The sequence below is a fragment of the Armigeres subalbatus genome, chromosome 2 (assembly GCF_024139115.2).
Source record: "Armigeres subalbatus isolate Guangzhou_Male chromosome 2, GZ_Asu_2, whole genome shotgun sequence".
Taxonomy (NCBI): Eukaryota; Metazoa; Arthropoda; class Insecta; order Diptera; family Culicidae; genus Armigeres; species Armigeres subalbatus.
Genome location: NC_085140.1, coordinates 359,272,593 through 359,340,909, shown reverse-complemented (window position 1 = coordinate 359,340,909; position 68,317 = coordinate 359,272,593). Strand labels below are relative to the sequence as shown.

Sequence of the window (68,317 nt, the reverse complement as noted above, 5' to 3'; positions counted from 1 at the left end):
ACTTTTTTTTTTCACCAAAAGTGCGTAGAAATTACTCACTCGAAAGAAACGAGAAAGGCACCATCACCGTTAGGTGGATTAATCTGGGTTTTTGTCATTCTGTGCTTGATGATGTTCGGATGCAGTGGTGTCGGTTGCGATGGATGCAATCGCCCATCGCATCGCTCGGAGTTCATGGCTAGTGGCCGATGGCTGAGGCAGCGAGGGCAGCGCAGCGGTGGTGGATGAAGAAGAATAAAATTAGAGGGATTTGGTCTGATCACCCACGAAAAGTGATTGGTTTCATAATCCACATGATCCCGAGATGGGTACGACTCATGGCATATGACGGACCATATGATAAGTTGTGCTTGGTACTAAACGACACGTACATTAAAACATGGTTATACTATAACAGTTCTGATTTGTCCTCTGATAAGTCCTATGTCTACTCGCGGTTATGTTAAAAACATTACCCATTGCTAGTTTTTCCTTCTTGATATCAGAGATATCAAGTTCAAGACATAGTTCAACTATGGTCAAACAAAATTTCTTCTGCCCTTCGTAAGTTATTCATATTTTTCTAAACAGTGTATGTTGACTTAATTTCAAATAATCCACTAATGAAGCTTTTGAAAACCTTGGTAACACCTCACAATCAGCTTTATTATCAGAGGTTTTACGCGAAAAAAAGAAAATGAAACCATTTTATCGCTGTTTTTAAGAAAATAGCGAATAGCGCCATCTACAAAGGTTATAGAGCATAGGTGTTTTGGAGCATAAGTCCAAAATATCAAAACAAACAACTTTGTAGAAGAAAGTTTTGCTCTATGTCGTTTCTATCAGAAGATAACACTAAGTATTTTTAAAATTTTCTTAATAAAAAAATCATCAAAATGAAGCTTAGAATCACCCACGATAGGGAGCTGCAGACACCAAAACTCTAGAACGTAAAAAGGTTTTGTCTCACGAATATATCGGTCTGCCCCAGCGTGTGTTGATATTTCGGTGAATTTCGTAGAAACCTATGAAATGGTTTAAGTGTGAATATAAGTTAGCATAAAATGGGCTGCATGAGTGATGCATTGAAGGACAGCAATTTACCCAAATGGACATTTGATTTGATATGACCTACAATCAGTGAGAGGTAAGGCTTAACTATTACTTCAGACCTCCGGTTTTCCGTCGTCTATCTTCAGCAGGTGACTACAAAATTGAATATGTTCCCTAAAATTGAAATATTTACGCCAAAACTTTCCTTAAAAATAAAACTGATTTTTCATCAATTTTTATAAATCCAGAAAAAACTTTAAACTCTTCTTGGAAGAAATTACGAAAGAATTCTTGGAGAAGTTCCAGCAGAAATTTGCGGAAATATTCCCGACGCATTTCATGGATAAATCTTGATATTCCTTCGGTAATTTGCATTAGCATTTATTCGGAAATTCCTTTGGAACTTCCTTTAAATATATCCTCGAAAACTCCCTAAGGATTTTAATTAAAGGAGGACTCTTAAGAATTATTTCGGAAATTTCTTGAGCAATTCCTTTAGACTTTTTTTTAATTTCCCTTCAGGTTCACCTTCGGAAATTCATCTAGAAATACGTTCGGAATCTCTTCCAGGAATAATTAAGAAAATTCCACCATTCCATTCCTTAGCTTCTTTGGAAATTCCTTTATACATTTCTCTAGAAATTCATTCAAAAGTTCTTTCAGGAATTTCTTCAAAATCTTCGGAATTCTTCTCAGGAGTTCCTCCGGATTTTTTTAGTAAAACTGTACAAAGCTTCTTAAGAAGTCTTCTTGAAACTCCTGCAGAGAATTTTGATTTTTCCTAATATTCTTTTAGAAATTTATCCGTACATTTATAAAAGAATGAAATAGTTTCTGATGAAAATCCTGAAGGCATTTTTAAAAGAAATAGTTTACGATGGAAATCCAAATGGCTTTTTTAGAATAATGTCAAACGAATTTTCGTAAGATTTTTCAGAAATACTTGAAATTCCTTCTGTGACTTTTCAAAGTAATATCTGAAAAAATTTCCAAATTTATTTCTGGAATAATTTTTGAAGTGATTTTCAGAGGGTTATTCGAAAGAATCTCTGGAGAATAATCCGAAATCCGAGAAAAATATTCTAGGAGGAATGCCCAACGAATTATTGGAAAATTCAAGAACGTAGGAATTTCCTTCAGGAGTTACTTTGGATTATAAAGGGTGTCCACGATGAAATTGCCACACACAAAATTGATTCGCAAAATTCAAGTTTTCATCCAATTGCCATCAAATTTTCAGGAATTGAAAAATAACTATTAAACTTCATTTTACTCGTATTTTATTTACAGTCCGTACGCAAATGCCCGCACCTTGGCCTTAACCCCGGCCATAAGATTCTGCACAACCTGTCTTCACTACCTTAGGTCGTTTAAGAAGGTGCTGCTTTATAATCGCCCAGTACTTCTCGATGGGGCGGATCTCCGGAGTGTTGGGAGGGTTGAACATTTTCGGCCCGAAATTGACCTTATTGTCCGCATACCACTTCAGCACGTCCTTGGAGTAGTGGCATGAGGCAAAATCCGGCCAGAAGATTGTTGGGACGTTGTGGACCTTCAGGAGAGGAAGCAGCCGCTTCTGGAGGCACTCTTTCATGTACACCTGTCCGTTCATCGTGTCTTGGGTCACGAAAGGTGCACTCAGCTTCCCGCACGTGCAGATGGCTTATCAAACCAGGAATTTCTTCGCAAATTTGGACATCTTCTGAGTGCGGACATGCTCCGGAACGCTGAACTTATCCTTGGCCGTGAAATTCCCGTGGCGATTCCCAACGTTTTAGCGATGGAACGATGCGCGAAATCCTTGTTCTCGTGATGAATGCGCAAGATTTTATCACGCACGAGCTGTTCTTTCGACTCCATTTCCACGAGTTTTGATCACAGGACTTTAAAACTTGCAGGATGTAAATAATGCACTATGAACTAAATCCACCCAAATTTTCATTAAATTCTACCGAACGGTTAAAAAGTTAGAGCAATTTCATAGTGTGGCAATTTCATCGTAGACACCCTTTATCTAGCAATTCGTTTGGAAATTACTGCAATTTTGAAAGGAGTTTCTAGAGGAAATTTTGAAAGAACTTCTGGATTTTCGAAAAAATTGAATTTCCGATGTAATATCTGGAGTATTTTCCGGAGGAATTCCAGTCGACACGAAAAGTAGGCCACAAGGAAGGGCCTCCGAGTGCACAGGAGACTTCAACCAAAGTAAGAGCGCTGGTATATCACTTAGTTGTTTGTTACTGAGTAAGATCTACCAAACCGGGCCCTAGCTTAATCCATTTTTCGAGACTCGAACTAGGGTAATTCGAGCATGGGCAATAAGTTGTGGTATTTAAGGGTTCATCGTTTTCAGTCCTCGCTACAGTTAGCAGTCTCTGAACTATGACAAGACTATCAGTACCCTGCAGATGTTTGGAAGAATCGGATCCCCTCCGTTTGAGGCTAAACTGTATGCAGTGAAAGTAATTTTTCAAGCAATTAGTTAAAAACCCTCGGTACCCATCGTCGTAGGAAATCGAGTTGCGTACTAACACTTCGTAAACTGGCGAACAATGGTAGTGATAGGAACACACGAACATTCTTTAACTAGAAATGGTCTTGTAGATAGAGCTGAATCCCGGGTTTGAAGCTTCATTTGTAATATTCCAGAAGCAAGACAAGGAAGTGGCTAGGGCTCCGGTGCATGGCCAAATAACAGTATTACTGATCTGTTTTCTCAAGAAAGGATTGATAAAGGGCGCGCCTACAAACAGATTGTTCTCTGTGAAGGGTCTAAATAGCGGTACCTTGTTCATGACACTGGAGAAAAAAACAAAAACTGTATCGAAACCGATACTGCATTGCTTCTCAATAGTAATCGCGTAATTCAACACGTACTTATACACTAAAGGGTAGGATACGGGGAATGCTACAATAGATATAATAAACACCTGAACAGGAAAAAAGCGCTGGAGGTCTGGAATTAAAGTAGTCGCTATTGATCATTTGAGGTGAAGACGGGTATTTCGGTATTGCTGGAGCCATTGCCGGTAATACTGGTATTATATTTTTTTTCTTGGATTGATTTCATTTCAAAAAATCATTTAGGATCAATATTAAATCGAAAAATCATTACAGCTTAGCTAAGTAGAATTTCAACAGGTATAGCATATTGATTGGACGGCTGACTGTCAAGAGTGGCATTTATGAGAGGTGGTAGAGTTGTTTGCATTTTTTTAGTTTGTGCCAACTTAGCTATTCATGAGAATGCAAGCATATGCTAATCCTATATCGCACATGATCCTTGAACCACAAAATTTAAACAAACAAAGAAGCCCTTTCACAGCAAATCAAAGTATAGGATTGTATTCTATCTAAAGCGTTTAAATAGTCATGTTCGCCGTTTACTTTGCAAAAATCATCACATATGTACATGCACCATGCTGCAAAGAAGCCGCAATGTTTCCTGCCGACCTCGGAGCACACTGATCCCAACAAGCGATATGTTACGAAGGTAAAGTTTCTGAAAGCACAGTGAAAGATTTAAAACCTCTCGGCTAACGTCATCATCCGATTCCGAATGACGTACGGCGCTATAGCGTCCAATGTGCTAAACGACGATTTTACGAATGACTAGCCAACAATAAAAATATTGCAGAGCTTTGTTCATGCTTTGCGCGTCCCACCTTAGACAGAAATCTACATATTGGAAGATCGAGATCGCCGTGAAGATTTCGAACAAACAAAAAAATTTCATCATAACCAGTTTTGATACTCTAATCTTCCGGGATTCATTCGGAGCCATAACGAAAGTGAATCCATATTGTATATTCGCTAATTCGATCGTCGCCACTCTCATTTAAATATTTTTTGTTCTTGTCCAGATCACCCTATGATATTCTTACTGGTGTCGTAATTTATCAAATTCGAACCGATATTCAGGTTCTGGATGACTCGTGCCGACCACTTTAATATATTTCGAAACTATTCAAATGTACCGTGCGAAAACTTGTTCTATGTAATTTATATGGCTTGGACCTTTAGAAATGGAGCTAGACATCCATTCGCGAATTTTATTCTATTCTAGCCGTCTACGTGGCATCCGAAATCGAAGAGGATGAGATCAGAGCATTATCCGGATCGATAAAAACGTAATAATAGCACTAGTTTTACGACTCCTATTTTTAATTTAGTACTAATATCAATTTACACAAAAGATACTCATAAATTCGGCATTCAGCTCATTGACGCAGCTATAAATTTCTCTAATGGTGCCTCTGTTAAAGTGGGGAGGGGGTAAGGCTGTAAAATTTTAACATAACAACAATTCCGAAAGATTTATAGATTTTGTCTCGTATATGAAATATGTTACCGGTGGCTAGCTCGCCAATTAAAGCCTTGGTAGTTTTTCCATTGGTTCAGTGACGTGAAGAAATACAATGCTCTGACAGACTGGATTCCAAATTCAGTCACAATCAAAAGTGCTGTCTAATCAGCAGCTAGAAGTTGCTCGAAGTTTCTCCCGTCCTGCTCATTCTTTTTGGTCAACAAATAGATATGAGCAGATGGGAATAACTTCGAGCTACTTCAAGCTACTCATTAGACAGGACTAATTACCTTACGCTTTTTGAATTTTTCGGACACTTAGTGCATGCAAAGAATTTACGTTCACTACGAGAAAAAATAATTTAAAGAAGTTTTATTCTTTAATTGAAGGAAGGGGGAATACCAATTCTTAACAGTATAAGACGTTCGCCAAATTGAAAGACTAAAATAATAAATGTTTACTCCAAAACACGGATGGAGTTCATAGATTTTACACTTGTTGGCTCTTCCCTTTTGGTTGGTGCGCTCACGTGGTCACTAAATATAGAAGCTAGTATCACAAACTTTTTAATTTAAAAGTAACATGTCACATTTCTTTTATTAGCATAGCAATTTCTATTGTTCTATTTTTTCCTATTCTATTGAAAATGCTTTCATTGACAACCAGACATTCAAGGTGAATTCTGTTAATGTATTGATGCTATTTTCTGTTTGTTTATAAAAATCACTGAAGAGTCTCATTCAAATACACGGGCGCACGCTCATCTGGGTCAAATTTGGGTCAGTTTTCTGAAACAGAAAATCATTTCGCCGAAATGGCCGTCTGGCTAAAATCTTCCAAATTGAGGTAAACGTGCCCCTGGAGCCGACCTTCTGATGATTCAATCGGCCAAATGGCCCTCTCATTCAAACGACTTTTACAACCCAACTGAATTTTCGGCCTGATGACTCATTCGGCCAAACAACCTGCTAGAGCCAACGCACATAGGAGTACGCAGTGTAAAAGCGTGGCCAAAAGTATGTCAATCATTTTTTCGTCTGTAAGTGCATTCAATAGAAACAGCAAATTATATTTTTTTGTTTTTATGCTGTTTACATTCATCTAGCAATGAAGTATGACCACTGGCGGCGTCAGTTATTGTTTTGCCTTTCTCGTACACTAAGTGTACGTAAAGGCTATAATATTGCTTCAAAAACAAAATTTTGATAGAAGGCCGGAGGGCCGATTTTTATATACCGACCGACTCAGCTCGACGAATTGAGGTGATGTCTGTATGTGTGTATTTATGTATGTATGTGTGTGTGTGTATGTGTGTATGTGTACACATTTTGTAGACACACTTTTTGGAACTTAACATTATCCGATTTACTCGCAACAAGTTGCATTCGACGGGGAATGCGGTCCCATTGTTTGCTATTGAAAATTGGCTCGATCGGACATTGCATTTTGGAATTATTGAAAAATCATTCTAGGAACTTTTTTCAAATAGGCCTAACTGTATTTGACCTTGAATTTTGAATCGACTCATACTCTGTCTATTCACCAAATTTCGTTCAACTGACGTTTCTACCGGATAGTCCGCAATCTATTCTTTCTGTTGAGTACATTAGTTTACCAAAATAGTTTAAATTAAGAGCACAATCGCCGTTCCAAAAATCAAGGTCAGAATCAATTACGCCCATTTGAAAAAAGTTCCTAGCATTGTTTTTTCCCAAGGGTACCCCCTTGGAAAAAAAATTCAAAGCCAAAAATTATTTTTTTTTACGAAAATGGTGGCAATACATTTTAACTAATGCAAAAACATGCAAAATGATGGAAAAAATGTGATCTATTCTCCTAAAGAGCTTTTTGACCTTTCTAATGTGATTCTTTCAATATACGAGCACGAGAAAGCCATCATCACTGCTAGGTGGATTAATCTGGGTTTTTGATAGAGCACCACTTGGCGCAAGAACGCTGCCTTTGAGAACTACAGAGTGGTGCCCACATCTGGCTCCGTCAGTGAGTATGATCTTCTTTTATGTTAATCTGGATTCTTTGATTATTACTTACTAAATTTTCCGAAATGATGTACTTTGTTTGTTTACTTCAACAATATAAATTTGTCATCGAATTATGTTAAAGTCCGGGATAATGTTTTGTTATATCAAATGGAGCAGATATAATAAATACAAAATGCAAATCAATCGATATGTTTCTTAATAATCTTAACATCCGAAAAAAGTGTATGCTTTAAGGATCGGTATGTTCTTTGGAAGCGAAACATAATTTATGTGAGGTTTGGCACTCGAAACCATGATTTTTTCTACCATTTTTAAGCAAACTTCACTATATTACAATGAAAATAACTCACGATTGCGTGAGTATGCGTGAAATGTTTTTTATGGAGCTTATTCAAGAAACTCCAATCTTTCCAACGCTGACAATTTTGTTGCTTGGACTGGTTTGGAACCTAATCAAAAGTTTTATTTTGTAAAACATATTATTGTAAAAAGCTAGAAAAAAGCTAGCAATTAATATCATGATTATGGATCACCTGAATAAGGTTTCAGATCGAATCATACTTGAAAAAGTTTTAAATACCCTCATTATTGATACCTATAGTGATTTTCATCTTGAAATTCATTAAAAATCAAGAAAAACAGGATAAAGCGTGAACATTTTTTAATGCAAAATTGCGATAAAACTAGCATTGAAATTATGGTGAAGTTTTGACTCCCAGCATCGCTTACAAGTAACCACTATTTGAGAATTCAAAAACGATAAATAATATTGAAATATCTAATTTTTGACGTAAACTACGTCTAAGGGGAAGACTCTGATACAGGGTGACAAATGAAAATTTCCAAATCCGAGACCGTCACGAAATCATGTAAGATTTTGAACGTTAATAGCGCATTCATCTTTCGATGGATTTTTGAGATTTATATATCAATCGACTCGGAAACTCACCACCAATTTTCCGGTTATATTGAAACATTTGATTATCAACGTTAAAGTAGGGTATTGGACCATTTTGGCAGCACCTCTTTTTCCCGTTAGCAACGTGAGTCTCATTCGGCCGTCGTTCAGTTTAGTTAGTTTTTGGGCTCTTCTTTTTGTGCGGTGCTTCGCACCAGTTTGCCACAAAAAGTAGGGCCAGAGCAGTGACCGCAGTCGGCGATATACATACAAGCGCATATTTGTGCAAAGATAGGATGATCGATTGTTAGCAACGGCAATGCAATGCACTGTAAACCCGTCATTACTCATTAAAGAGTAAAATTGACCCATTTTTTGACGATATATAAAACTGTCAAAATAATGGGTATTTTAAAAATTATGATTGTGGGTAATTTGTGTCCACTTTCAAGTTCAATGATTTTACCCATTAATGGGTGAAAAAATAGTTTGCGGCAAATCTACATAAGACTGCCGTCACGAAAAGTTGACTGAAGTTAAAGTGAGCATTGTCTTAGTTTTATTTGGTTTGTATGCTTTAATTTATATTATTTACATTCATTTCAGCAAATGGAAACTTTTCAATCTTCGCGGACAGCTAATTGTCGGAAAAGAATTATGTTTGCGAGAAAATGTCGATGGATGAGTTCGATTGAAGCTCATGAAGTAATCGCTGGCCCTCTAAATTAAATCCCCGGGAAAATACGTGATGGTTCCAAGAAATGCCGGAAGCATTAAGTGAGGAGGGTATTTAAATTATTTCTACGAAATGTGCCAGCTGAATTTTTGAAGCCTGTTCCCGCAGAGAGAATGCTCTCGCGGTGCGGAACTCTCGGCGGTACTGCCATTGAAAGATGTATTTATTTATTATTGGTGAAATAAAACGATTTTATTTAATGTAAATATTCGGCACCTATTGATTGAATTACGATTACAATTGAAGTAGATTTTATTATTAGCGATTTTCAAAATAATAAAGAGTGAATTTTACCCATTGTCAATAATTTTTTTTTCCAATAATGGGTTAAATTTACACTTTTTTGACGTACAAGTTGTTTACTCATTAATGAGTAAACGATGTTTACTCTTTTAATGAGTTGAACTATTTAACTTCATAATGGGTACTTTTTTACCCATTAAAGAGTACTTTGGTGGCACAGTGTGTCATAATGCGATAATCGCAATGCAAATGAACAAACATGTTCGATTCAAAGATAACTTAGGAAAATGGTAAGCCATTTTATGATAAACTGTAAATTGTAAATTATATGTTTATTATTAAATATGCGCCAAAATCAAAAGATTTCAATTCAATTTCAATTAATTCAGGAAGTTTGAATGCACTTCAGATACTCTGTGGGTACAATCATGCGGGGCTTATTGTATACGGCTATAGCTTCGGAACACATACTTTATTGAAACGGGCTATCCAGTTTTCCGCGAGCGGTAATGGCCGCCAGCTTGCCTGCGGGCCAGTCTCTGATTTGACGTTTCTGGAGGTCAACTGCACCCACCGCTCCGAGAATTTTGACCAATGTTGCATATAAGAAGGTGCTGATTCAGTGAATTCAAGCCTTCTTATATACCACATTGATCAAAATTCTCGAATGGTGGGTGCAGTTGACCTCCAGAAACGTCAAATCAGAGACTGACCCGCAGGCAAGCTAGCGGCCATTACCGCTCGCGGAAAACTGGATAGGTTACAATAGAACTATTACTTTCTTGCTCCCGGATCTAAGATTCTTGCAATCATATTAATAATATGGTTGCACAAATATGTTATCCATAATGCCACTGCCAGATAGTGGGAGTTAGATTGTAATAAAATAGCACAAATACCCTATTCCTGTCCGCAGCGTTTACTACTCTGGCGCATCTCAACCGAATGGCTTGGTTTTTGGTATCGTTCTGACTCAAATCCCGAATATGACTCATATTCCGAACACTGACGTTTTAGCGCCCTAAAACTAAAACTGTCATTGGTTTTCCGCACTGAGGATCAAGATAACAAACAAATTCAAACTCCTGTGGAGAAAATTACACGAATAAAGTTAAAATGGGCTTTTAAAAGCTAAAGTTCGGAATATGAGTCATGTTCGGAATTTGAGTCAAAACGGTACATGGCTAGTATTTGTTGATTTCTAGTTGGCGCAACCGGGTTTTATCGACTCGCGCTTCTTTGTCGGACTCAACAATACGACTATCCCTTCTCTGCCAACTATTCCTGGTCACTCCAAATAACAGAAGGCTGAGATTCTGCCAAAGGTCCAAGGCTCGTATTCTTCCACCAGTGATGACTCGATGCTCTGACTACCATTGGACAGAGGTACCTGTTTGTCCGTAGCCAGAGCAGACCCAAGCAACCAGAAGTTCAGATTTTACTTAAATTTACTCTTAACCGAACTAATTGGTTCACTATGGTTCACATCAAGTTCCAAGCATCCTTAACGGAACTTTAAAGTTCACTTAAAGTTCCGTTACATACAAAAAATTACTTAAAATGAGAGCTGATTAAGCCAAAATAGCCCTTCTTATCCGAACTTCTGGTTGCTTGGGGAGATTCTTCTGTCTGTCGTAAAATCGCTAAATCGTGGTACACGCACTCACCAGTATACACCCCCAGCAACAAACATATTGCACATCGATCACAGTAAGAACTTATATATGCCCGAATTCTCTCACAATATGGTTACTTCAACAAGATTGGCTCAACGTGTGCTGCTTGGGATATCATAACCATGTAATGCTAGTGAGTTATTTTTATTTCAGAATAGTATTATTTAATAAACATACTCCACTATATCCACCTATATATCACTACAAATAAACTAGAATAGTGGTCGAAAATTTGTGATGAAACTGAATCCCTACTAATTTTACTCTAAGTCGAATGCAACAGTTGGAATTGCGAAAAGCATTATTACCACTTGGGGTTTTAAAGTTAAAATTTTAAGTTATCGTACCGTCGTCGGGGATACAACGGGTCAAATGGGGGTGAGAATGGGTCACTGTTTCAACTACATAGAATGCTTGTAGAATAGATTTCTCGCGTGATTTTTGAAAACGTCGTAAGTCCAAATGAGAGACTCAATTTCATTACACTTTTTTTTGATAATATCTAGGCTAGTTTAAAATTTGTTGCAATATTTTCACCTCAGCACACTAGACAAAGCTATTTTCTTCATATCGGTGCTGGAAAATCCAATGTGAATGTTAGTATGGCCTTGTAATAATCGAAAAAGAAAGTAAACAAAGAGAGGCCTCTCTTTGGACTTACGACGTTTTCAAAAATCATGTGAGATTTAATGTATCTGAGAACAATAAAACTGAATTATAGGTGACCTTTTTGAACGATTTGTTATCCGACCTCCAGACTGTCGGTGAGGGCTCGGACGTCACCCCTGACTACGGTATCCAACTTTTTTTTTATATTTTAAGTTATGGTAATTTTGTTCTAAACCAGTGACATAAGTAATCGAATGAATTATCTTAAAATATGACTACATTCCTCAATGCACCAGACTGTTCTACGTAGTTTACGTTGGGCGGTCGTGTCTTTTTTGTTTTTGACTTTTGGCCAGGATTTGGGCTGAATTACTCCTCAGTGCAACGGCTTTTCCGACCGATTGTTGCTTTGGCTAAATGAAATTTTGGATCAACCCGTTTTCCATTCAATAACCGTTTCGTCCGAAATGTTTTTCCGTTGAATGATTTTCGACCAAACGACGCTTTCCCATTTTTTAGTAATTTTCCGCAGAGTTTTCGAAGAATTTCCTATGAGAAAAACAAAGAAATTCGTTCAAAATTCCTAAAAACCAAAGCACTTTGGGGCGATTGAAATATGACGTCCCCTACTTTCTAAGATTTCTAGACGCCCCCCCCCCCCCTTGGGGGCAGTGTAGTTCGCCTCCGCGCGGTACCCACTGGAAACGATGGTCGGTCAACATTAGTTGACGTGACCAGGCGGCTAAATGAGCTACAAACGAGGGAGCGCGGTAGCGCATTGAGGCTGACGCCAGTAAGGTCTCAATTATGGTTCTGGGCTGGGAGGCACATCAAGGCTTTGTGTATGGTATATTGTAATATTGTGAAGCGAGGCCTGGCAGCCGAGTCATTCTACTTTACTCTAAGTCACTCTACTCTAAGTAGGGCCGGGTAACACCGACTCGAAACGGCGAGTGGGCTAATGACTTCCATCCCATAAAACCTTAGCAGGCCTTGTAGCACGTAGCAAATAAATAATTAGATAAAAATTTACGTATAAAAAATAGTATGGTCACATCATGGCCAATAGATTTCAAAAGATGGACCACATTTGTACTACAATTACAAACAATATTTTTGTACAAAGGTTCGCCAAAGAAGATAAATGTTGTAGATCTTGTTTCAGTTCTGTTGAAATACGAAAAAGTAACGAAAAGTACAAATGATACCGTAAGCATTTGGTAAAAAATCAGGACTATTAAAGGCAGCCCGGTGGCATCCCTATCTCACACAATAGGTTTTTTTGCAGCCAACATTGCGCGACCGTATCCCACTGACAGTTCTGTATCCTAATGAGAATCAATTGTGATGTTTGTAAACAACACAGATACTATCATGAATTTTACACTGAGATTTTGGCTACAAAAACACGGCGTCGTGCCACCGACCTGATTAAAGGTATGATTACCTAAAACCATCAACTTAGAAAATTAACATCTAACGTAAAATGCATATCAATTTCAATTTTGAAATATAATTAAATATATTCACCTAAGAATAAACCAGTGTATCTGTGACTGTATTACTAATTACTGGTAACTGAGATTAAACATATTTAATTGAATGGATTTATTTCAGTTTTTCAATACGAATTAGGCCGTTACAAATATTTAATTACCTTTTTGTCCTACTGGTCTCCGAAAGATTAAACATTTTTAAAAAACATTGTTAAAGAATGTTTTGAAAATCCTCAAAATTATCCAAATTTTATTTTGTTGCTCCCTCAAAATATTATTTTATGGTGAAAAAATCCGAGGGGGGGGAAGACAAAATAGATATTAAATATTTGTATCGGCCTTACTCAAATCTAGTTTCTATGTATTAGAAAACACCACATACACCGCGACTCACAACATATTTTATCTATTGAAAATTATGTTTAGACATTAAAGGAAAATATCCTGTTTTTTGTCCGATACTGTAATCAGTGTAGTAACTGAACCAGCCGAATGCTGATACAATTAGTAGCCAAAGTATGCTTCCATATATTCGTAACACGTCCGTTGCGCTTTGCAATATCCGACTAACTAACGGCATTCCACTTTCCCATGAGAGTGACAGTTTGCATTTTCAATCGAATTTCCAGAACGCGTTCACGGCATTGTTTACCGAGATAATATTGAAGGGTCACACCTAAAACGTGTTACGCAAAAACACAGTAAGAAATATCAAAGGCATTTCGAGAATCATTATTATTTACTCATTATCACCACACTACCACAATCAGATCTGTAAAAAATGTGGCATCCAACAAGAAATGATGATATTGTTCCAAAAATTCATATTCAACACAAATGTAACCACAAAAAACCATGAGCATTAATCTGCAAATTGTTATTTGTTGTAACTCAATCATAAATCGGTTTGTCATATAAACCTAATATTGTAAACTAAATTTCCAAGTTTCAAATCAAAACAATAATAAATTCAAGATCAATTTCTGTTTATTGTGACTTGTGGGGCTTTGCTGTGTGGATGGTCATTCGTCATAAAGCTGAATCCAATAAAAACTGAAACATTAAATGTAAGAGAAAATTATTTACATCACTTTTCGTGCTCATATCTATCTAAGCATGATTCAGTATTCTGAAGGCCTATTTTTGAACGCCATATATAATGTTAGACAGAATTTTAGATCGAACATAATTATTACAAGCAGTTGTATCCAAGTTATACATAAGTTGCGAATGGAAATGCTTGAGAAATATGACTTTGCGAAAATCGTAACATAAAGAACTTATGTACAACTCAAACTGAACTTAATGTCACAGTTGAAACCCGTATATAATTCTTATACATCATTTCTATTCATTTTTTGACGTAGAATACGTCCTTCGGGAAAACATAGGGGGGTCATTCTGGAGAATCAAATTTGAGACCGTCACGAAAAGTGGTCAGGAAATATGGGTTGATAACTCAGCCATCTTCCAACCGATCTTGATGATTTTTGTATCAGTCGATCAAATTGAACGTAGAATTACGTATAGTGCGATAGTGGATTCGAAATTCGATCATCAACATTTTGTGCATATTCATGCCGAATGGGTAATAGCTGAAATGTAGGCAATTTACTGAAAAAGTGAATTTCAACAATATCTGACGAAATTATTTTTATCAATAGTGAAATGCATTGAATCAATTGTTTACAATAGTTGTATGAAATGAAAATTTACTGATCGATCCATACCAAAATCTCCAGAACCCATTGAAAAACGGCTGAGTTATTGGCTTTTACTTCCTGACCACTTTTTGTGACGGTCCCAAATTTGAAACTTTGGAAAAACGTAATTCTACGTCAAAACTCTTTAAGATTTTGCACAACTATTAAAAACGATTGAATAAAAGCGCTAAACCATTGAACATTTGAAATTCGTCAGGCACTATTAAAAACTTGTTATGCACAGTTAATTGCCTACATTTCGGCTATTCGAAAATTGATTAACGGCAAGAAACTTATAATTACTGTTTTGAGTCGCTTCACTCTAATACGTAATTCTACGTTGATTTTGCGGTCGTGTCTCTGCTACAACCTTCTACTTATTAGTTAGATCAAGTTTCAGGTGCTACTTGGGAAGTGTCAACCCTCACATGGCCTCCCTACTTGCCGCAAGGCAGGCATAGATAACCATGGGATCATTAAAGGCGACTACTCCAGCAATATTCGGTGGCAGCCGCAAGGGGGACCCATATAGCAATGAGTTTTAAACGTCAAAAATCGTTAGAGATGGAGATGGTGGACCCCTTTGTCAAAGGGGGTTTAGCGAGAACAGAGCGACACGGTTGCTGCAACTAGCAGCACCGAAGACTCTCCAGTGGTGGTAGGGAGTAGCCCTGTCTGCATGCCCGATGGGCTACTACCTGTGATGCGGGTGGTGGCCGAGAAACTCGATATCATTATCGAGTTTATAAGCGCTAAGCAGAACACCAACAAGGAACTTTTACAGAGCCTGTTGGTGCTTCGGCAAGCTGTTCGAGTCGCAAGACAAGAAAAGGACGCTTTCATTAGGCGTGTAGCGGGAACAGAGAAGGTAGCCAAAAGTACCCAAACTAACGCCCTCTCCTCCCCTACCGGTGTTACTACGGCCAAAGAGGCGACCGACTCCACCCTTTTGGCCAGCGAGGGCAAGCCGAAAGACGAAGCGACCCAGACGTTCAATCATAAAGGCCAATCGTCATCTGGAAGGTGAAGGGCGTGGGCCCAAGAAGGTGAAAGGCACCAAACAGGCGCAAGTCGCTGGGCCACAAGATGGCCTCAGCCGGACATTGGTACCCGCACAAGGGGATGAAAATCCCTGGCAGCTGGTCAGTAGGGAGCGAAAGTCGAACACCCCTCGACCTGCAAAGAAGGTGATGGACTGAGGCGAGGCCTTGCTGGTGAAAACCGACGACAAGTACGACGACGTACACGCTAAAAATGAACTACTCAAAATTGAGTCGAATCCGACTCATTTTCATTAAAAACGGGACAACTCAAAATTTGAGTAAAAGATACTACTTCAATAAAATGATGATTGCACTTAAACTAGGAGTCTGTTTGTCGCAAAATGCACTTAGATAGATAGATAAACTTGATTCGCATCTGGCGTATTAAAAATTGATGGAAGGCCAAGCTTAACTTTCGCGAAATCATCATTTTATTGAAGTAGTATCTTTTACTCAAATTTTGAGTTGTCCCGTTTTTAATGAAAATGAGTCGGATTCGACTCAATTTTGAGTAGTTCATTTTTAGCGTGTTGCGAAAATCGTAACATAAAGAACTTATGTACAACTCAAACTGAACTTAATGTCACAGTTGAAACCCGTATATAATTCTTATAGGGGAACAGGTGGTAAAATGATCACATTAAGGACTGGCGTAGAGTTCAATCATAAAACGTGGACAATTTGATAACAAAATTATTTCGAGCTTTTTAGTGGAATGTCTTCACTTGTCATAAGACGAGTTTATACAATCCCATTGAATTCCACCACTTAATTGTATCTTGACAGATACGTATTTCGACCTAGGACTAGGTTAGTGAAGAATCCTGTCCTCAACACCTGTGTTACAAGATTTTCGTCGGGGAGCCATGTTACATAAAAATTTGACAGACATACAAAATAGACAACAAACACAAAAATTAACAAATTAAAAAAAACTGACGATCGCTCTGCGCTTCGAGAGAAACGTGTAGCCCATTGCGATATATGACGAGGTTTCCTTATAAGATTTTGGCCCATCAGTCAAATCCCGCAAATGTGTTTTCATTGCGTTTTGCATTTTTTCTACAACAGCCAAGCCGTTATCTAGGGGAAAAGGCTCAAACCTTGGCCTATCATGCTGTGGTTGAGCACATTTATCAATTAAAATATATTGAAGATCTAGCCGTAATTATGCCACCAAACGGCTTTCATACTTTTGTTCATTAAGCTAAGTAATCAAAAACAACAAAAATGGTTAAAAATCTATTCTTAAATCCATCAAAAGTTTCGTGCGAAATGGGCAAAAACTACTTTATTGGGCAAATGAAAAATCTCTTGCACTGCCTGCCTACTTAAGTTGTTGCAAACAAACCGAGTCAAAGCAATTTATTGCGTTTATCAGTTGAAGAAGTGCATGAATCTTGCGTAATATAAATCAAGTCGGCTTGATACACATTTTCAAAGAAGCCTTGATAAATATCTCTCTACAAAACGATGTATTATTGTTGAATTATTGATTAATTTGCATGATGAGCCAACGTTGCATCCAGGTCTAACATTACATCCCGTTACCCTAGTTCCATTTGGCGTGCCTTTAATTAATCTGTGCCTATGAGGTGAACCGGCCCAGGGCCGAAAACCTCTTTAATAAAGATAATAATAATAATCTGTGCCATGTGGCACCAGCCATATAGAATATGTGTCTAGAAATTTTGTCTATTTATAATTTTTATTGCCTATCTTCATGCCCAAACACAGAACAGAAATGGTACGAATACAATTCCATTCAAAAATTTGTTACTTACAGGTAAGATAAAATAAATCGTAACACAACCTTTAATCAACGGGATCGAATTTTTTTGTGGATGGTCTAGAAGCATCCACAAAAATTTCGTCAATTTGATTGGAGGAAAGGCGTTGAGGAGTACGATTATTTCCGAATCTAACCTAAATTATGCAATCTCAAACAAATCAATCCTTACAATGATCGAACTTCGAGCATTGCTATGACGAAAAGCGGTAAACAAAAATTATTTCCTGATGCATCCTACATAGATGCCAAAAAACAGGAACAAAACATCACACATGTGACAGAACTTAAAATTACTTACCTACATCTAAACAGTATAAAAATGTTACAGCATATATGATGTAACAAAAAGGCTACGTTCGATTCGACTCTTTCCCATCACCTTTTAAAATTACAGGTCGTCGTTACTATGGAGCTTGTATTCAGTATTTTATACAAGAAAAAGTTGGAAGTAAAATTAGAGTCTATTGAACACAAAAATAAGCGTTGAAGTATTTCAATGGCGTGTAATTTTCAGAATTTTTAACTGTGTAGGTAAGTGAAGAATCCTGTCCTCAACACCTGAGTTACAACTTTTCGTCGGGGAGCCATGTTACAATAAAATTATTTTACAAACATACAAAAATAAACAGTTAACACAACAATCAACAAGTTAAAATGATTGACGATCTCTCTGTCAGAGGTCACGACCGCTGAAGATGTCGTCTCTGCCGTCAAAGAGCAGTGCGGCACAGAGGATAGCGGTCCTCTGTACGCCTAAGAGGGGGACTCTTCGGCCCGCAGGTAGCCTATCTCAGACTACCGGTGGCGGAAGCCAAAAAAGGTCACTGAGAAAGGGAAGCTGTAGATTGGCTGGTCAGTATGCCCAGTGAGCGTGCTCCAGCCGCCTTCAATGGACAGGTGCTACCGGTGCCTTATGTCCGGGCACAAGTCTTATGACTGCAAGGGCCGAGACCGAACCAAGCTTTACCGTCGCTGAAGCGAGGAGGGACACAAGGCGCAGGAATACGACAAGGCTCCTAAGTACCTCATCTGCGCCAGTAAGAAGCAAGCCCGTAACCATGCTATAGGTGGGCCTGCGTATCCCTTCGGAGATACCAATAATTAAAAGCTGTGCAAGTAACACAGCTGAACCGGAAACACAGTGCATCTGCCCAGCAACCTCCTGTCCGACCCGTACGACGTCCCTGCCGACAATGGCAACTGGGTGGCGGACGGGTCTAGGACTGCGGCAATCTGCACAACGGTTCAACACCCATACACCCATAGTGATCATCTAGCAATTCGCTTCAAGGTCAACCATGGTGTGCAGCATCCGAGGGCGGGTGTTCCCTGTCAGGTACGTAGGTGGAAGTCCAATCACTTCGACAGTGAAGTTTTCACTGCGGCCCTGGTACTGGAGGCCAACACCGACAGTCTAAGCGGGGATGCGCTGGTAGCTGTCCTATAACGCGCGTGCGACGCTACTATAAAGAGGAAAGCCCTGCCAAGAAATGGCAGACGCCCAGCATACTGGTGGAGTGCCGAGATTGCAGCCCTACGATCAGCCTGCCACAAGACTAGACGTAGGACGCAACGAGCCCACACCGAGGAGGTAAGAGCGGTCCACCGTGAAGTGTTTCGAGCTGCGAAATTGGCCTTTAACAAGGCCATTAAGACCACACAAACCACGGTACATTTTAGTTCAAGCCATGATCAGTTTTCTCCTTGCATAAATGTTACAATTTCAAGATACGTATTTCGTACTTCTTGGATAACAAAACACTGAAGAAGTTTTCAAGTAAAAAATGAAATACATATCTGTTGATAAGAACAATGAACGACTGAATATAATCAACTATAGTGGAAGAATTGCAAAGTCCTATAAATAAAGAGAGTTGGCGAATAAAGGTTGCATGAATAAGCATGATGACCGTGCATTTCGTAGTGAATCAATGGATGAAAGCATAGGATTCGCTCTTCAACTTCAATGTGCACAGTCCGAGAGCTCTAGTATTCTGGATGGCCACGTCCTCACGGTCATTGGGGATGGGAAACGGAAAACGGATTTTTTTAAACTATTCTCAAAAATTCTAGAGGCAATTTAATTTAAAAAGGTTAGCAGTATGGGGTTGGACTTTACTTATACTATGTATAAGGTGCAATATCGAAAATAATATGTTTATTATACAATATAAGAAAAGTCCAACCTTATACTGCTAACCTTTATAGGGTAAATCACTACTTGGGCCTATGGACCCGGTTCCCGGCTCAATGCACAGAAAGCTAATGATTTATGCTGTTCGGAAGCCGTAGGTTTATGATTGATAATTTTTAAAAAGTCTCCCATTTATTTTTCACAATACTCAATATTTTTCAACCACTTGTTTTACTCCTAATTGATCCAATTGTAGAAAATAAAAATGTAGATTTCAAAATTTCGCTCTCCGATGCCACACCACTGAGCCGAAGTGATTCTTTCCACTTTTACAAAACGGTATCATCAAGAAAACACCTACCTGAAAATCGTCACAGTGCTCGATACAATCATTGCTTCAAGCTTTTAATCACCACACCATAATGCTAAACACACGCACTTTAATCTTATCACTAGAACATATCACTAGAACTTATATAAACATACTAGAATACTAAATTAATGATTTCGTGTGTGTTACTTCTACGTGAAGTTAAACGATTTACAATGATATGGAAATGCTAATATCGGGGAGGAAGAATATTCTTCCTCCCCTTCATACGAAGTATGGCAGAAGGATAGGTCGCGATATATGCCATGAAATATTGCCCTCCGCTCGCTTTCAAATCGACTTCTATAAAAACATTCTTCATGCCTGCCGTATCCTAACGGAACTATCAATTCTATACTTTCGCCTCTAATGCTATCATGATCATGTACGTCCAAGTTTGGAAGATGATATTAGCATTTCCATATCATACTAGAATACATTTGATAATATATTTTCAAACCGAACAAAAATTCAGCTCGGCCCAAGAACTTCTAGCCGCACCGTGCTGCCAAAAGGCCAGGATTATGAAAATGATCCTTCATCGTTAATAGAAAAACTGTCTAATACGTTGACGCTATCATGTTATTTATAATTCTCTCGATTTCAGAAGGTGAAAAAAATATTGTTTTTAAGTATTTGGAAGAAATTTGGATGAGTAAATATATCTTCTCAACCGAATAAAAATGATTATGAATAATACTTTCTGGCATCTTGTTGTCGTGGAACGTGCATATTTTTGTTTACGTCGCATTTTCTACCGTCCCGAGAGAGAATGAGAGTAAAATGTTGAGAGATTGAGTGAAATTTTGCTTAGGCCGGGAACTGGTTTTTTGTATGCCGGAATGGGAATCGCTATGACTGAAATAAGTGCAGCACCTCGTTAATTTAAATCAAATAAAAGCTTTTTTGAATGATATTTAGCACGAATAGCTATTTTTAAGCAGAAGTGAACCCCAATGCAGTATTATACAGTCCACAAAATTCGAGAAAAGTTGCTTCCTGTCATAAATATCAATTAAATAATGCAGTCGTACGCATGTTAGGCCGGGAATGGGGTAAGAAACCCTGGTTTAAAAAAAACCCGTTTGCTTTCCCGTGCGATATTTTTATCCAAATATCATCCATCGACTTCTTCTGCTTCATGCAACCTACATGCAACCATGCCAATCAATCACAAATATCTTTCCCTTTTGAGAAAATCTTGCCTTGTACGGAGGGCATCTTTTCCACCCGATTTTCACTGCTTTCCTCCCCCTGGTTAAACTTGATCGCCAGCTCCTAAATGAAAATCAAAGGACCAGAATGCTGTCGAGCTCATTCGTGTCGCCGTCTTTGGTGGTGTTGTCACACTGGTCGATAAAAGTCTTCGCATATGATATTGACCTTTAAAAGGTTTTATAACTTTTCTTGAAGTTCCCATGGGATAACCCACGAATGTTTGACGTGTTTCGTAAGCTTCACAACTTCACATCTCCATAAAATTTACGATGGATTAAAGATTGACATTTGTTTCTTCAAAAACAATGTTGGCTAGCGCACCATAATCGATCATTAAAACCTCAAAACTGTGATCAAACTATGATTTTTAATAACATATTTTCGACTCCTTAATTGACTATCACATACAAGAAACGTGGCCAAGGAAAATTAAAATATTAATTTATTTCCCATATTTATAATTGGATATACTGTACCTAATTAGTAAAATTTTATTATGATAATATAGTGTCATGTCTGAAAATTGGTCTGGTTATCTACTGATGCACAGGCTTGACCTCCATCAGAATTTTATTACACCCATTGACAACTTGACATATAATCAAACTGATGCACTTTAAAATGGAATTCCAATCCCGGAACTCCTCATTGTGTTTCGAACCACAAACCTAGGCCGAACTGGTTCTAGTATAGATGAATAATTTAGAACATCTTAAAAACAAAAACCTGATATCGTCACCGTCCGCGCCATAATTCTCCCAAATTTGAACCAAAAACTTGTGAACTAGGATGTCAAAAATCGCATTATAACCTCCGTTTGGGGTGTACCCTAAATCTTCATTCTTCCAACGAACTAACTGAAAGCAGAACGCTGCTGCTGCTGCTTCTGTCGTTGAGTTAATGTATTGAAATTGGTAATATATGTTGATCGAAATTTGTCGCGCCGTAGAACGTTCTCTCGCGTTTTATGTCGCCAAAACGTGATGCAGTGAGGTTCCATTTTTAGCCACCGTCCAAGGTGTGAGTTTTCTTAGGTAGAGATGTTCTCAAAAGCTAGCATCCCAGTCAACATAAGTTCGTATATGATGATACATAAGGGCTCTGAATGTAAGATACTCCAGCCATACTGTCAACTCATAGTTTCTCAGTGGCCGAGATTCTCCAGATCTGATTACCGCTTATCTATCTTACCCAAAATATTTAATTAAAATTATGTCGTACTGGACTGACATCTACACGTTGAAATGGTACGGTATTCTTGTTTATATATATATATTGGTGAAAACATTGAAAAAGCTCAAGGGATTCATTTTGGGACTCTATGACAAAAGGTTGAAAGACAAAAAGTCGACAGGACAAAAGGTCGAAAGGACAAAAGGTCGAAAAGACAAAACGTCGAACGGACAAAATGTTGAAAGGCACAGAAGGTCAAAAGGGATAAAAGCTTAGCTTAGCTTAGACTGACTGTACATATCAATGGTTGCTACTCCATGATTGATCAGAACTGGTGCAAATTGCACTTCGATCCATGTGAATAGGGTAACCGTACCTTAGTGGAGGTAGCACCAATAGTGGAGGTAGTGGGGTTTTAATGAGATTTATCATATTTATACATTTTACGATGGTTTCAGTTGATGCGTCGTGCTTTAAATTTCCTGTTAAATGCAACTTATCTTAAGATTTTGCTCGAAAAACTATGGAAACAGTGATTTTCCTTAACAAAATTGACTCCCTTGCACCTATAGTGGTGCAACTGTACCAATAGTGGCGAGTCTCATAAGAAATCAATGGATAGCACCACTATGGGAACCAAAATTAATTTTTACCACCACTAAAGGAACAGTGTACCCATAGTGGTGCAAGCGATATTTGGTAATTGTTAATGTTAAATGACATCTATCTCATTTTTGTTAGCAAATTTATTAGTTTATCTATTGACTAAGATATAAAAGCTGTAAATTTCCAATAATTATCCATTTTTAAAAATTATTTTCTTTTGTGGATCTACTAATACCTCCACTATTGGTACAGTTACCCTAGTGGTTGGGATTTACCATCTACTCTCGAAGTGCACGTTTCAGCAGCTCGAAAATGTTGATCAATAACGGCGCCGGCCAAGTCCTTACAGTCAGTTGGGAAAGGGAGGGAATGCTAGTGTGTGGTTATTGTTGCTACTAGAGACCGAGAATACCTCTGCATCTCCACAAGAACCACGGGAAGGAAGTTATGTTATTTGGGAGAGGTTATTAGTAACATAGATCGGGATTCACCATGGAAAGTGATGTGACCTATGCAACTTCTATACAACTGTCTATACATCTTGTTCAATTGTTCATCCTTCGCGAGGATAAACAATCAATCGCTCAAAGTGAGCAATTGTTCATATGCATTCTAGACAAAGCGCCCGCTTTATCATTTATTTATCGTAGGTAAGAAAGAAACGGTATTGAAATTGAAAATAAGGTGATATTCACGGCTATTTCACCACATTGATAGTAATCCGAAAGCTAATGTAAATCAGAACCCTTATTTGATCTCAATTTGAGGTTAAATAAGAATGACGCACAGAAAAAAAATGTCTTGTTTAATCAAGGCCTACTTCAGCATTCAGTAACACATAGACATTAGACATATAGTTAAGAAGATGTCACCGCCAAAAATCTAGCTGAAAATGACTTACTTTCTTTGATTATTTTCTTATTTAAAATTACACAAATAATGAAATAAAATATTTATACTTGTAGAATAAAGCTCAAATAAGTCCTTGTAGGGTGAAGGATCGCGGGTGTAAGAAACGGTACAGTAATCCTAAGTAAGATTTCAAAAATGATGGTTTGAAACGGTCTAAACTAAAAAGGATATTTTGGAAAGAACACTTAGATGAATAGCTCACAAAATTTCAGAGAAAAGATATAGTCATGACACAGTAGCAGACAGATTTTTGTTCTCCAAAACTGTACATAGATTTATACTATTAAAACGGGTAACGGGTAATTTAATTAAATTTCAAATTAGTCCGTCTAAGACGAATTAAGTACTGTCCATTTAATTCCACCAGTTGATTTTCGTTATCTTTGCAGATACGTATTTCGACCACAACTGTGTGGTCGTCTTCAGTGTCTTGTACTTTACTCGACTTACGTATCTGCAAAGATAACGAAAATTAACTGGTGGAATTAAATGGACAGTACTTAATTCGTCTTAGACGGTTTAATACATTCCACTAAACGAGCTTAATATATTTTCCTTCAAATTAGTGTTGGGACGATTTAGTTTAAATCAGGCTTGCAAATATTCGGCAGCACTCGATGAAGGTGATGTTTTTTTTATTTTCTTCGTTTCTTGAAATCAATCTCACCTTCCCGAAGAGGGAGAGAGGTAATCAACAGAGCTCACATCACCCAGTGCGCCACGAATATGAAATTCACCACAGTCAAATGTACACATTCACCCCGCAAAAAATCACCACGCTTCTATATAGGCGACTCACATTTATGCAGTATCGCACGAACTGAGCAGCCTGTTAGAGCAACTTCTGTTGGGTTGAATGGTAAATTGAATGGTTGGTGCTGGAATGATTTTTTGACTACCCCACAGTCGCACTCACGACGGCGGCGATGAGATTGACCGTAGAATATGCTGAGATCCATGTATTTCATTGCATTGACTTTGACATATTTCAACCCTGGTTTAAGGACATAGTTGGAGGAGTACCACGATGGCAGTCAATATGGCTCCGAACCTCCCACGGGTTAACCCCACACCTCCCGCACTCCTCTCCCACCAACATTTGCATCGAACAGCATCGAACAAAAGTTTAATATTCAAATTACTAACCTGTTCACAGCATATTTATTCACTTCCCGTGATAATGAACATGTTTATCCAAAGAGTCTATGTATTTCAGCTCGAATAATATCATAAATCAGCAGTTTCGTGCCGATTTATTAGCCGTTCGCGATTTGGTGGGTTCATCACTGCACTTCACTTCTTCTCAAAGGGCACTGAAAAAAAAACAATTTTTTACTCACTTCTCCGCACATGAGCAGCCCGAAATGTTGATGAAATGGAAATTAAACATCACTTTTCAAAATCAGTCACTTGTTTAAACCGAAAACTTGATATAAACTGCTATTTTTGCCCGAAAAAAACGATTAAAAACTGATCGCGGAGCGAATTTAAACAGCCGCACCAGCAGCAGCAAACTAATAACTAGGGTGGTTCAAAAAATAATTTTGCTCCGCCACGCTCAGTCGATTATGATTTATAATTTGGATGTCATCCGATGGTTTGGGCTGGTTTGAATATAGGCTTACCGTGCACAGGTCGTTTCAGGTTTGTATGGCAGTTGATATGGCGAGGTTGAATTTTACATTATTCTGATTGTGGTGCTCCGTCATTGGGCGCTGGCAAGGGCCATATGAATGGATGAAATATTCAAGAGCTTTAACTCTGTAGACAATGCATATTGAATGGTCGTTCCAATAGTTAGAAGTCGATTTCAATCGAGGTTGCGTGTCTTTAGCATGATAATTAGGCTTCTCAGAAGGCATCAGTGTGGCATCAGAAATGTGTGCTTCAACAAAATAGCCAAAATTTGTCTGTGATATCTATTGCACCAGGGGCAGATACTTCATACAAAAAGTGTAACATGGGGGTGAGCGGTGTATAAAATGATATTTTTTTTTGCGTTACGTAATCAATGGATATTTCCTGCGGTGCGATTTTCGTTCAGTGAAGTCTTTAGGATGTTGCTTTCAGGGGGAGCGGAGGCGCTGTAGCCAGTGTATTGAAAGGTTTTGTTTCCCATACTAGTATTCATACAAACTTGAACCGGCTTGTACTCAACCAGTTTTTGTTCAATTCGGTTTTTGGAGGACACTTAGAGCATGGGACGGAATCGAGTGAGCGTGTTGGAGCTGGGTCGTTTTTTGAACCACCCTACTAATATTTTAGGTTTTTTATAAATACGATACCAATACTACTACAGTATATGACAGTTTTTATTGTACCAATACTTTCAAAGCTTTGTTTTGGTACTCAACCCACCTTCACCTTAAATTTACGGTTTCGCCTTTCTCGTACAACAAAGTTGGACCGAAAGGCTATCATTTCACCCTGAAAACGAACTTTTTACAGGAACGTCTGATAGTAAAGTTTTTTATACCATTCGACTTAGTTTGATGAATCAAGGTGAATTGTTTCGAATAATTTCTTGTGAAAATTTCGAAGAATTTCTCCAGGAATTCCACCGGAAATTTATACAGAAATTATACCGGAAATGAAATCAACAATGGAATTTTCGGAGGAATTCCTAGATTAATTCGCAATGAAATCCTGAAAGAAATCCGGTGGAAACTTCAAAATTTCCACTGGGAGATCCTCCAGGAGTTTCTCCGAAAATTCCCCCTGGAATTCTTCCAGGAGTTCCACCGGCATTTCCACCAAGAATTTTTCTAGGATTTCTTTCGAGAATTATTCCGGTAGTTCTATCGGCAGTTCCTCTGAAAATTCTTCCGGGAATTTCGGCAGAATTGGAATTTATTTAGGCTTCTTCAGGAATTTATATAGTTTTTCCACCAGAAGCTCCTCCGAGAATTTCTCTGCGAGCTCCTCAGGGAATTCTCCGGGAGGTCCTCTGATGATGATGATGGTCCAGCTACAAACCCCAACAAAGGTTTCAGCTAGACGAGATTTGTCTATAAGATGAATTCTCTTGTTTCCGAGAATGCTTCTGGTAGTTTCTCCGGGGTTCCTTTGAAAATTATCCCGGGAGTTTCTTCAGAAAATTCCTTCGAGAGTTCCTCCGGGAATTCCACTAGTAATTCATCCGGGAGTTTCTTCGGAAATTCCTCCGGGAGTTCCACCAGAAGCTATTCCAGGAAATTATTCAGGTTTTTTTTTCAGGAAATCATTTAGGCTTTCTTCAGAAATTAAGCTGGAAATTCCTCCCGAAGTTCTTCGGATAGTTTCTCTGGGAGCTCATCCGGGAGGTCCTCTAGGAATTCTTCTAGGAGTTCCTCCTGAAATTCCTCCGGCAGTTCTTACGGGAGCTCCTCCGGCAGTTCCTTCGGGATTTTCTCCGGGAGATCCACCAGCAGTTTCTACGAGAATCCCTCCGGGAGTTTCACCGGCAGTTTCTTCGGGTGTTTCTCTGAAAAGGAACTCCCGGAGGAACTCTCAGAGTAATTTCCGGAGGAACTCCCGGGGGATTTTCTATAGGAATTTCCGGAGAAATTATCAGAGGAATTCTCGGAGGAACTGCCGGTGGAACTTCTGTAGAAATTTATTGAAGAACTACAGGAAGAATTTCCGGAGGAAATCCTGGAGGAGCTCTCGTAAGAATTCTAGGATTAACTCCCAAAGGAACTTCTGTAAGAATTCCAGGAGGAACTACTGGAAGAATTCTTAAAAGAACCTCCCGGAAGAATTCCCGTAAGAACTCCCAGAGAAATTCTCCGAGGAACTTCTGGAGGAATTTGTTGATAAATGTCTGAAGAAATGCTAAATGAATTCCTGGAAAAAGCCTGATTGAATTCCCGAAGGAACTACTGGTGGAACTTCAGAGGAACATCCGGTTGAATACCCTAGAGGAAGAGAAAAAATATTTCTGAAGGAACTTCCGAAATCCCATTTCCCGTGAAATTCCTGCCAAATATCGTCCAGGAATTCACTGTGAAGTTCCTGGAGATATTACCGGAGAATTTCTTGGAAAAACTCCTGGAAGAACTCCCGGAGGAACTCCCACAAGCACTTCCGGAGGAATTCCCACATGGAAGTCCTGAAATAATTCTTAGAGAAGTTCCTGAAGGAATTTCCGAAAAAAATATCTGAAGGAATTTCCATAAAAATACCAGGAGGAATTAATGCAGAAATTCCCAGATGAAATCCTGAAAGTATTCCCAGATAAATTGCTGAAGAAAATCCCTGCGGGTTGTTCCGAAGAAATTTCTGGAAGAACTCTTGGCAGATATCCGAGTAAATTCCGAGTGAAGTCCGGAAGGAATTCTAGTACACTTCCGCGGAAAATCTCCCGGAGAAATTCCTGAAGGAATTCCTGGAGAAGTACCTGAAGAAACTCCCGAAAAAATACCTGTAAGAATTTCTGGGGAAATACTTGGACGAATTCCAGGAGAAATTCATGAAGATATTTCTAGAGGATTTCTTGAAGGATATTCTGAAGTAATTGCGAAAAGAATTCCAGATTGGAATGCTAGATGATTTCGCTATTGAATGTTTGGAGGTATTCCCGGAAAATTTCTTGGAAGTAATCCCGGAGGAATTAAAGGAAGAGTTCCGAGAGGAATGCCCGGCGAAGTTCCTAGAAGAATTTCCGAAGATTTTTTTTTATAGATTTACAAGTGAAATTATGGAACTAAATTGGAGGATTTCCGTCATAAATTTTTGAAGAAACTTCTGGTAGAATTTTGGGAAGAAATTCCGTATGTATTCTTGACGTAACTCTCGAATGCATGCCTGAAGGAAATGCCGGATTTTTCCCGAAGAGAGAATAGCCGAAGAAATATCTAGAAGTAAATCTTGGAGAAAGAAGAGAAGAAATCTTCAAGGAATTTCCTCGTGAATTTCCTAAAAAAAATTAGTGGGGGGTTTCTAGATAAGGAGAAATCACAATTACATGAGAAGGATTTTCGAACGATTTTCAGAGGAATTTGTGGCTAACTTTCCGGAGGAATTCAGAAGTTCCCAGGCTTCTAGAAGGATTTCACGGAGAATTTTTGAGTCCGAAATGTTTTGAGTTGTTTTGAACTTTCATATATTATGGAGCCTGGATGCCCTAATAAGTTTTGGGAATCTGTTTAATTTCAACCACCTATTTCTGTACATGATTGGATCGTAAAGTGCACATGTTTGAGGGAATTCATTTCAGTTCCCGTTCAATCTTTCCACAATTTAGGAGGGGCGACGCCCCCCTCTGGCTACGCCCTTGGTACTTAGACTTAACTGATTTTATCGCAACAAGTTGCATTCAGCAGAGCCACTCTTCTGATTACATGCTATTTAATTTCATTAAGATTGATTAATGCGTTCGCAGCTGACAAGGAAAATGTTTTAGGCAGTTTTCCATTTTTCCCATATAATCGGGACTACGAGCATTGAGTAGCTACCATGCTATAATATAAATTACGTTTGCTCGATTGGTTAGAAACCTCGCTACGGCAATATCGATAACGCTAACGCAACGAGCAAAGCTTTTCAAAGCTTGCAATGTGGAACGTTTTGTACACGAAAACTTATCGACGAACAACGTACGCGCTTTTAAGTTTAGAGCCGACTTGATGATGTTTATTGCCATTCTACTTTATCGGAGCATTCGCACCAACACAGTTGTAAGTTTCATCGTTGGCAACAGAAATTGCACTCGATAACGACACAATTAACTGCTGGTTCGTACGCCGTACGTTCGGGGCCTTGGCGAAAGGGGGTGGGGGTGTCGTTGGTTGAATAATCTTATGTATTATAAATGACGTCATATTCTAGTCGGCCTTGAGAGTTATTGGCTTAATTTTTAAAATGTTCGTGTACATTTCACTCCGAAATCGAACCTTTTATAAAAGTCTTGGAGATCCATGATGTTATATACCAACCCGACCAGTTAGTCATAACAATTATATCAATACGTGTTACAAATTTTTATTTATTATCAGACTAAGGCCGGAGTGGCCTGTGCTGCACATAAAAGTTTTCTCCATTCAGCTCGGTCCATGACTGCACTTCGCCAACCACGATCGATCCACCTTGCCCGCTGTGCACCTCGCCTTTTTGTTCCCGTCGGATCGTTGTCGAGAACCATTTTCACCGGATTACTGTCCGACATTCTGGCTACGTGCCCGGCCCACCGCAGTCTTCCGATTTTCGCGGTGTGAACGATGGTTGGTTCTCCCAACAGCTGATGCAACTCGTGGTTCATTCGCCTCCTCCACGTACCGTCCGCCATCTGCACCCCACCATAGATGGTACGCAACACTTTCCTTTCAAAAAATCCCAGTGCGCGTTGGTCCTCCACGAGCATCGTCCAGGTCTCGTGTTCGTAGAGAACTACCGGTCTTATAAGCGTTTTGTAGATAGTCAGTTTGGTACGGCGGCGAACTCTATTCGATCGGAGCGTCTTACGGAGTTCAAAGTACGTACGATTTCCAGCCACTATGCGCCTCCGAATTTCTCTGCTGGTATCGTTATCGGCGGTCACCAGTGAGCCCAAGTACATGAATTCTTCAACCACCTCGATTTCGTCACCACCGATAGAAACTCGTGGTGGGTGGCTTACATTGACCTCTCTTGAGCCTCTTCCTATCATGTACTTCGTCTTCGACGTGTTGATGACTAGTCCAATCCGTTTAGCTTTGCTTTTCAGTCTGATGTAGGCTTCCTCCATCCTCTCAAAGTTACGTGCCATGATATCAATGTCGTCGGCGAAACCAAATAACTGGACGGACTTCGTGAAAATCGTACCACTCGTGTCAATCTCTGCCCTTCGTATTACTCCCTCCAAAGCGATGTTGAATAGCAGACACGAAAGACCATCACCTTGCCGTAACCCTCTACGTTTCGAAGGGACTCGAGGTCTTCTATGTCGTTCGTAATAGTTGTTTTTAAAGGCGGCTTATTGGGCCTGCGCAAACCTCCTGTCTCGTCGGAGGGCCGTCGTATCAGGGCTGTTTAGCGTCCCACCTAACACCAGGACTTGGGCTTGTGCGCTTTGAGCGGCACACGGTCGCTTTGGCGGAGCCTACTTGCGGATTCACCAAACCCCACCACATCCTACACAGAAAGAAAAATCCACTGAAATTTACGCTAAAGATGATGCACATAAATGGAACGCCATTATAAGCTTAATTCCACGCGTGATATAGCCTAAATGTATACAATATTTGACGTGAATCGTCAATATTGCTTGCAAGTTGTAAGCAAACTTGTTAGGAAGAGGTCCATTTCCGCGTAGAATAGTGTAAATATCCGCATCTCAAGTTTTACGCGCTGTTTACTTTTCATTATTTTATTCTGTGTAGGCATGCGTAGAGATGTCGCAAATTAATCGATTACTTCGATTAATCGATTCATCGTTGTGATAAGGGGCCGTACACATATTACGTAAGCACTTATGGGGGGAGGAGGGGTCGGTCAATATCTTACGCCTCATATAAATAAAAATTAATTTGTATGAAAAAAATCTTACATGGGGGGAGGGGGGGGGTCGAAAAACCCAGAAAAATTGCTTACGTAATAAGTGTACGACCCCTAATCGATTAATTTTGAATCGATTATTACCCAACGATTAATCGATTCAATAATCGAGATGAATCGTGAGTAATCGATTAGTTACTAATCGATTAATCAGAATTTTACGACATCATAAGGATGTCGAAAATTAATTGATTATTTCGATTAATCGATTCATCATTGTGATAATCGATTAATTTTGAATCGATTACTATACAATGATTAATCGATTCAATAATCGACAAGAATCAAGAGTAATCGATTAGTAACTAATCGATTAATCGAGATTTTACGACATCTCTAGGCATGCGCCACAACTCGCAGATGGCCTGGAGAGGGATCGTCAAGCCCTTGGACATAGTCCCTGCTGCCCTCAATGTGTTACAAATAACAATACTTGAAATAATGTCTCTGTCAAAAATGGTCAAAAACGATCGTCATAACTTAATTATAACATAATGTATTATGCTTATTTTACAGAAAAACAAAATTGCCTACATTTTTGGAAGATAGGAATTGGAAAAAACGAAGTTACCACCTTCAATATATCTTGATTTAATCGAGAAAGGCATCGTCACCGCTAGGTGGATTAATTTGGGTTATTTTTATCTTCATATCAGGGGAAATTTGTTGAGCTTTCCTGTAACTATGGTGCGGTGGATAGCGCAACATCGTTCTGAATCCTTTCAGAAAGAAATATAGAAAATTCAGGTGGTATTTAAAAAGCCGGTAAGGTTCGGGATAAACAAGAAGTTTATGAATTCTAACCGCGTAAAAAACCTGGGCGTATCCATTTGGCAAGGCTGATTAATAGACAAGAACTAATGAGACTTGTTTATAGAATTTAAGCTTGAAACAAATATTGGGGAGCATTTTTACAAGTTCATGCTGAAGTAGTCCATGGTTCGCTATCGTTTAATTGAAAAAGCCTATGTAGAACGGATTTATTGTGCACTCTAATGAGCTGATCTGCTTTCCGCTTGTGTTACCCACATGTTTAAAATGGAAAATTTAGCAACAACTCCAGTGATGATTCCATTTCGATACTGTCGCAGAAGGTCAAAAGTGATAAAAGGTCGAAAAAAACAAAAGGTCAATCAAAAATAAATAGATAACAAGTTGAGTGTATTCCAAAGGAATTTGTGAATTGCAATTAACTTTAACAAAAATAACACACTCATGAACGATGAGTCATTGTTTGAGCAAATTTTCAAAGAAGGAGTAATTACTATGAAACTATATTCTGAATATCTAGATAGTTCTTTTAGAGATAAAAAAAAGATTGTTGATTTAGGAAATAAATAAAACTTGTGTTGCGCAAGACAGAGTTGTCTGATTGAATTGAATCATTTAGGAATTACAATGTTTTAAGCTTAAACTGAACTTAATCTAATTTATACTAAGGGTACAAGAAGCTAATCTTTGCAATAGAAGATTGCAATGATTTTTGTCTAAAATTGGAAATTATTTTATTGTTTAAAGGTGGATATAGACACTTATTATACTTGTTCCATTTGGCTTGAATGCCTTCAATGTGATTTTTAAAATTGATTTTTTGGTCTAGCAGAAGCCCTAAATATTTGGCTTCACCAGACATCAATTATGTCGTACTTTACGGGAAATTCTTTGGAATTACCAAAGGAAGCATTTTGGAATATCTAAGAAAAAGTCTTTCGAATTTTGAAGACATTCTTTGGAACTTGTAAGAGGAATTCTCCGAAATTCTCCGCGAGAAACACTTCAGAATTTCCACTGAAAATTTTCTTGGTCTCCGGTCCCGGGAAATTTTTCTTAATTTCGGAATTTTCCCGAGGAATTCTTTGCACATATAAGCGAAAATCTTCGAAATGTCCAGAAGAAATTCTTCATAAATTTCACGGCAATTTCTTCCTGAGCTCTAAAGAACTTTCAACTCATAATCTCCACCAAAAATTATTCGGAAAATTCTTTGGAATGTCCCTAGGATTTTTTTTTTAAATTTTCCTTAGGAAGTTGCTCCAAATTTGCAAGAGAAATTTCAAAATATTGTTGGAAACCATTTCAAAATTTCACGGGAAATATTTCGGAATGTCCATACAAACCTAACATTACCTCGGGAAATAATTCTAAATTTTCACAGAAAATTACTCAGTATTTTGAAGGGTAAACTTTTGGAATTTAGAAGCAAATTCTTGGAATAATAATGAATCATTATTCAACGGGATATTGCATGAAATTTTCAAGAAAAGCATCGGAATTTTCACGGAGAGTTCTTTGGCGTATTACCGTGAAACTTTAAAGATTATCAATCGGGAAATTCTAAGAAATTTCCGAGAAAAACTGATTGTCTGAAAACTGAAACTGACATTCTCTGAATTTCAACTCGTAATATTTCGGTTTTATACAAATTTGAACCGGAGTGGAGAATTATAGATCAGATGCAAGACAGATTATAAACAGAGATGTGCCATACGCGAGGAGAAGTGGATGAACGCTGTCATCAGAGGAAAAGTAGAATCACTGAAATTTAACACGGCAAGGTATAGCCAATGGAATTGAAAATAATTTTAAAAATTACAAACAGAGATTTTTTGAAAATGATTTATTAGGCGGGATTAGAAATTCAATTAAGATTAAAAGTAGTACCATCTCCGGAATCATTTCAAGAAAAAACTTCATTGTCATTAACAATCAAATTAATATATGTATAATGTAGATATTAAAAATTCTAACCTCATGCTATAAATTATTTATAAATAAATTTAATTTTGAAATTTTGAAAATTATTTTGAAAGCTGCATTCTATACCTTGCTGTGAAATTTTTTTCATGATTCTACTTTTTCTTTTGATGACAGAATTAATTCTTCTCTTAGCGTATTGCAAAAGTGTCGGCGGCGATGGCGTACACTTCTAGGAAGAATGAATCACATACAGTGATTGGTTTCCTACCCGCCACTGCCGTATCCAGGCGCTAACGTATATGTAAAAATAGCCGACAAGAGTTAACCACCTGAAGTTTGTATGGCGACAGACATCTAACGCGGGTTTTCTCAACAGTAGGAGTGTACTTTTCACGAAAAACTATTTGGTACCAGCTGTGTAGGAAGGTGTCCGCTACTACGCCTACCAAATATTTTTTCCGATTAAGGTGCTTATTTTCGAGATATTACACATTAGATGCCCTTCGCCATACTGATTTTCAAAAGTTAACTCCTAGTGTGCCTAGTGTGTGAATCCAAAAGAAATTAAATTAATTGTCTTTGATATTTGGTTTCAAGAGCTGTGGACAGAGGATTAAATTTTATTTCGTTTTAAATTGGTTTCTGTTCGACTTTGTTTAGTTTGATTTTGTTATGTTTGAAATTTGAATTTTATTGTAATGTTTACATACTGAAATGGATTTGAATAGCTGAATTGCTTAAAGCGCGATTGGAAAATTTTTATTTTCAGGGGGAGTTTTTATTTTAGTCGAGGTTATTTTAGTTTAGGTCTGCCCTTGCCGGTTACCTATATCAGGAGCAAAAACTTGTAAACTTGGTATCAGGAGCAGACTGGACTGATTTTTTTCGGAACAATGAAGTTGTACGAGAAAGTAATGAAATCAAGAGTATATTTCCCAACCTCCAGCAGCAGGTGTTGTCAGAAACGGGAAGATGCTGTACTGAGAAGCATTCGAATGATGTCCCTGCGATGTTCACTCGGAGACATTATCAACCATGCTCAACGAGGAGTGTTCGGATGGAAAGCCTGCTTCTCGTCAGGACCGGAATTAGTTTCGGTGGATAGACGATATTTCAATCGTACTATATAAGCTGTTTCGGGGCGAGGATGCTATTGCATAAGTTCCTCTGATTTGGCTGAGTCTGGAGGTTTTTTCCTTCTTGATTGGTTCCATTAGTTTCGTTCGTTAGGTCAAGATGAGGGGTTTGATTTTGGTAAGTTTGTGATCGGATTAGACGTGACGTGGTGCCTGTGACAGACAAGAACGTTGAATGAGTGGTGCGAAATTTTATTGATGGTTTATTTAATTCTATTAGTAAGATGGATGTGAGATGAATGCGGAAACGAAGACAATTAGCAGAGATGTGACTCTAATCGTTGAAATACTGCGAATATTAACACCTTCGAGAGAGCAAAGTGTAAATTTGAGTGTTGTTTAATTTTCGCAGTTGGCAATCGTGGGTTGCGCGGTCGCTCAGCAAAACCAGAATACGGACCGTTACAATGACGGACGTTATTACCCAGATCTCTACCAAGGAAAGTACAACGATGGAAAATATCACCCAGATCAAAGTGGATCTTACCGACCGGATGGTTCCGGAAGATATTCTGGAAAATACGTTCCCTACGTGTGAGTTGAAGAAGGATGCAGATTTGTCTTTAAGATGCATACTAATTAAGGCTTGTTTCCGCTTCACAGTGATGGAAAATACGGTGTGGGTGGACAAGGAGGATCAGGTGGAGCTGGTGGTGCTGGATCTGGATTCGGTGGAAAGGGTGGTGCTGGTGGTTCTGGTTCCGGAGGTGGTTTCGGATCTGGATCTGGATTTGGTTCTGGTGCAGGATCGGGCTCTGGTGCTGGCAAAGGAAAGCTAACCGTATCTGCCTCTGTTTCGAAAACTCCATCTGGTGGCTTTGCTGGAGCTTCTGCTAGTGGTTTTGTTGGAACTTCTTCAAGTGGCCTCTCTGGTAAGACATCTGAATCAATGGTAACTCAATTCCACTAGCAAAAGTCTATCCCATTTAATCAGGTGTCAAGCAGGGATCAAATGCAGGAAAACCTTCAGGTGCTGGAAGCAAAGGAAACCTCTCTGGTGCTGGAAGCAAAGGAAATCTCTCCGGCTCTGGAAGCAAGGGTAATCTTTCCGGTGCTGGTAGCGCAGGAAAACTTTCCGGCGCTGGAGGCAAAGGAAACAACTTTGGTGCTGGAAGCAAAGGAAACGTTGGTGGTGCTGGATCTGGATTCGGCGGAGCTGGTAACGCGGGAAAATTAACTGTATCGACTGCCGTTCCAGCTGTCCCACCAAGAGCTCCCCAACAGAAGGGCAAATCTCCATCGTTCGGGTCGGGATCTGCGGGTAGTGGCAGCGGATTCGACCGCATCAAAGAGCAGGTGAAGCAGTACAACAAAGAGGGCTACTACTACCGTTATCTCACTGAACAGGATGCTCAGGTTGCCGAAACAGGCCGACTTGAAGACCGTGACACCGACAGTGAAACACTCCGTGCCAAGGGATTCTACGAGTACGTTGGTGATGACGGCGTGCGGTACCGCGTCGACTATAATGCCGATGAAAACGGATTTGTGCCTCGTGGAGCCCATCTGCCCACCCCTCCACCAATTCCAGAAGCCATTCTGCGAGCGCTTGAATATGTGCGCAACCAGCAGTAAAGAACGGTTGTACATATCTGCTCTCTAAGTATAAATTTAATGCATTTGGAAAATATCTCAAGTCAGGCTCCATGCGTGGTCTCATTATCTGTGTTCTTTGAAATTAAGTTTTTAATAAAACTAAAAAAAACAAAACTGATTGCCTTTTATTTTTTAGATTTTTTTATATGTATACAGGTGTCGTTATATTTCAACTGTAATGGCTTTCTTACGAAATTTCTATACGATTCCACCCATAATTCCATTACCTATAATGCCTTCCCCCCGAAGGCCATTAATTCCAGTGAGCCAGTACCCCGACTCCCCGAATTAGTTATTATTCCAAGCATATACACCTAACCAGAGAGTGTCACATTTCATTACAATCTTACGAGAATTCCACGTACAGTTTGCCATAATTTGCGACGAATACACAGATTTCAATAAGCCAACCCAAGTAACATTTTAAGTTTTTTAACGCTCTTGAATATCATAATTCACTCTTCAAGAATGTTATAAAACCAGCATAAAACCATAATGTTACTAGGGAATGGCAAGCCCTTGCCTTAAGTCCCTGATCACGAGAATATAAGAACTGGATATGTGTGTATGTCTACATCTACAATGAATCTATTTTAACACTCCCATCGAGGAACGACATGCTGTATACTTCGTCAACCTCAATTACCTACCTGTATACCTGGTTAGCTACATCGTCGATACACTTATGCCTGTTGTATTGCAGAGCTCCATAATCGTCGGTCTTGGCGAATGTTCCTCCAGATTCTCTGAACGATTAAGGTCCCCAGGTCCGATTTCATAGCATGTAGACAGCTTATTCACGACCTTCCAGGAAGTCGTCGGGCTCTATCCGGTTCTTTGTCGAATATTGTTTTCGCCATTATTTACCCGCCATTCATACAAAGTGTCCAGCCCTATGGAATCTGCCGTATTTTACACGATTTACAATATTTTCACGAAAACTTTCCGGTCCGCCTCTTTTAACATTTACGCATCATGTCTGTGATACCCTTCGTACCTACGTACGTCATTAGTGCGAGTGATTAGTATTAGTCTGATTAGCAAGCTTCGTGTCTTGGTCAGTCTTACTCTACATTGCGTGACCGTCGGTCGTTATTGTTTGTTCCACACAATGTCCATCCCTGGTGAAGCCAGAGTAATCCTTAGAATGCCCTATTCACAACAGCAATACGTAATTTCACTATACAGGAAAAGCCATTGTCACATGTCACAAGCGTGTCAAGGTAAACAAGTTCTTCAACAACTTCAAACGCATCCCCATCAAGCACTTCCTCAGCACAAACACCACTAGGACTACCTCTATCTTTACCAGTAATAATTTATTTTGACTTGGTTGAGTTAATGGTTGAGGTTGAGGGGTTTCCAATAGCCTTACGAGCAAAGGCCTAGGATTGCCAATCTGGAGATGGCGAGCTCTTGAGTTCGTGTTGGAAACTTTCTCGACACTCCGGATATAAGTGTGTCCATTGTACTTGCCACACAATATACATACTCTTGCAATGGCGGCATAGAAAACCTTTAATTGATAACTGAGGAAATGCTAAAATAATACTGTTGAAATGCAGGCCAAGTTTCAGTTGGAATGTAGAGCCATTGAAGAAAAGGTTGAGCTTATCCTCGTCGTCTTCCTCTTCAGTGGTGCAAAAGCCTCCACTAATGCCGTGCGATCGATTAGTCGATATCGCTCGCAAAGTCCAGGAGCATATGCGACCGTGTGATGATAGTGCCGTTCCTATGCAAGCCAAATCTCCTAATCGCCCCTCGAGTGCAATGTTGCACTATAAATTCGGAAGTGCATAACCCAGATTCAATCCATCGAAGGTCACAAGTTTGCAATCCGAATACTTGATTTCGTGCCATCAAGTGCTGCACGTATCAGACTTATTAGTTTCGCTGGAAAACCATCTTCAGAAATTATCTGCCATCGTATGCTGCTTCGAAATCAATGAACAATGAACATCTGATTGGCCCTCACGAAAATCTGTATGGAATTCGCCGAAGAAGGATTCATCAAGTGGTCTCAATCTGTTGAACCAAATACGTACAGAATTCTATACGCCGAGTTCATAAGGGTGATCCCTTTTAATTGACGCACTCTAGCGTGTGCCTTTCTCTTTGATCGGTGATATGAGGCCATACATCCAGCCGGTAGGCAATTCTTCAGCATCAAATATTTTCTGAAGATTGTGGTGGATCAATTGACGTATCTGCTTACTTCAAAGTTTGAGAAGCTCAATCGTAATATCGTTCTTTCCAGCATTTTTATTGTTTTTAAGTTAATTTTGAGCTTTACTCACCTCACCCAGCGTTGGTGGTTCGATAACTATGTCCATCCTGCATTTTCATCAAGGTTTGCAGAAATCGCTCTCAATCGATAACGAACAACGATAAAAGAGAAGCAAAAACTGTTCCGAATCATAACAAGCTATGATAACAAATTTATCAAACTTGTATATAAGTGCGAAAAAACAGAATTGGATAGGCAGCCCCCACAGAAAAATGATGATTCTCGCTTTGTTTTCGCTCCTTTCGTGTTGGTTACTGCACAGATGTGTAGAATAAGTTGAAATGCATCATCAGAGCCAGTGCTCCCCGCATTTGGAGCTTTCTAAAAGAAATTTATCATCGAGTATAGCATCCCGAATCAGTTCTCTATCATGACAGCTTGCGAAAAAAATTTCTCGCGGTATGCTACATATCGTAAATGTATACAGAGATGATAAGTGAGAGACCTGCTCTTTCTCTTTAGGATTCAATCCCTGATTTTCATACATCTTCGTTTTGACCATTCAGCAAATCCTCGTCGTGTCATCATAGTCTTGTCTGTCAGCAAATCGTTTCTATCCATGATCTAGTGAGCTTCATCTATCACAAACTCTCTATGCTGCTTTCTCATTCTGCGGTTGATTCATTTCTTTTCTGCCTTTGCTATACTGTACAATTCTCTATTGCATCGGATAGCAGCTACTATCACTAGCTGTAGGCATCAAATGCCTAGAACGGAACGTTCAAATAAGTGAAACCAAGGGGGATGCTTTTTTTCCGGTGATTAATTTAATACCCCTCTGTAGTTCCAGGGTAAATGCTACAAATGCAGCGAATGTGACCATTTCAAGATAGACTGCCGGCAGAAGGCCGGTGGAGAAGCAAATGCTGCCACAAACCAACGTAAATCGTTGAGATTCGTGGCGAACGGGAGCGACGTAAGATAACAGCAAACTCGTGTTTAAGGTGATTATACGATGAAGCCCGAGGTGAATTTTGAATTCATCATTATATTTTTCTACTCCCATTTTCAAAATCCCGTCGTAATAATGTCCCGAGCAGCACATATGTTGCACAAAAGTTTCTGTGACACATATGCAACCAAATTTAGTCACATTTGAGTTGCTGCAACCAAATCGGTCTGGATTGTGCCGCTAGGGGTGCGTACAATAATGCGTGTTATGGTTCTCTCTGCTCGTGCTCTTGAAATAATACTAAAAAAAATCACGTGGCTTCCAAGATGACCGATTTGCGGCTTTGTTGTATAATCACCTTAAGTCTGGAGTAATAATTTTCGTACAGTGCTATTTATCTCAACAATCGAAGCCCAACTACAGCGCTATCAATAACCCTTACTGAGTTCTAGTGTGGAAGAAAACCATGCTTTATATACAACAGTAAAGCACATGTGACGATTGGACACATCGAGCATCCGAAAGATATTCAATTTGCAAAAAAGAGCTAACCGCGGAGGAGGTTGGTACTCGGACTCTGATGGCTTTTCTGCAAACGTGCCCTTCAAGTGGTCTTGTTATGTAGGGGTTATCACGCCTATCTAGAGAGTCGGATTTTGAGGGTTTGAGTCCCTCCAAAACACGTGGATTCTTTTTCGCAAATTTCATATCAATTTGTCCATTTCTAAACATTGAGTTCGACGCCCGGCCAACAATCAATATCCTATCATGAGCCGCCAAGGGTGTGACGCATTACCCGCTTCAGCTCCGAAGTTTCATCGGAACAGACGTCCAGAAGGAGCAGACGTCCGAAGCATGAAATCCAACAAGGCTCCCGGGGTCGATCACATTTTAGCAGTGACGTTCAAAACAGACCCCATGCTATCTGCGCAAATGCTGCATCAACTATATTGCAATATCTGGCAAACCGTAATTTTTCCGGGTGACTGAATAGTGAAGATTTCAAAAAAGAGGAAAGGGTAAAGCTCGGTTCAAAGTTATCCTAAATCGGATACAGGAGAAAAAGACACGACTCTTCGACGGCAGCAGGCAGGATTCCTCCCGAAGGATTATGTGTGGACCTTATTGTCACGCTCCATATCACCCTGGAGCAAGTCAACGAATTCATGAGTTCCTCTATCTGCAAAGAAGCTTTCGATCGTCTGAACCACAAAAATCTGTGACGCAAGGGAGTTCCGGACAAAATCATCGGCCTCATCAAACCGCAGTACGAAGCTCTTACGTGCAGAGTCTTGCATAATAATGTAAACATTGCCGCCGTGAAACGTCACTTCTGTTATAAAAGATGTACTGAGTATGCCAAACGTTTTTTTGTCAAACAAATACTACACAGTATGAAAATGATATAACAAAACCAAGATTAATCCACCTAGCGGTGATGATGCCTTTCTCGTGCAGTAAAAAAGTATTTTGGGCATTACTTCTGAGCCCATCGTCCGATCGGGCCAATTTTCAGTAGGAAATAATGAGACAAGATTCTGCGTCGAATGCGAGGAAATCGGTTCAGGGTAAGTGCAGTAAAAGTGAGCTAGATTTTTTTACGTGCTTTTTTCTGAGAAAAAGTATTTTGGCCATAACTACCAAGCCCATTATCCGATCCATCCAATTTTCAATAGGAAATAATGGGGCAGAATACTGCGTCGAATGCAACCTGTAGTGAGGGAATCCGTTCCGGGTAAGTGCATTAAAAGTGAGCAAGATTTTTTTTTACGCGCTTTTTTATGAAAAAAGTATTTTGGCCATAACTACCAAGCCCATTGTCCGATCCGTCCAATTTTCAATAGGAAACAATGGGGCAGGATACTGCGTCGAATGCAGCCTGTTGTGAGGGAATCCGTTTGAGAAAAAGTATTTTGGCCATAACTTCCAAGCCCATAGTCCGATCCGGCCAATTTTCAATAGGAAACAATGGGGTAGTATACTGCGTCGAATGCAACCTGTTGCGAGTAAATTGGTTGAGGGTAAGTGCAAAAAAAGTGAGCTAAACTTTTTGATCTTTTGGTGCGCACACACACACACACACACACACACACACACACACACACACACACACTTCCTGGAGGAAGACATCGAGTGTTATCGGCGAAGAGACACCAGAAACGTAAGGAAGGAGGTGAGAATCCGATCGATGGCGAGATGGCAACAAGAGTGGGACAGTACGGAGAAAGGGAGGTGGACCCACCGGCTCATCCCAAACCTGTCGGTGTGGATGAACAGAAAGCATGGTGAAGTGAACTTTCACCTGACGCAGTTTCTGTCGGGTCACGGATGCTTCCGGAAGTACTTACATCGGTTTGGACATACTAATTCACCGTTATGTCCAGAGTGCGAGAATGTCGAAGAGACTCCAGAACACGTGGTATTCGATTGCCCAAGGTTTGCGGAAGTACGTAGAGGAATGCCTGCACTAAGGGCGGACAACATCGCAGAGCGAATGTGTCACGAAGAAGGCACGTGGAATGTGGTCAGCAGAGTCGTGACGCAAATACTGTCAGAACTGCAGCGTAGATGGAGAAGTGACCAGCGAATAAGCGTAGTCTCGGGGAAATCCAGTGTGAGTCCAGTGAGCAGTGTTTGGCCTCGGGTCGTCAGGGGCGCCAGCGAACCGGAAGACTTCTGGCAAACGGAATCGTCGGACCGACCTCGGCACTCGAACAGCCAGCCTGCTGAAGAAAGAAGGAAGCGCTTCGGGTATGTAGGACACCGCCAGTACGGACTTCATCCACCACCGGAACCGTCGGACCACCTCTGCAACCCGAAGACGCAGACGGCGCAAGGCGCGAAAGCGTCCTGCGATAGCCGCCGGTAGTCAGGGTACCATCAGAGCGGAAGTTTCCCTCACCGGAACTGGTGGACCACCCTCGACGCCGGGGGAAGTCAGGAGGATTCGAGTCAGGAAGTTCGGTGCATGACCGTCGAGGGATCGAGACTACGTTGCAGTGGAGCAGTGGATTAGCCAGCCAGTCGGCGAACTAGCCTAAGCTAGGGGCCGGAATTTTAGAAGAAGTGCATGAGCACAGCCCCCCCGAAGTAGTCGCAGCATCCCGTGGTCCCGGGGGGATCGAGGCAAGGAAGATAAGGGACCCGGTTTATCCGGGAGGCACATTTTTAGCAGGTCGGGAGGAGCCCATCCCTGTTCGCCTTCGAGCATAGTGTGGATGCTCGAGGTGGCTGTCGCGCAGATTTTTGATGGCACACACACACACACACACACACACACACACACACACACACACACACACACACACACACACACACACACACACACACACAGGGGCAGCAGGGACTTTGTCCAAGGGCTTGACGACCTCTTCCCATGGCCACTGCGAGTTAGACCGGGACCATTGTCCCTAACCCCTAATCCCAAGGCGTCAAGCGACCCGTTCCGAGGGGATGCATGGCCAGGGGGTGAAATAATAAGCTAGGCCTTTAACGGAGCCTGTGGGGTACCTGGGCACCCTCCACAGTAATTGTCCCTTACCGCGTCATGCTGGGCTCTGGCGTGGTGGACCTCTTTTCCCGAGCAACTCGTGGGACCAAAATGGAAAACCAAGTCAATTCTTCAATTAGTGGTAGTAGTGTAGGCGACAACCCCTTCGCAAGAGGTGGGTTGTTCAGGTCTCCGCCTAGGAGGCCAGAGGCAATAGTCGGCAGCTCAGTGCGCAGCGCCAGCATGGGTCACTCAACCTTCATCTCGGCTATAAAAACGCCGGTAGGGGTTATTGACGGCCCATGGCTTGTGGAGGCGATGAACCGCGATGGGCTTTCGGCCTTCGAGGTGGCGACGGAACAGCTGGACGCCATCATCGACTTTGCGTCATCGAAGCATAATATCAGCAAGGACCTCAAGAGGAGCTTGCAGAAACTTCGAAAGTCGATGCTGGACGCCAAGCTGGAGAGGGCCCCGAGCAGCACACAAGTTGCACATAGATCGCAGAAGCTTATATGTGACCAGATTCAGTCACAATTAAGTTGCTGCAACCAGTTTCACTTGACTTGTGCTGCTTGGGGCGGTCGGGGACGGCCAAGTGTAAACCCGTGAAATCGGTGGAGTAGAGGTCTACCCAGACTGAGGCCCAAGGATTCGCGGACTCGGGCAAGGTCGAATCGACCGAAGGCGTGCCAGCGAAGACGGTGGTGCCAAAGTCTACCCAGACTGAGGCTCAAGTATTTGCGGGTACGTCGGGGGTGACTGCTCCAACGGAGCAGACACAAAAACGGGGGAGACAGTCTCCAGGGGATGAGCTCCCTGGGGGCCGCTCTAAAACGCGGAGGGTTACTACCCCGAACAAGGGTAGTGGGGCTGGGAAGCTGAACCCCGGTCAGGTACCTCCAAAACCGGGGGAGGAAGGACCTGGAAAGGTCCGTCCACTCAGGAAAGACGGTGATAAGGGGTTACGGCAGGATGAAAGTTCTCAGCCGCAACAGACCAGGGAAATAGAGGGGGTGACGCCTCCTGGACCCTGGTCAAGAACAAGAGGAAACCGAAGACGCCAAGGGCCGAAAAGAAGGCCCAGGCGAATGAGGGTAGCAAGAAGTCTAGGGTAGGCGCCAATCGCTCCAGGGGCGATGCCCTAGTCATCACGGCGGACGAGGCTAAGTACTCGGACGTCTTGAAGGCGATGAGGAGTGACGTCAAGCTCGGTGAACTCGGCGCCGACGTACGTCGAATAAGACGTACCCGGATGGGCGAGATGATCCTCGAGCTGAAGCGGGGCGTCTCGCAAAAGGGCGCCGCCTACAAAAAGTTGGCGGAGGAGGTCCTAGGCGAGACGGTCAAGGTGAAGGCACTCACGACGGAGGTTAATCTAAGGGTTAAAGACCTGGACGAGATCACTGAAGTCGAAGAGCTCGTCACGGCACTGCGGTGACAGTGTGAAGTGGAGACGACCACCGCAGCCGTTCGGCTACGGAAAGGTCCGGCAGGGACGCAGGTAGCATTGGTTCGGCTATCTGCAGCGGACGCCTCCAAGGTAGTCAAGTTAGGGAGCGTCAAGGTGGGATGGTCGGTATGCCCTGTGCGCATATACGAGCAACCCGAAGTTTGCTTCAAGTGCCTGAAACCGGGGCACAAGCAATGGGACTGCAAAGGCCCTGACAGAAACAATCTCTGCCGACGCTGCGGATTGGAGGGGCATAAGGCACAATGCTGCACGAACCCTCCCAATTGTTTGATTTGTTCCAGCAAAGCTGTGAACAGCAAGCACCCCATGGGGGTTCGATGTGCCCGGCGTTTAAGCGTGCTGCAAAATCAAAGTGCAGGTAACGCAGCTGGCTTGCTCGGCCTCGCCCGAGTGTTTGGTGTGCGCAGGTTTAGAGGAAACGGCGGAACACGTGTTGTTCGTGTGCTCACGTTTTCGCGCAATGCGTGACCACATGCTTGCCACATGTGGTCTGGACACTACCCCGGACAACCTAGTTCGGAGGATGTGTAAAGATGGTCATGCTCTGTGGTCGAACTCGATCCTTTTATCGAACAAGTGGCCGCGCGAAGAACAACATGGTATCGTCGCTTTCGCGGCGTCGGTCAACCGGGCGGGTTCCGAGCCCGAGGACGGAAAGGGGTCCTCGTCAAGTCTGGGGCAGGCGTAGGCCTCGCGTCGGCAAGTCCTCTGTGTGCTGGCGAATAGGCCCTATCGCAGAAAGGTCAATTTGGGGTGCACGCGGCATCATCATTCTTGATACCAGTCGTGCAGAGGGAAGCAGGCGCGAAGTCGACCTTCCCACCTTCCGAGGACATAGGGCGTGGTAAGGCCACCTGGAAAGCCGGCAACGCGCTGGCACGATACCATGGTGTTCTTCTAGAAAAGCGAGTTACGATGTTCGGTGCTGCAAGGACACGCAGCTAACCTCGAGGGTGCGTTGTGCACTGGCCCCCCTTTGGAGCATTACTTTCTGGTTGTACCGAAGGGACTATGGGCTTGGCGGCAATGGAAACGGTTTAGCGGGTCGGGAATGTAGTCCTGCCTCCCTCGGTGATCCCTAACCCCGCACTTCCTGACAACCCAGGATGTCTGTTGAGCAGATTCCTCCTCCATTGTTTAGGAAGAAAAAAAAACACACACACACACATCACCTCAATTCGTCGAGCTGTGGGTCTCCGGGCCTCCTATAAAAAGTTCATTTTTGGAGCGAACATATAGCCTTTACGTATACTTAGTATACGAGAAAGGCAAAAAGGCTCCATTTGGTTCATCTCATTTTTCCATCACATTTTAAGGTATCGCTTGGCGACAGCGATTCTGTCGCCAATGGTATGGAAGCGTAAATTGAACATTGCCTGCAGCGACCCAACGATAGAATCGCCGCTACTAGTTTTTTTTTTTCCAAGTTCGTTTATTTGGTAGGCTCAGGCGTGTATAACACTTTACGGAGCCATATTTCTTTGTGATATATACAATCAATGTCATTTTTTTCAGTTAGTAAGAGAGGGATAGGAGCCAGCGTACTCGTGGTGACTCGAGGTTAGTTTACAATATTAAAGGATGGACGAGGCTTAGGATTCGGAATCAAGGAATTTCGGCTGCTGATCCGGGCATTTGGCGTAAGGGACGATGTGGCGTGTCGTCGTGCTCGAGGAATGGTTCTACTGGGAGCGTCTTCCGGATGGCCTGAGTAACGGAGATCTACGGAACATAGAGACAGAGACAGTACAAAAAAAAACTTTGACAGAAGAAAAAAAATTAGATTTTGATGTCAGAATCACAAATTAAAATTATAAATGGCCTGCATATAGACCGCATCACGATCCCCAAAACACCTCGAATTTCCCTGAAGGGTTGTTTACCTCGGGCCACTAGGGTATCCAATAGTCGCTCTCTGGAGGCGTCATTTTCCGAGCAGAACCAAACTACGTGATCGATGTCATCATAACCGGCTCCGCACCTACATAAGTTGCTATCGACAAAGTTTATTCTGTACAGATGTGCGTTTAGTGAATAGTGATTGGACATAAGTCTCGACATCACGCGAATGAAGCCTCGACTTAAGTCCTCACCTCTGAACCACGCTCGCCCAGAAACTTTTGGAACTATGGAAAATAGCCACCGTCCGAGTTCATTGTGTGTCCAATTCCTTTGCCAACTTTGAAGAGTACTCTGACGGACTAATGGGAAAAACTCGTTACTCGAGAGTTGTCTATCATAAACCTCACCTTCCTGTGCGCCCACCTTTGCCAGCGAGTCTGCCTTCTCATTGCCGTAGATTGAGCAGTGAGATGGGACCCAAACAAAGGTAATCTTGAATGATCTTTCGACCAAAACACGCATCTGCTCTCTTATGTTTGTAAGAAAGTAAGATGCGTGCTTAACAGGTTTCATCGACCGGAGTGCCTCGATAGAACTAAGACTATCCGAGAAGATGAAGTAATGGTCTACGGGCTGATTGGAAATCATCCCAAAGCGAAGTTAATTGCTGCCAGCTCAGCAACATAAACCGAACACGGTTCCTGAAGTTTTCGGAAGGTGGTTGAAGAAACATTGAAAACACCGAAGCCAGTGGATCCGTTGATGCGAGAACCATCAGTGAAATATCTGTTGTTGCAATTGACATGTTCATATTTTCAGAAAAAGTGAGGGAATAGATATTTGTCGAAGATGATCTGGTATTCCTTGAATAGCATGTTTCATGGACAGATCGTATACAATTGAGGAACTGTCGTTGGTGAAGTGAACTCGAGGGGATTATAACACGGAAGACAAAGATCTGACGAAATGTAGTTGAGATAAACTCTCAGGAATCTTGAACGACAAGTTAGTTCAAGCATATTATCGAAGTTATCTAGAACAAGCGTGTTACTTGTTCCACATTTGATGAGTATTCTAAGCGAGAGCTCCCAGTAACGGTGCTTTAAAGGAGTGACTCAGCAAGCACCTCCAGGCTCATGTTATGCGTTGAATGCATGCAGCCAAGGGCAATCCGCAAACAACGATACTGAATTCGTTCCAATTTGATCAGGTGGCAATCAGCTGCTGAGAGGAAGCAGAAGGAGCCATACTCTAAAACAGAGAGAATAGTCGTTCTATAGAGTTTGATGAGGTCTTCCGGGTGAGCACCCCACCATGTTCCGGAGATAGAACGTAGAAAATTGATCCTTTTCCGGCATTTTGTATCAAATACTCAATGTGGAGTTTCCAAGTACATTTAGAATCAAACACGACCCCAAGGTATTTAGAAGAAAAAGATTGGTTGATGTCATCATTCAACAGCTTGAGTTTCAGTTGAGCAGGATACCGCTTCTTAGTAAACACAACCAACTGAGTTTTTGCGGTGAAAACTCGATCCCTAAATGTCTGGCCCAATTGGTCCTTGCATGACATCTGCACATGGAACTCTTAGGCATCATCTGCAAGTTGTCTGACCGTGCATTGTCCTTCCAAACAATTGTCAATATCTTTGACATAGAAATTATAAAGCAAGGGACTTAAACATGAACCTTGGGAAGGCCCATGTAACTAGTTCTGGAAGTTGTCAGAGTGCCGAGTGTGAAGTTCATTTGTTTTTCTGACAACAAATTGTACAAGAAATTATTCAAAATAACGGGTAATCCATTACTGTGCAGATTGTCTGACAGTACTTCTATGGAAACTGAATCAAAAGCGCCCTTAATGTCCAAGAATACTGAAGCCAATTGCTCCTTGTGCGCAAAGGCCAGTTGTATATCTGAAGAAAGCAACGCTAGACAATCGTTTGTTCCTTTCCTTTTCTAAATCCAAACTGAGTATTTGAAAGCAATGCATTTTCTTCGACCCAATGGTCGACTCTTGAAAGGATCATTTTCTCCAATAATTTTCTCATGCATGATAGCATGGCAATCGGTCAGTATGAATTGTGATTAGACGCTGGTTTCAGGCTTTTGAATAGCTATTACTTTGACCTGTCGCCATTCAGGTGGCACAATGTTGTACTCCATGAAACAGTTGTACAGGTCAAGTAATCGTCTTTGCGATATCTGGGAGGTTTTAAGAAGATTGAATTTGATGTTATCGCATCCCGGAGCAGAGTTATTCGATGAAAGAAGAGACATAGAAAGTTCCAGCATTGTGAATGGTCCACCCAATGAACCGGGATCAGTGACTGATTCTCGAAATAGCGGTTCTGCTGGTACGGAATCTGGGCAGACCTTTTTGCGAAGTTGAATATCCATCGATTGGAGTATTCTTCACTCTCATTGGTGGAAATGCGGTTCCGCATGTTGCGAGCCGTTTTCCAAAGTGTTGTCATTGAGGTTTCTCGTGATAGTCCTCGACAAAACGTCGCCAGTAGCTACGTTTTTTGCCTTGAGAAGATTTTGAGTTTTCTTTCGAGCCTCAAATACTCTTCAAAAAAGCTCTGACCTTCCGTGTTTACGGAAGGCCTTGAAGGCATCAGATTTCTCAGAATACAACTTAGTACATTCATCATCCCATCCAGAAGTGGCTGGTCTTCTGATGACAGATGTACTTGGAACGCGTCGTTTCTGAGCTTCTAGTGCGCATTGAATCAACTCAGTAAGGAATCGATATTCATCCAAAGGGGAAGAGTATCAGTTGATTCAATACCAATTTCTACCGCCGATGCAAATTTTTGCCAGTCAATGTTCTTCGTGAGATCGAAAGGAACATTAACTGGCTCAGATTGTTGATAGCCACTCTTAATTGTGGTGACTATCGGCATATGGTCACTACCATGGGGATCTTGAATTACCTTCCACGTGCAATCTAATGATAGTGAATTTGAACATAAAGACAGATCAATACGGCTTTGTTGACCATTTGGTCCTATTCGAGTTACTTCACCAGTGTTCAAAATATTCAAATTGAAATCGTCACATAAATCATAGAAAATAGGCGCTCTATAATCGTCATACGTTTCGCCCCATCCAATACCATGTGCGTTCATATCACCCAATATCAATACTGGAGATGATAGGAGGGAGATTGCGCTCCAAAAATGTCGACGATTAATAGAGGCATTTGGAGGAATGTACACTGAAGCTATGCAAAGATCTTTATTCTTTACATTTATTTGGCAAGCGACGATCTCTAGGCCATTAACAGTCGGAATAGGAATTCTGTAGAAGGAGTAGCACTTTTTGATCCCCAAAAGAACGCCACCATAATGATCATCCCGATCTTGGCGAATAATATTAAAATCGTGGAAGTTGATTTCATCTTCAGAAGAAAGCCATGTTTCACAGAGTGCAAATATATCGCAATCGGAATTGCGAATCAAAAACTTGGACACGTCTAATTTATTTTTCAGACTATGACAGTTCCACTGTAGCACAGTGATTGTATCTTGCATGGCCGTATTATCCATCGAAAGATACAATTTCTGCAAGAAGGGGCCATGAAACAGTCAATTGCTTCAGATAACTTTCTACTGTTGGTACAAAGAGGTCAATGAGTGGCCTCAATGAATTCGGAATATTGAACAAATTCAAAAAACGGTCCACGAGGTCCTTAAAGGAGATCAATCCTCGCTTGGACGGAATATTTTTTCTGGAAGTGCGAATTGCATTTTTTCTTTCATTGATTCTCCTAACCGGATGTTTCTTGGAAACATCGGTTTTAGGCAATGGCGGAATGTCTTGCTGCAACTAGGATCCAAAGGAGCAGTGAAGACAGGTTGCTTCAGGATTTTAAATAATCCCCATTACCTTCAGATTTTGGCAAGCTTTTATGGATGACTTTTGTTCTCTTACGGCGCGATCCCGGGAAGACGGTTGCTTCCTCTTTTCGGGCACGTGTACCTCGAAGAATCATCCATATCAGCTACGTCGGAGTCAATTCATCAGTGGCAATAGAATCGTAGTAATCACTTACTCGAACGGCAGCTGAAATAGCAGCCGTGGCGGTGGTTGTGGCGGATGTGTCTTGCGACTTAACCATTTCCGCATACGACTGCTTGGAGCGCTGTACCAACGAGCGCTTCACTTTTTGGGTGCGCTTTTTGTACACCGGGCATTCGTGCAAACCATGGGGAGGATCCATGCCACAATAAGCGCACTTTGTAGCTTGTTGTTGACAGGACTCCTCCCTATGCTTTTCAAAACATTTGCCACAACGGGGCTTATTGTCGCAAAACTCGGCAGTGTGCCCCAACTGTTTGCAGTTGGTACAATTGAACACCCTCGGCACAAAAAGACGCACCGGAAATAACATATTTTCTATATCTACATATTTTGGGAGAATCGAACCGGCGAACGTCACCCGAAGCGAACCTGACTTAGAATACACTCTTTTACCATCTACCATGGTAGCTGAATGCAACTCTTTGCAATCCAGAATATCCACAGTAGACTCCATTGCATTCTTTAAGCGGCCTTTTCCCGCAAGTACATCCTTGCAAGTCAGGCTCGCTGCGTTGATCACACCTTCGATTTCGACCTCCCGCGAGGGGACATAAACCAAATATTCAACATTGTAGGCCTTGTCTTTAGCGATTTCGTTTGCATCCTTATATGTAGGTGCGGTTATGCGTAGTTTGTTCCGATTTACCTGATGGAAATCAGTTTTCGGAAAACGACGCGTCAAATCTCGCTTAATGCCGAGAAAATCTAGGCTTTTCACTTTCTGCCGAAAGTAAACAACCCAAGGCCCAGGAGAAGATGCATGGTAGAATCGTGTGCGACCACCATCTTTGGGAGGCCCACTGCCCTCCGCAGTCTCCGCCTCCATTATCACCTCGCAAGGTGTTGGAAGTATAGTTATTACAAGCTAAGAACTAACAACTATTAACTAATTAGAAAAAAAACTAATAAAAAAACTAATTCAAACTATTCTAATCAGACCCACTCTGTGGGAGAACAATACAACAATCTTTGCCACTTATCTACGGCTGCTGCTGTAGGTAGCAGCAGTAACAATAGCCTGCTTCGCTGGCGTCGCCAGAAGCAGCTACTTCCTCTCGCCGACAGTGATCGCCTTGGATCCGTAGGTAGGATACGCACCACACAATAGCACTCGCACTACCGAACACAATCCGCGATGAGACACAGCACACACGTCTGGCTCGTTCGAACTATCGGCACGGAATGTCCGCTACTAGTTGTCGCCATCGCAGCAATGGAATCGTTTAGGTCTGGGGGAGCCTTAAAACTACAGGTTGTCATTACTATGGAGCTTATATTCAATATTCCGTACAAGAAAAAATTGGATGTAAAATTCAAGGCGCAACAATAAAGCTTCAAATATGTCTATAAGGTGTAATTTTCAGAATGTTTGGTTGGCCCACACCTGTAGTAAAGCACATCGCATTGGAGCCAAAGGTGTTTGAAGCGATTGAACTGTTTCTACAAAAAAAATTCTACATCGAAGAGCAGAAAATTGATTATCGTGTTGTTGTTGGGCACGTTAGCAAGTCCGGGAGAACGCGAAGTGAAAAACTAATTTTGACGTAGAAGCTTATCAACCGAAACACATTGATTTCGTGTTGGATTCATTTGAAACACGGTGTTGCACCAACAGCTCGGGAGTGGCAGGATGTGGCCTCAGAGGACCCTACCGGAACGGCATTGACTCACTAGCACTTCCGGGCACCGAGTTACACCCTGTAGAGTTAGAAATCGTTGACATGCAATTCAATTTAATAAAACTAATTTACTACTTGCACGGTATACAGAAAACAAGGTAGGCTCGTTAGAAAAATGACACTTCAAATGTGACGCATGTTTTATCGCCACATGTTGGAGTACAAAAGTAAGCATGCTGCGACCGTAGAGCATCGTCTCGGTCCAGCTTGTACGAAGATAGCAGTGACGTCACATGTTTACATTCAAACTGAATGTTTACAGACGTGATGAGCCTGCCTTGTTTTTTGTATGCCGTGACTACTTGTTTGTTGCGTTGAAAAATCAGGTTTTCATTGAACTTGTAAAAGTTATCTAAGTAGGGTAAAGTGCCCAATAGTGGACCCCTAACCAATGGTGGACCCTGCAGCCATTTTTGCATTATTACAGCACAATGTCAACATTTTCCTATGAAATTCCATCGGGAGAACCTACCTTACAGTCCTATGATTTGATTATATGCATTGGAAATGCTATAGAAAGTTAAATTAGATGATTTTTTACAGTTCTATAAAAAATAAATACGAGAGTGTCCATTATAGGAATATTTTGGGGGGTCCATAATAGGGAAGAAGAACGTCCCGAAACGGGACATGAAAATCAAATGAAGTGTCGACTATAGGGAAGCAAATTCCTATTATGGACCCCCAAGGGGTCTACTATAGGGCGAATTCAGTTAGACTTTAAAATGGTAATTTTGACGAATAACGTCGTGTATCTGGGTGTTTTATGTATGTATCGAGAAGAGGAGATGCAGAGCTTGTTGTTCGATATCAAGCAGAATTAATATGTTGAAAATTTCTACTCATTATGACAGGAAGAGCAAAATTCCGCTACTAGGGGGTCCACTATTGGGCATTTTACCCTAGGTACTCTGAGAAAAAAATTTAGTTTTGCAAGTGAGTTTGACGTAAGCAGACTTAAAAAAAAATCGTTCATTATTGATGGAAAGCGATCAAGAACTCGAGCTACTAGGTGAGCTGTTGGAAGACGGACACGACATTGGCGCAAGACAGCAGGATTCCGAAGTACAAGCTCAAGAACTCTCAAGAACTAGACTTGACAAAAGCCAAGAAAGAACATGCTTGTTGGAATTAGAAGTTGCAATTTACTGGTAGTATATGAAGATAATGAGAAATCCAAATTCAAGAATAAAATCAAAAAGAGTGAAGTTCAATTTTTACAAGAGTAACGTTTGTTATCAAATTTTTATACAACATACCATTGCCAATCATGAATAATCATAAAAATGCAAACGTACAAGAAATTATTGTTGGTCAAGTCGCAAGGCTCTCAGTTACATTTTTGATTGACTCTGGTGCTGAAGTAAACACTGTGGATAAAGAAAGTTTTGAAATATTGCAGAACAGCAATCTTTCTGAAGATAAATTTGTTTGTTTATCTATGAGCACCGACAATCATTTAAGCAGTTTTTGTGGCAAATTTGTTTATTTCAAAAGACCTCCCGCATTATATGGAAAAAAATTATGCAGTTGAAAACGGTAGGCCACTTTTAGGAAGAAGTTGCCATTCGATATATGTAGTGTTTTACGAGTTGGTCTTAATGTTGCAATCAACCCATGCCACACCAAGTCAGATATAAAACATTTTCCTGGAGAATTTTTTTCTATCAATTCTGACGAATTTTCTAAATTTAATGTACCACCCGTTGATCTTGCTTATGATAGAAGTTTACCACCTTCTCGTAACGTGTTCACAAATATTCCACCGGCTTTTAAAGATGAAACTGAACGAAGAATCAAGGAGTTATTGAGAACTGGAATAATTGAAGAAGTCACAAATGAAATGGATAAATCTTTCTGTTCGTCCTTATTAGTCGTTCCGGAAGGAAAAGATGATATTCGTCAAGTAGTTGATTTGAGGGGACCGAATAAAACCATAATCAGGACACCTTTTCCGATGCCAACATTGGAAGCAATATTAGCTGACTTAGATGGAGCAGCATGGTTTTCCACAATCGATCGCACTGGTAAGCTTGTTCTTCATGAAAGTTCAAGACATTTGACGAATTTTTCGCTGGAAATGCTGGAGATTCAAAATATTGCCTTTTGGATTATGCAATGCTCTAGATATTTCCCAAGAGATTCTACAAACTGTTGTGTTAGCCGGATGTGTAGGAGTAGTGAACTATTTGGATGATGTAATGGTTCGTGGAAGAACTAAAGAAGAGCATGATGCTAACTTGAAGGTAGTTCTAGCATGGTTACATGAGCATGGTGTCAGTTTGAATAAAAAGAAATGCGTTATTGGGAAACAAGCTGTTAAATTTGTGGGATTCAATTTTTCAAAAGATGGATTAAGGATTAAGGATGATAAAATGAAAGCAATCAAGCATTTTAGAAGACCTGAAACACAATCGGAGGTTAAAAGTTTCCTTGGTCTGATGAACTTTACAGAACGTTTTATTTACCACCGAGCCGAGAAAACAAACATAAAGTATATATTAGAAATCGTTGACATGCAATTCAATTTTATAAAACTAATTTACTACTTGTTACTTTATTAAAATGAAAAAAAAAATCAAAAAATATCTCGGACCTGACAAAGAATGTTTTGAAAATTCTCAAAATTATCCAAATTTTATTTAAATTATATTAATATGAAAACATCTACCAAGCTATATGAGAATAATAATGATAATGTATGATAATGAAATTTAAATTAAATCTTAAAAAAAATATTGTTAATAGTTTTATAACTTTCAAACTTTATACATTTAATAATTTACATGTGTATTAAGCCACCATCCTGGCTCAAGACTTGTTCTGCACAACACTCGTTGGGCACTTTGCTGCAAACCCTGTCTAAGAAGGAGCGTGCCAATTCCACTGTTTTTCATTTCTTACATTGAGCCTGTAAATTAAAATGTTTTATTAATATGGAATTGGAAACATACCACAATAACAATAGCATAACGATAATATAAACCATTGTTTCAAACGATAAATACTTCTAACTACCGCAATTAGGTATACTATACAAAAATATGATAACTGATATAATGACCATAACATCTATAAGAATCATTACTACAAACTATTTGTTTAAGTTTTACTAAATATCAGCTGTAATCATTCGCACAATGAATTTTCTGAACTCGGTCAAAGGTCTGTCGAACCGTGACAGTTTCACTATTGACTAGATAATGTTTATTATTCAGTTGCTTATTTAAAATTATCTTACTATAATCGATAATTGAACTGATTTCATTCGCTCTTATTTTTTTTATTGAATGGAAACCAAGATGGAAACATAATTAGGCATAATTGGTTACTTCCTTGGCTCCCATTCGATTTTATTTTTGTTTCACCTATTAATGACTAAGGTATGTATAGCAAAAAATACCGCATTTGGTTGTTAAACTTCTTCTCTTCGCTCCACTGTAATCTGAAACTGGTAAAAGTGCTATCTGATTTAGATTTAACTCCTTTAGAGATGATTGCATGCAGAAAAAACACTCGAACGAAATGTACCACTTGGAGGAAGTGCTTGTAGAAGAGGAAGCGGAGAATCGCAGCGTTAGAAGCCGGGTAAACGAGATCGAAGTTCGAGAGAAGCAGGTCGAGGCCTGGATTGAGAAACATCCAACCACTGGATCGGCTTCCATGGCACAGCCATCGGGATCGTTACATCTAAGCAACCAAACGACTCAGCAAATTGGCGTCGATGTTTTCGACAAGAAGAAGAATGTCGATCCCTGTGAGTCGTCACGGCAACAGCCCGTCGTTACGGTACAGGTCTGTAAAGCCAACGACGAGTCAACTGATAACCCCGTTCTGCAGACGTTGCGAAACCAACTATCAGAGTGCGAACAGCAGCGGCAGGCTGTACTGCCGTGAATCGCATATCTGTCCCATCTTTGCTGGGTTTCCTATTCATAAGGGACAAATATGCGATTCACGGCAGTGTATCAGTCGAGCAGTTATTATGCCTGGAAGCACATCCGTCATCCGTCTCTAAGCAGCACCCTTCAACGGCCTTATCCGGAGCAACTAGCAGCCAGGCAAGCTATGCCCCGAGATCTCCCGGACTTTTCTGGAGAGGCAGAAGAGTGGCCGATCTTCTATAGCAGTTTCACCAACTCCACAGCAGCTTGTGGATTTAACAACGTAGAGAATCTCGCTCGCTTACAGCGTTGCCTGAAAGGCAGTGCGCTCAAATCAGTTCGGTATTATCTGCTATCTCCTGAATCCGTACCGAACGTTATTGAAACGCTTCGAACACTATATGGTCGCCCAGAGATCATAATCAACAAACTGATCCAGAATGTTCGCGAAATTTCGTCACCGAAACACGAAAAGTTGGACTCGCTGATAGATTTCGGAATGTCGGTTAGAAACTTGTTTCAACATTTAATCGCGGCAGGACAACAAGCACACCTGTCCAACCCGGCGCTTCTTCAAGAATTGGTAGACAAACTACCAGCCAATATAAAGCTACAATGGGCGCAGCATCTGATGATTGAACCGGATCTATTCAGGCAGCCAGCAAACTAGGAGCGAAAAGCCTCAAAGCAAGGAGAAAAACTTTCTCCATACCCACTCTGAGAAGACAGTTATCGACATTCCTAAACAAGCAAAGGATGAGGAGCAAAAACCGTGCCTATTTTGCAAAAAAAAGCTGGCCATCGTATGAAAAGCTGCATTAAGTTCCAACAACTTTCAGTGGATGATCGGTGGAAAAACGTCCAATGGTTGAAAGTGTGTCGAAGCTGCTTAAATCCACATGGTCGCCGCACTTGCAGACTTTCGAGCCGCTGTGGATTAAATGGATGTGAATTTCGCCATCATCAACTGCTTCATGGGAAATCCTCTGTGGCAAATAAGCATGCAAGCTCGTCTGTAGAAAACCTCGTCCATCATCATTGTGATCAGTCAATTATTTTTCGGTTCGTTCCTGTGACAGTGTACGGAAAATCCAAATCTGTTACAGTGTATGCATTCTTGGACGAAGGCTCTTCTTCCACGTTAGTTGAACAGAGTCTTGTGGATCAGCTGGACGTGGAGGCCCCAACAGTCCCTCTTTGCCGCTAATATGAAAAGAAACGAGGAAGACTCGCAGATCGTATCATTAGATGTCTCCGAGGCTGGTCGAAATAAAAGGTTCCAATTGATGAACGTGCGTACAGTAGGAAACCTGAATCTGCCGTCGTAACCTTTACGTTTTGCCGAACTACAAACGAACCATCCTCACTTGAAGGGAAGTTATGAGGGAGTAACACCGAAATTATTGATCGGACTGCGAAACTTGCGTTTAGCTGTTCCGCAAAAGATAAAGGAGGGCAGAAGTGGCATAATAGCTGCGAAGACCCGCTTAGGATGGTGCGTCTATGGTAGTTTGGATAATAACGAAGACTGGAAGGAAGATAGCTACCGTGGGGCATCGAAATCCATACACTTGAGCACCTTAGTATATGAAAAAGGCATTAGAAAATAGGAATTGAATGTAAATGAAACGTTCGTCATTGACACAGGATCATGAAGGCTATTGAAGTGTTTCACATTTACTCATTAAATATTACGAAAAACCTGATAAAATAATGAATAAAATCAACTACTCCTGACTCGAAATCCGTCCACCGTGCACGGATTTCGAATCAATGGATCAAAATCCGTACAGCTATTTTTTAACTAAATATTTAAACTGAAGCAGTCTGATTGACTAAACTACCACTGTAAATAGTTCGATACGCACCTTGAGAAGCGATCCCTTCGATTTGTATTCCACTTATAATATGTAATGATTCGTAATTAGTAATAAAACACAGTTACTTTTGGTGCAATAATGCTCTACCCGAAAACAAAATGGCGGCAAAAACTCCACGTTTGGTGGGTGGCGATTTGTTTTCGATTTTTGTTGTTTTAATTTCAAAGCCTTCTTTCCATTTATATGCCTTAAGGTCACTCCTGACAGAATCCAAATTTCAAAGTGCTCGCGTTTTCGGGGGCACACCATTCAATACGGAAGCAATGCACAACTGTCATTTTTATTTTTTCAAGCATGCTGTGACGCAGCAAAGCTGAATCAACAAAAATGACAGTTGTCCGCCGCCTCCGTATCGAGTGGTGTGCCCCCGAAAACACGAGCACTTTGAAACTTGGATTCTATCAGGAGTGACCTTAAAAGCTTACTATCAAGTATCTGAACAGGCCAAGATAAATTATTTCTACATTATTTACCTTTAACCGCCTTTAATTTATTGATATCTCATGAGGTGGACGGATTTAGGTGCTGTACGGATTTTGGTCCCGCACGGTATCATATTTGCGAAAATATTCGCCGCCAAATAGGCGAATATCAAGAAAAGGGATATGCTCATAAAACAACAAAGGAGGAAATCGTAAATGCTGACCCACGACGGATTTGGTATCTTCCTCTGGGGACCGTCTGCAACCCAAAGAAACCAGGGAAAGTTCGTTTGATATGGGATGCCGCCGCGAGAGTTGATGGGGTATCTCTGAACTCCGTGCTGCTTCCCGGTCCAGACCTTCTAATATTACTACCGTCCGTACATTTTCGCTTCCGACAGTTTCCGGTAGCTGTGAGTGGCGACATCAGAGAGATGTTCCACCAAACAAGAGTAATAGAACGCGATCGACCAGCACAATGTTTCCTGTTTCGTGATACATCTATCGCAGAGCCAAGCGTTTTCATGATGGATGTTCTCACTTTCGGAGCCACATGCTCACCGTCATCAGCACAATTCGTTAAGAATAAAAATGCGGAGGAATTTTCCGAGAAATTTCCAAGGGCATCGGAAGCTATTCGGAAATGTCATTATGTCGATAACTACTTGGACAGCTTCGAGACGATCGACGAAGCGAAAACAGTAGCGGAGGAAGTAAGGTGGATCCATTCTAGAGGTGGTTTCGAGCTACGAAATTGGGCTTCGAACTATCAATCCGTACTGGAATACCTGGAATACCGTTCCAAAGAATTTGGGGATCGATGTCAAATTTCTCATTATACTACCGAGGAAGCATTACGTAGCATACCTCATCCTGGACGATTATCATCGGAAGCTGCTGCACGGAAACTTCGAGACAGTAGTCAATGAAATTCGTCAACGTTTTTATATTTCCCGATTGCGTACAACTGCCCGGACCGTAGCAAGTCGATGCCAGTGGTGCAGAGTGTATAAAGCCCGATCAACAGTTCCGTTCATGGGACCTTTGCCAACAGCTCGTTTATCATTGGGTTTTCGTCCGTTCAGCTATGTTGGCATCGACTACTTTGGACCAATTCAAGTAAAGATAGGACGGTCATCCGCAAAAAGGTGGATTTGCTTGATTACTTGCTTAACAATAAGGGCAGTCCACGTTGAAGTAGCGCAAGATCTGTCAACCAGGTCATGTATTGCATGTATTCGTCGTTTTGTATGCAGACGGGGTGCACCAATTGAAATACACTCCGATAATGGACGCAACTTCTCCGGAGCAGATCGGGTGTTACGAGATCAGATCCAGCGTATCGAACAGGGCGCAGCTACAACATTCACTAATGCGAAAACAAAGTGGTTGTTCATACCACCTTCTGCTCCGCATATGGGTGGTTCGTGGGAGAGAATGGTTCGCTCAATCAAGAAGGCAATGGCAGGGTTCCCACATGAGTCCAAGCTCGATGATGATGGACTGCACACGTTAGTCATTGAAGCCGAAGCAATTGTGAATTCACGGCCACTCACTTAGATTCCGCAGAACAAGAAGCGCTAACTCCAAATCATTTTATCATCGGGAGCTCAGCAGGAATAAAACAGCCCGTATTGCAGCTTGGTGCATCTGCAAAATTTATCCACAACTCTTGGGACTTTATTCAACAACGTGTCGATTACTTCTGGAAACGCTGGGCTCTCGAGTACCTACCAACGTTAACGAGACGAACGAAATGGTTTGGTGATGTGACACCAATCAGTCCTGTGGTCTAGTGATTGTGATAGATGAGACCCGAAGAAACGGATGGGTGCGCGGACGAGTACTCGAAGTTACAGAAGGCAGAGATGGGAGAGTTCGGCAAGCTATGGTACAAACTCCCGGTGGAATATTTAGAAGGCCGGTTTCGAGACTGGCTGTGTTGGACGTAACTGAGCATGATGTGAAGGACCTCGCCGGTCCTCACGGGGAGGGGGATGTTGCCACGACTTTGACACCGGCAACACTGTCCACCGACCCTTCAGTGTAACGCATGGACAGTTCCATATATCAACGCTAGGTACGCTAGCAGATGTTACAATGTGTTGTTTACGATATGTTTACAGGCCAAATGTTTACCTTTGAATTAGTTAGAAGAACGTTCGATGCTGATAAATGTGCTAGGCAAAATTTATCAATTTCCCTTTAAAATCTCATTTAAAGTAAGTTAAACTAAAGTAAAATGAATTATCTAAACTATTATAAGCTATTTCTAAACTACAGTTAAATGAATTGGTATCAAGCTCCTACGAAGATTAAAATTAGTGGTTTACTCAGGACGTGTTTGATGGTTGAGAAAATATATACAATGCCAGGTGGTAGGTTATGCTTGTGATAAGAAAATATGCTACAGATCCATTATATCACTATAATAATCCCAGCAGGTTGTTCACGGTAGATACAAAGCCTTTCTATACAGATTATGTCATCAGAAGACACTATTAAATGTAAGTTCTGAATATAAATAGCCAAGAAATGATATACACCTTCAATTGTTTTTGAGCTTGAAGTATCGCTTGAATAAAGTTGCTATCAGGAAATTGTGTGGAAGGATTTGTTTATTAACAGACAGTTCACAACGCGCATTTTCGCCTACTATGCAGGACAACGTCTGCCGGGTCAACTAGTACAAGATAATAGTAGATATGTGAGCAGAAAAGAAAACAATTTTCAAGACTTGGTGTTGGTACTAAACGCAGCAGACTTAAGAAAAAAGCTACCGCACAAACAAAAGGCAACTACCGTGGGGCATCGAAATCCGTACACTTAAGCACCTTAGTATATGAAAAAGTCATTAGAAAATAGGAATCGAATGTAAATAAAACATTTTTCATTGACACAGGAGTATCAAGGCTCCTACTTTTGAAGTGTTTCACATTTAATCATTGGAAACTATGAAAAACATGATAAAATAATGAATAAAATCAATTACTCATGACTCGAAATCCGTCCACCGTGGACGGATTTCGAATCAAAGGATCAAAATCCGTACAGCTATTTTTTAACTAAATATTTAAATTGAAGCAGTCTGATTGACCAAACTACCACTGTAAATAGTTCGATACGCACCTTGAGAAGCGATCCCATTCGATTTGTTTTCCGCTTAGCTTATGTAATGATTCGCAATTAGCATTTGAAACACAGTTACTTTTGGTGCAATTATGCTCTACCCCAAAACAAAAACTCCGCGTTTGGTGGGGGGCGATTTGTTTTTGATTTTTGTTGGTTTAATTTCAAAGTCTTCTCTCCATTTATATGCCTTAAAAGCTTACTGCCAAGTATGTGAACAGGATAAGATTAATTATTTCTACATTAATTACCTTTAACCCTCTTTAATTTATTGATATCTCAAGAGGTGGACGGATTTCGGTGCTGTACGGATTTCGGTGCTGTACGGATTTCGGTCTCGCACGGTACTCGCAATTTCGTTAGCAACTCGTAGTAACCGCAACTACCGTTTTTATTTTTATTATCCATTTTTTCTCACAAAACATCGAAATATGATGTCGCCTCTCCACATCTCGATATTGAAGGGACCATTGAGATAGGGAGAGATCGAAGAATGGAAGGGAAATTGAAATGGGTACTAGATTTAGATTTATAAAAGCTCGTTGCTATGAAAAACGACAACAAAACAAATGTCATTTCTTCTTGTTTTATTTTGGTTATAGTCCAAATATGGTCTAATAGTAGTCTAAAAATTTGAACATGTCGTCATAAGGAGAGTGAATCCTGAACAAAATATGATCAAAACATATCGAGATAGGGAGGTTATCGAGATGTAGAAAGCCAAAATGTATATAGATTGAAGGGACCGAGAAAACAATCGACATAGGGAGCGATCAATAATACATTTTATATCAAATGTTGAAGAAGGTTTTTACGACGATAGAAAATTTTATAATTTGTTTCATGAATTCATTCATACAGACAATTACAAATGTTTTTCTAAGAATAATACAGATTTTTTAATCTGTAATCCTAATAATCCTAAAACACTATTCGCTTTTTTTCTTATTGTTTTCTTTCCTATTGTGGGCTCAACTTTCTGCCTAAAAAACTTGCCGATTTGTAAAAAAAAATAAAAATCATAATAGGAATGCATGAGAAAGCGAAGACACCGCATTACCGTTTTACGAGCCCCCCAGTTCGGTAGCTGTGGAAGCCCTTGCTAATCAATTTTCATCTTCCCCGTCCATAACCCTCCCTACTGCTTTGTGGATTATCTAAACAAACTCAGCATAATTCACCTGTCGAAAACTGGTTCAGATCATTAAAAAGTCAACGTCGCTTGGGATGCTACACGGTCACTGTCGCGTCACGACGAGAAACGCGTCGGAACGACCTTGATACTGAAAAAGGCATCCGCCCGTACGTCCGTTCGTCCGGTCCAACGATGAGCAGAAGTTTGGAAGCTGCGCCTTTTAGCATATTGCATCATATGCTATCAGTTCTCGGAAGGTCTTGCCTTGTGAAGATTCGTTGATGTACGGTAAAAGTGGCAGCCTAAAATCGGAATAACGCTGACCAGTTATGTCGCATTTAAATAATATATTATGGTTTGGTCGGAACCTCGGATATAATATGCATAGGTTGCCTGTATCTAGATCGATTTTTGCTTCGAGGGTCATTTATTCTCGGCAAAAGAACAAGCTTATCGAAATATGTATTTCTCGTCCGGTCGGTGGCCGAAGGAAGTGGTTTGCCAACGAAGATACGAAAGAAATCTGCTAGCCGAATTTTATTGGAAACAGAAAGAGAAGCTAACCCGGGGGTAGAAGTCTATTACACGATATAAAAACTAGATCATTCTTCGAATGCATCACATCACTTTGGTAGCTTCGATCGTGGATAGATCCATGTGAAGAACGAAGAACAGTCTTGTGGTTTTAACTGTCTAAAAGGTCTATCAAAAGTTATTCAACATGAAGTGTTTGATTGTGGTAAGAGAGAAAAGTGACTCAAGCATGTTTTAATCTATTTCTCGAAATAATTAACAAACAATTTTCGTCACGCACTTGTAGTTGGCGCTGCTGACGTTAGGCTGTGTTTTGGGTCAGAACTACAACGATGGGCGTTACTATCCGGAACTGTGGCAGGGCAAGTTTGATGACGGACAATACCACCCAGATAGTAGTGGTGCTTATAAGGCTGGAGGAGATTCTGGCAGTTCAGGACAAAGAGGATCAGGTAGTTCCGGTTCAGGCTTCGGTTCCAGTTCTAGCAATGGCTTTGGTTCCAGCTCCAGTTCCGGTTTCGGTTCCAGTTCTTCGGCAGGATTCGGATCAAGCTTCGATTCTGGTTTTGGCTCTGGAAATCAGGGAGGATCAAATGGTATGTATTAGGTTAAGGTTAAGACTGATTCAACGAAAATTGTTTCACTTCCAATTTAACTTGTTTACAGGATTCGGCTCTGGTAACTCGGGTAATCAGTTTGGATCATCAAACCAATTCGGAGGTGACGTTCCGAACAAATTCTTGGCCGCACCGGCATCCGGGGGATCAGGATTCGGATCAGGAAACAATAACAACGGTTTCGGTAGCTCTGGCGGCAACTCAGGAGCATCCCAAGATGGCCAGATTGGCGTCAAGGAAGACATCCGTGAAATGAACGAAGATGGTTACTTCTATAAATATGCGACCGATAATGAGATTGAAGTATCTGAAACAGGACGCATCGAGAACCGAGGCACTGAGGATCAGGTGCTCCGCGCTACGGGATACTACGAGTTCGTTGCAGACGATGGAGTGAAGTACCGAGTAGACTACACTGCCGATGAGAACGGATTCCAAGCAACAGGAGATCATTTGCCAACCCCGCCTCCGATTCCAGAAGAAATTGTCCGTGCTTTGGAACTATTGAGTCAGAATCAATAACACTGTTAAACGATACCTGAAAAAAACGTGATGACTTCGTGATTGCCATATAACTTAAGTTTCATAGTTAAAAAATATTTGGTTAATATATTTATAGCAAAACTGACAACAGAGTTTCATCTACGTCCGTTATAAGTAATCAACTTTTCCAGAATTTGCAGCGTAGGGAATATGGTCTGTCATTGTAGCATTTCCCGCTTTTTGTGTTCCATTCGTCATATTATCACATTCCTCGATTTAATAAAAAAATCGTAATTTACAACATCTCACACTAGAGAGAGTAACGGGCTTGGTGGTCATATGGCTACCACTTCTGCAGTATGAGACGCAGGAGGTCGTGGGTTTAATCCCAGGCCCGTACCAAACCTCCTACTTTATATTTTTCAATATATTTCTCATGTTCTAGCAATCGCTAGGACTGGAAATGAGCTTTCATACCGTTTCCATCTTCTATCCTAAACCAACAACTTGACTAGTTCTAACAGCTAACTGTTAGAATTCGAAATGAGAGAAAAAAAAGCTCTTTTCGGCGCCCAATTAGAATACACCATGAGTGATTGCATCATCAATTCCTTCCCATCCCCGATAGACCGTAAGAACATGGTCAGCGCCGTTATCGACAATTCAAAATACTAGAGCTCTCAAACTGTGTACATTGAGGTCGTAGATCAAATCCCATGCTTCCACCCATTGGTTCTCTGGCAATTACGATTGTTCTGGTTAATCACGGAGTAGCAACTACGAAATGCACGGTCATCATGCTCATGCTCATACTCATGCTCGACATCTCACAAAATGGATTTTTTTGCGATGGTCTAACGACATAAAAATAACAAATAAATAGGGAACTGTTCCGTTTTCCATCTAACTGCACATACATTCATCTCATCGCAAAACAAAGAAATACAGCACCGTCGTCGGGGGCGACAATGGGTCAAATGGGGGTGAGAATGGGTCACTGTTTCCTTTTCATTGTTTTTTATTTGATATGATGAAAATGGGAGCTATGAGATGAAGTACCGAACCGTTCGCCTATATGAGGATAGAAACAAATAGTAAATAATAAATAGTAAAAAATAAAAAAAAACCCAGATTAATCCACCTAACGTTGGTGGTGCCTTTCTCGCATTTAGTTAAGACACCAACCTTATATGGGGTTTATATGGTCCGATGTACCATTTTCTTCATAACTTTTGAACGCAATGACCGATCGTTATAAAATTCAATAGTGATCAACAAGGCTTTGTCCCCTGTCGAATGAAACTTGTTGCGAGAAAATCGACTAAGGATTACTATACGAAAAGTTGTCTAATGTTTTCCATAGCTTTTGTGCATACACATACACACACATACACACATACATGCACACGGACAGACAGACATGTGCTCAGCTCGTCAAGCTGAGTCGATTGGTATATAATACTCTGGATCTCAGAGGCTTCTATAAAAAGTTCGTTTTCGGAGTGAAATGATAGCCTTTCGGTACAACTTAGTTGTACGAGAAAGGCAAAAAAATCACCAATTGTTTAATAACACATTTAAAACATCTATCAATATTGTATAGCAATTACATTGTCCCAGTGTGCGATGTAATGCCAAACCCAAACGGAGAAGTAATGTAGGTACACAGAATTATATTTTAACACTTTATTCTGGTCGTATTTTTGCCCTTCTCGTAAACTAAGTATACGTAAAGGCTATATGATCGCCTCAAAAACAAACTTTTCATAGAAGGCCCGGAGACCCATAGTGTTATATGCCGATGGACTCAGCTCGACGAATTAAGGTAATGTCTGTGTGTGCTTTTTTTTCTTTCCTTCCTAAGCAATGGGGGGGAATCTGCTCAATAGACATCCTGAGTTGTCCAGGAAGTGCCGAGTTAGGGACCACCTCCAACAGCAAACGAGGGAGGCAGGACTACATCCCCGACCCGCTAAACCGTTTCCATTGCCGCCAAGCCCATCGTCCCTTCGGTAAAACCAGAAAGTAATGCTTCGAAGGGGAGTCAGTGCACAACGCACCCTCGAGGTTAGCTGCGTGTCCTTGCAGCATCGAACATCGTGACTCGCTTTTTAGAAGAACACCATGGTATCGTGCCAGCGCATTGCCAGCTTTCCAGGTGGCCTTACCACGCCCTATATACTCGGAAGGTGGGAAGGGTCGACTTCGCGTCTGCTTCCCTCTGCACGACTGGTATCAAGAATGATGATGCCGCGTGCACACCAAATTGACCTCTCTGCGATAGGGTCTATTCGCCAACACACATAGAGACTTGTCGACGCAGTGCCAACGCCTGCCCCAGCCTTGACGAGGACCCCTTTCCGAATTCTGATATCGTTTGGTAAGATCTAATTCCACCCCCCTAAATTACGTTATATGGCTCTCCCGCTAAATAAACAATAAGAAATAAATAAATAATAAACACACAATCCAGAATAACCCACCAAACAGTGATGGTGCCTTTCTCGTGTATTATAAAATGTATCGAGGAAAAAAATATTTAAAAACCGGTAACCTTGTAGTGGAAAACAAAAAAAAAAGTTTTTGATTTTAAATCAATAGTCAATTGATAGTTTTCAATAGTTCCACTATTTGTTCTCAAAATTGATTATATTTGCAGTTCCATTACCATAAAGTTGTGTCAAATATTCCTTTTTGTTGTTGAAACAATTCGATGGAGGTTAGAAGGTGCAAAATTTGATGGTGCTCCACAGACACCATGGGCGGGAGAGGGTTAAACTAGCTATCAAGTTTCCTCTAGAACAAATGTATGCGTAAATTGGTATGAATTAATTTTCGTTAACGAACAAAACATCACAAGCAGGTCAAAAAGACGTTAAGTGCGGCTCCGATGAACCCCGAGTTTATGAAATTAATTCCACTAGAGTAGGCCAAGTTCCAGAAGAAGAAGCAGAACTGCGGATCGTTTGAGTATCACTTGAGGAAAGAAATTATTCCGCGGAGTAAGTGTACTACAAAATAGAAAACCTCCTTCTTTTAACCACTGGATGTTTTCGATCTATATTGTTATTCTCTATCATCAAGTGAATAAATATTAAAACCAAAACACAATGATCATGTTGAAATACCGGTTTTATTATGTTCTAATTGCATCAGCAACTGTGAAATAAGACTGTGAATTCCGGCCAAGCCCTGGTGCATAGATACAGCTGTTTTAATTTCAGAAAGCAATTAATAAAATGAGAAAAAACTCGAGAAAGCATCCTGTATAAAAGCTGTTATATTTAAAATTTCGATGAAGAAAACAATATTTACAGAATAATCTATATCATATAGGTGGTAACGGTGCTTCTTCCTATGTAAACTGACAGTTTTGATATATTTTTCGGTCAGCTTTTTAGCACCGCGTCACCGTTGCAAATATTTTATAATTTGTCACACAGTTGTTTCAAAACAGATATTTGTTTTCGAATTAATCATCTTTATAACGAATGCTTCATGTTATGCATTATGTATGCATGTATCCTGCGGTACTTGTCCGGAGATTTTTCCGCTATTGTTAAGGTTCTACAATTGTAATTCTCATGAGG

At 40.7% G+C, this 68,317-nt stretch overlaps 1 protein-coding gene across 1 annotated transcript; it reads left to right on the top strand.

Moving 5' to 3' along the window:
• The first annotated feature begins 35,292 nt into the window (after positions 1-35,292).
• Positions 35,293-64,875, top strand: LOC134210071 (keratin, type I cytoskeletal 9-like). The gene is made up of 9 exons (XM_062686097.1): positions 35,293-35,413; positions 35,648-35,829; positions 35,899-36,167; positions 36,230-36,866; positions 56,135-56,528; positions 56,835-57,032; positions 63,794-63,832; positions 63,914-64,223; positions 64,294-64,875. The coding sequence occupies exons 1-9, from the start codon at positions 35,396-35,398 to the stop codon at positions 64,764-64,766; spliced, it is 2,520 nt and encodes an 839-aa protein (XP_062542081.1). The 5' UTR covers positions 35,293-35,395; the 3' UTR covers positions 64,767-64,875.
• Positions 64,876-68,317: the final 3,442 nt, after the last annotated feature.

Coding starts and splice junctions, on each gene's coding strand:
- LOC134210071 (XM_062686097.1), top strand. Junction 56,529..56,834: donor GCGAACAGCAGCGGCAGGCT/GTACTGCCGTGA, acceptor GCTCGCTTACAG/CGTTGCCTGAAAGGCAGTGC. Junction 64,224..64,293: donor AAATCAGGGAGGATCAAATG/GTATGTATTAGG, acceptor ACTTGTTTACAG/GATTCGGCTCTGGTAACTCG.